We start from the raw sequence: 71,799 nt of genomic DNA on the forward strand, positions 1-71,799 counted from the left end.
ATATACAATGCATAATAACAGGCAGTGTCGAGGCGTTTAGTCCGCAGAAGCCTATTTGAACCTAAAAAATTATTTTTTTTAGATAGTTTGCATTTGGTGTATACTCCGCAGGGCCTGGTTTCCGCGACCAGTGCATAGTCCACCAAGCTGGTGCGTTGTGTCTTCGTGCTTTTTTTCCTGGGTGGCATTTTCTTCGCAAGTTCTTCGGCGAATGCTATTGAGCCTGAAGAACTGCTCTTGAGGCCCATATCCAGCCACTGAGCACAGACACAAGCACAGAAAATAACACTTGGTTCCAAGTACAAACGAAGCACCTGGGCGGAAAGCCGTGAATGTCAAACGAGCAGCGTCGGGTGACGGCGACTGACTGCGATGCACCCCTTCGACGCCTGCATCGCTGCGGTGTGTGGTCGTAGCTAGTCGTAGCGAGATGATCTTCACTTCAAGCAAGAAATCTTGCCATACCCTAGTCATGATATGGGTGCAAGTGTTCGACGACGTGGGCTCTCTCACGTTGGCGCAGTTGTCATCAAGAAAGGTACATATCGACAATGTTTGGCGTTTGAGGCTGAAACTATGACGCATACTTTATCTAAACCTAAATTTATCGGTCTGCGGCTACAAACATTTTCGTTGACGTTGCTTAGATGATGTAACCATTCAAGCCTCGCATTAAATGGTGTTGCGAACTCTTCGGTTGTGTATGAAAACCTATTTTTGCCCTAATAAAATACATTTTCAGAAGGACACGTGCCTTCTGCTGATACATATCTTTCAATTTACAATGCAGAGGCAAAAGAAAATTAACTGTGTACAGCTACCACTTAGCATACGCACCTTTTGCCATTCATTCTTGAGCACACTCAAATATCAGCTTAGGTTGCTCTTGTTTCAGAAGCTTTGCCCTCTTTTGTAAAAAGAAAAAAAAAAGTTAAAAAAGCTTTACCTTTGTTCTCTTTCTGGCATTTAATACAGACTTGTTTATTTTGCAGATCGCACACAGCAGATATCACCGTGGTACATACAACTCGAACGGCCGATGAGACTATTGCTATTACAATAAAGCTTTCCACAAGAGCCAAAAGGAGGCTTGTAGGGGTGCACAAGCACACCGAAATGAGATTGGCGCTTCCGGGGCTTGTTTACATTATGCATAAAAACAGGACGATCGGCGACCAGCTGATCGCAATATAACACCAAGGATACCGATGCTTCCATACATAGAACGCAGGATGAAGACCTCAGTCGTCCCTTGTATGCTGTAGCTGTCATACTTTCCATCCAACCGCTTTTTAGCACTATTAACTAGAACAAACGAAGAGTTCGCAACACCGTTTAATGCGAGGCCTGAATGGTTACTTCATCTAAGCAACGTCGACGAAAATGTTTGTAGCCGCAGACCGATAAGTTTAGTTTTAGATAAAGTACGCGTCATAGTTTCAACGCGCCAACATTGTTGATGTGCACCTTTCTTTGGACCCAAGTACATTCGGTTCAACTTGATGACAGCTGCACCAGCGTGAGAGCTCACGTCGAACACTTGCACACATATCTTGAGTATGGCAAGATTGCTTGCCTTCGACTGGCTTGAACAGTTCATTTGTAGCGTCACGGTACACTCTCAAGAAAAAAGGGTGTCGAAAGGTGTATTCTTACACCCTTTGTCCCATATAATACACCCCCAATCTTCAATTCGACGTACAGCGCCCTACAGTCGAACATTGGGCCCGAAACGTTACGAGGGGCTTGATAGCCGTGGGGTACAACATTTTAAGTAGCTAAAGTACGTATCAAAGACCATACAAAGAAAACACCGAGTTTTTACAGTAGGGCCAAGAAAACCCGAATTATTTTTTTCGTGTTCAGTAAAACGTACATTAGCTATTTTAATAAGTTGTACCACACGGCTATCAAGCCCCTCGTAAAATTTCGGGCCGCCTGTTCGACTGTAGGGCGCTGTATGTTGAAAGGAAGTTTTGGGGTGTATTATATGGGACAAAGGGTGTAAGAATACACCTTTTGACACCCTTTTTTCTTGAGAGTGTAGGTCTTGGTTGAAGCGATGATCGTCTCGCACACGTAAACAAACAGAACAGCACGCTTTGCTTAATTTATACGCTACCGATCTACGGGCGCCGCAAATCTATCCCCCTCTTTTCCGCCATGTTGGATCGATCGGAGTGCCCCCTATATTCGCTCAAGCTCATTATGCTCCGACTCTATAACAATGCCAATACCTCGTTCATTGGACTTTTAAAGACTACCGAAACCGACAGATTAACCTCTACGTCACTACCTATTTCGGAACACTTCCAAAACGTCAGTTTTGGTATTTCGCGTGCATTACTGGGCACAAAATAAGCCTCACATGACGCTACAAAAATGAGCGGTATACTAAGCCACCACTGCGTCGAGAAAAACTCCTTTTAGAAAAAGTTTGGAATGATTCAGCATCTCGCGAGCGTCAAGTGTGCACGCGGCCAAGAGCACGACAGAAAGCAACAATTACGTCCGACCGTCTGGCTGCCGAACTCCAAGCCTCAGTCCCCCCCCCCCCCCCCCCTCCCCTATAGGGCACGCTCCTTTCGTAAACCAATATCCGCTAGACAGGCCGAGCACGCGGCCAAACAGTCATACGTGTGCAAAAGGCCGCCGCGCCGCACGCACCACTCCAGCAACGTAAGCGACGTAAGCGCACAGCCTACACCACGCACAGCACACTGCACTGCATGCGTACAAAGAGTGAGGAGCATTTGCACTTGCGCCACCTGCGCCCTGTCCGAAGCGGACACCGTAGTGCGCTGCGAACACGCGAAGAACGCATGACGTCAAGGAGCCAACGCCGCGTCGATGAAAGAGAGAGAAAGAGAAATGTCGTTAGACGTACGAGTAAAACAAAACGAACAAAAAAAGTGTCGACGAAATGTAGTAATATGGTGGCTGAGTAATAAGCTCTGTCGAGCATCGAATGTCGAAGAAACGATCTTCGGATGACACATCGATGAAACAAATGTTGAAGAAACGATCTGCCGATGAAACATCGCAGTGTCGATGAAACAATCTGTCTATGAAACCTTGTTCGACGAACTGATTGCCCATTATAAAACTGCGTGTCAAGAATGACGCGGCTTGCCACATGAAAAGTGGCGCGCCCTACATGATCGAGAGCGCGACAAAGAACCACATGGGGACGGCCGCAAACCCCCAAACCACTCCAAACCAAACCAAGCAAAATCATGCCAAAATCAAACCAATCCAAACGAAATCAATTCAAGTACGGCTGCATGTATCAAGATAATGAATGCTGACAGTATTTTATAAAGGCCGAGATGAGTGAAAAACAATGCCAGCCGATGATTCTCCTTAAATCGCAGCCTACTCCGGCAAGCACGGTCGATCAACAAAATCAGAAGCAACTCAAGTGAGAAAACTCGGCCACCGCGGCCTCTGTTCATAGAATAGCATACGACTGACAGACACCACTGTCAACAGGGATTATGGTGAGATTTCAAACCGTCGTCACGGGCAACCACCCTACTAAATATAACCGTTCTCCCCCCCCCCCCCCCCCACACACACACAAAAAAAATATGGGTCGATGCCCATATGTTTACTATATATACATTCTGCATAAACTTCCGTAGAAGTACCTGTGGGTGGCACAAAAAAAGAAACGGAGGTGATATATGTAGTAATTGTTTATCTGTGTACAAATGAGCGAGGTATGCACAGCGAGGCGATGTTCTATCACTGCGACATTGTCTGTGTGACCTGTCGGAAGGCGCGTTTCTGTTTTCCCGCCGCCCTTGTCAGCAGGCTAAAGTTAAACGCACCCACTTTAGTCAGCTTGCATTTAGTTTCTTTCGTAATTCATCCAGGTTTACGAAATTTGGTCGAAATGTGCGGAGCATAAACATTAACATAGTACATTTCTTTCAAATTGGATTAGTGGCTCAGAAGTTTCCCCGCCGCACGACTCACGCGAAGACAAACCAAAGGCTTGAGAGAAACAAAAGAAAAGCACGAAGAAAGCAACCGGCAAGCGTGATGACCTGTGAGTGTGAGGACCTGTGAGTGTGATGAGCGTGAAGACCTGTGTGAGGACCGTGAGGACCTGTGTGAGTGTGAGGACCGCAAGGACCTGCGAGTGTGAGGACCGTGAGGAGCTGTGAGTGTGAGGACCTGTGAGTGTGATGAGCATGATGACCTGTAACAGTGAGGACCGTGAGGAGCTGAGAGTGTGAGTGCCGTGAGGACCGTGATGACCTGTGAGTATGAGGACCGTGAGAATCTGTGAGTGTGATGACCTGTGAGTGTGAGGACCATGAGGAACTGTGAGTGTGATGACCTGTGAGTCTGATGATTCGTGATGACCTGTGAGCGTGATGACCGTGATGATCTATGAGAGTGACGACCGTGATGATGACGGCGAGTGAGTTTTGGTTTTGCGTTGAGCCGTGAGGGTGAGTCCGGGTGATGATCCTATTTTGAATAAATCGTGATCGTGAGTGGGCGTGAGTTCTGATTGAGGAAAAAATAGTGATCGTGAGTTTGAGTGAGGACAGCTTAAAATGCCGACCTATGCCCAATTGGTATGCGCTCCGCCTGTCATCCAGGGAGTGACATACAGCAACGAGAAGACAGCGAATAAGTTGACTGTACCTCACGGTTGCCCGTCGATCAGAGCTCACAGTCGGAGTCAGTGTACAGGCCTGCGGATCGTCCTTGCCACGCCAGCGCTGCGTAGACTGGCTGTCCCGGGCTATCACTGCCCGAGTCTCGCTGTGGAATCACCCCGGGATCGTCATGGCCTAGGCTAGATGGCCAGGACTCGCCGTTTCTACCGGTCCGGACTTCAAACCTCGCTGGTGGACCGCTCCGGGGTTCGGCATGGGCCAGGCCAGGCAGCCCGGCTCCGATGTTCCTGCCCAGCTCCAGCCTCGCTCAGCACGCACTGTCTCGCGCCAGCTCGTGACTTCTCCGCCGACCGCCTGTCATGCCCTCTGCCTAGTCTTTCACCCTTGGCTCCCAGAAAGTTAAGGAAAGGAAATGTACCATTATGTTCAGTGAAGTTCGGTGAGAAGACCCAGGACTCGGACAAGAATGCCGTTATCCTTGGTGTGACCCTATGAGACTCTATTGCTGCCTTTGCTGGGGTTTATCTAACTGATGTACCTGTCTGAAAAGTAGAAGAAACATATGTGCATAACACTCATTATTCACAAGAAAATTTGTCAACATCCAAAATGACCCACGGAGAAAATTATGCGAGGAATTTGTCGGCCACGTTGGCCGAGTTACCCCTCGTGGCCAATGCTTCATTGCAACTTTAATTGTAGTAAACACTCATAAGGTATATTACAAAGTGCAATTTGATTTTGTACGAACCTACAACACACAAAACAGCACTCTAATACAGTATGTAGAGGTACCTCTAAACAAATTCCAGGGTTTCATGGAGCCTCCTTCAGATAACTGATGTTGAACATAAAATATGTGCACCAAGGAGTGAGCAAACAGTGACTTCCAATTAGTCTCAAGCACCAGCGACATGTCGACAAGGAGTGCAATGTGTAGAATGTCGTCTAGAAATGTGCAGCCAAGATGAAAAGGCGAGATATAACGATATCAGAATAAGATCACACCAAAAAGGTTCCGTTACAATCTAGGCACAGTAATGAGTCAACCGACGTTCAGCCGCGATTCACTTTGCGTCGACGTGAAACATGGCCAACAAAATATTAAAAACGCGTTTTTTTTTTGTGTTTTTTTTTTCTGTACATTATTTGCTTTGCGCCGTTGATAGAAGCACAGTTGGGCGGCGTCACAAAGTCACTCGCTAGCGTTTTTCAAATTCGTCCATCGGCACTCATGGTCTACCCGGGAGGAGAAAAGTACGAGCTCAGAGCCGAGCCGCCGAGCGTCGATTGCGACTTTCCTAAAGAGAAGCTCCGGTAACACATCGGCGACTCGTCAGCTTCAAACAGCGCCTCTTCGAACCAGCTTCGAACGAGCCTGACGCGCCCGCGAATCCAATGCGCCGAACGGTCGCGGCAGAAAGCACGCCGGAAGGAAGGGGGCTGGAGGCTGAGTATCCGAAAGAGACGCGGCGCTGGTTTCTACGTCTATTTCGCACATGAGACAACAAACTGGCAAAGCTAGCCGAGTGTGAACAGTGACTGGCGTTACATTGGAGCACACGCAGTCGAAATGACGCCTGCAACAGAGCACAGCTAGAGGTTTTCAACAGGGGACACATGCGTTCAAAAAGCCCGCGATTTAAAAATTTCACGTCTACTTTCTGTCCTTCGGTGTTTACTTTGATCCGCGTACACCAAAGCACTCAATGCTGCAAGTAATAAAGTCGTGTATACGTACCTTTCGAAGCAATTGAAAGTGTGTAGGTTTCGCTCGATGCCCACGAGCACAGAGTGCGACGAATGCCAATCCCGCCTGCAGCGCGACGGCGCCGGCTGGCCGGGTCGCCGGGTCAGCCGGGTCGCGCAACCGACGCCCGCCCGCTGCGCCCGCTGCGCACTGCGCATGCTCGGCTTCTCGGCTCTCTCAGCTCTCTCGGCCATCTCGGCCGCTCTGCTGGACCCTACGACCCTACTGCTGGCTCGGCAGCACGCCGACTCGCGGGCATCGCGGGCTCGCCGGGCTCGCTCCCTTCGAAGTCCGAACAGTTCGAAGTTCAAACTGCTTCCAAAGCGCGAGCTTGCGCGCGCGCGCGCGCGGGTTGGCGATGGAAACTATCTTCTCGAAAAACGAGGCTGTAACGTATCGTTTGATGGCGCAAATGCGCGTATTTTTCTCGTCGTTTTTTGTACAGTGTGTGAATCTCGCGAAACAGGCGACGAAAAGTGGTGGGTGAAATGTGCTCGCATGTCGTCGTGGATTTTGTGTACCACGTAGGATTACCCAGAAAAGTGGGTCAATATCAATAAATGTGCGCGTAAGAAGCAACTACATGCACGTGACCTGTCAAACCTATTCACCCTCATTATTTTATCGTGCGAACCGACACTGTCACGTATCGTGTTCGATTTCGGTCCCAACACCGGTAACTTCGAACATATCGTGTTTGATGTTGTGTTTCTCGCCGTCAGTAACTTCGTATTGATACCGTATTCGGTCGGGTGGTTGTGTCTCAACACCGATGGTTTCTTGTTGTATTGCGATGTTGTGTTGCAACATCGAATTGTATCCCGGTACGTTGGGTTAATCGTTTGGCGATCAACTTTTGTTGCATTACAACTGCAATAAACATTTTTTGGAAAACAATCACTCCAATGAGCACGTCGTTATTGGGATTTGTCATTAAAAGGTAGGTCGCGGCGGGTGTTCCGGCTATAGTTATTCTGAATGGTTTGGTGGTTGTCTAGTTTCAAACGCGCGAGGCTGTGTGTACTGTGTGCCGTACTAACAGCTGTATGTACATACTTGCACAGTCGATCAATGTTAATGAGTTCGCAACGCAGAACGTTTATACTATGTGTGTATCCACACCCAATATATTTCTCGCGTATTGCCTTGTGGATATGCCAATGTAATTCATGTTGGTAACTTCGTATCCGCGTTCTGAGATTTATGCGCGCGATATCATATTGTATTTTCCTTTGGTCCCATGATCGACGACCGATATTTGTATATCGTGTGGCCGTACAGTATGTCCATGTCGGTCACCAATATGCACGCGATGTCGTATTCTATTCCAATAACCGTGTATTATATCGGGGTATTGTGCTCCGATATCGTGTTGTATACCAATAACCGCAACTTATATCGGGATATTGTGCTCCAATATCCTGTTGTATACCAATAACCGCATACTATATCGGGATATTGTGCTCCGATATGAATTCCCATCGTGCTTATTGGGTTAATCGGATAACAATACGTGTTTATTGGTTTCCATCATCTTCATTGGAATACAATATTTCCAATAAGCCGACTTCATATTGGCCTTTTTCAATAGGGTTCACATAAGATTTGAACGCTTCCCATTTGCAAGCGTCAATCGGCTCACTTCCGGCTAGAACGGTTAGCCCCTTACGAATTTGTTCCCGAAATACTTCATCTTCCAAAATTGTATTGTTCATCTTCCAAGATTCAATTCCTGAACTACGTGTGGAGCGATCTGTCTGTCTTTTAAACGAGATGGACACTAGCGCATGGTCTGAGAGGTGAGTGGGATTCGCAGTATATTGAATCTTGTCACTGGGGATTTCACCTGAGATGTAAATTCTATCAAGCCTCGCATGAGAAGCACCTTGCCAATGGGTGAATTTGGGATCAAAACATTTTATGTCTTCTGTCGCGTCCTTGAGGTCGAAGTCATGAAGAATGTTTTTCAACTCCACTATGCTCCCATCACTTTTCCATCCAGAAGTTGTAATATCGTTCCGCGACAGTACGCAATTGAAGTCACCCGCTAAGATAACTTTACTTGGGGTGTCTAAAGTTAAACGTAAGCTTTTGAAAAACGTTAAACGATCAGAAGAGTTGTTTGGTGCGTAGATGGAAACTATTCTGACTAAATCTTCGCCAACCAAAACGTCTATGGCAGCTGTGCGACCATCTGCTGCTAGCTCACAGTCAACCAAACTGCAGTGACGTGAGGCTTTTCGCAGAAAGATAGCGGTCCCAGCACTTAGGCCAGAAGATGGAGCGTGATAACAATAATATGTATCCTGGAAGTAGGTGACAAGATCAATTTCTTGCTTTCTAGTTGAGATTTTGGTTTCCTGTAGACATATTATATCAATTTTGTGTTGATAAAAAATCTCTTTCAGCCATATCTTACGGCGTTGACTTATAAGGCTGGCTACGTTAAAAGTCCCGATTGTAAAAGCACCATAAGAATCGTCGTTCATTGAACGTATTAGGTGATGGAGCAAAGTGAAGCGTCTCTTACTGACCCCTCGGGTCCTCGTGGCCGGACAGGATGGAATCCTGCTCGGTGATGGGAGATTTGGGAGATAGAGATTTTGGTCTCCTCTTCCTTCGCCTCTTTGACTCTGCCCGCTCCCATTGAGATGTTGAGCCAGGATCTACGGTGCACAGAATCTCGTCTCCCTTTCTTTTCCCGAGCATTTCTTTGTCGCTGGTTTCGTCCATTTCGGATGCCTCTTCCTCTGGTTCCATTGACTCTTCAGCTTGGTCTTCAGGAACAAGAGCACTGAACGAGTTGGTGATGACAATATTGCTCGCTGTCTCCTTCGTTGCAGAGCATGACGACGCCGACCTGTCTACGCACTTCTCAGTCCGTGAATCTGTCTCGACGTAAGCTGTCCTGTGAGCGGTGCTGACTTCTGCCGAAACCTCTGTTTGTGCTGTTTCTTCTGCGTCCATCAAGTAGTCTGCAGGAATCTGGAGAGATGCAGTCGTTCGGTTGGCGTACGTTGGGACACAGTCTTCCAGATCATGGCCGAATTTTCGACATGCGCTACACCAGGGAGCGCGGCACTGGCCTCGGACGTGTCCGACTTGCCTGCATCGCAGACATTGCGGTGCTCTGCCAGGCACGGAGACAAGGACGGTTGTTCCCAAAATCCTGAGCTGATGCGGCAAGCTGTCCGCAGTCACACCTTCGTTCAATTCAATTGATAGTATTCTTGTGGTTGTCTCCACATCCTCGAAGCCGGAGTAGTGCCACTTGTCTCGAACGATGCTTTTTATTTTTCCAAACGTAGAGAAAGCGCTGGTTACGTTTGCATCTGGGACGGTAGTTGGAACCCAGTGCACCTTCATGGACAGCGCAGCCTTGGTCCCGTCTATTATCAAACATGTCTTGTTCTTTACATGGATCTCTCGGAGCTGCAGCAGTCTTTCTTTTTCCTTGGCAGAACGCACTGTGAGTAGCCACACATGATTGTATTGGAAGGCCCCAAGCGAAGCTAGCTCATTTGAGTTGATGATTTTCTTCAAAGCAGGACCAAAATCATCGATGCGGTATGGCCGGGCTGGTGGGTCCCCATGAAGAATCAGTGAATTTTCAAGCAGCTTACCGTTGGGAAGCAGTGGCAGTAAAATCTTGTATTCCATTGTACTTGGTGCAGAGGGGGCAGAAGCAGAAATAGTTTCAGAATATTCCCGGCTAGGCTCAGCCGTTGAGATTTCTTTTACGGAGCCCATTTCCAACGCGGCCATTCAGCTCGTCGTCTCCTTCGAACTCCTCGGCCACCGATCCCCCCTGCAAGTGCAAGATAAAAACGCAAGGCACTGTGAAAGCAAAAATAGAAGCCCATGACTGCAAGGTGATGGCGGACATTTAAGATGGAGGAAAAAAGGCGGCGAAAAGTTCTGGATATATTTAGGATCTTTGGCTGGCAAAGACAGTACTCCAGAACTGCTAGATTACGATAGTGGGTATCCAGATCTGAATTTCGGAGAACTGCTTGAGAAACAGCTCTGCATTCTGCTCGGAGTTGCAGATGTAGAAATTTCCTTAGAAAACTGGAAAACTCAGAGCCGGACCATAAAGGACGTTCCATCGTCACACCTAATGATGAATTTCTAATACTAGTGGGGCGAGTGCATGTAGATCGTTCACTCGCGCGGTTGAACGGCAGCACTTCTCAGGGCTTAGATAGAATCCCGGCTAAGGTGCTGAAGAATTTGAGACCCGATTCCCCTGCCCAAATGGCACGCCTGTTAAGCCGCAAAGTTTGCGGCAATGAACCCATCCCAGGGGACCGAAAGCGTGGCCGAGTCACATCATTCCTAAGAAAGGCGGCAACAAACAACATCTGCGTGACTAATGCCCACTCACTGTCACAGCTATAGCCTACAGGGTGCTTGCAACAGTCCTTAATTGGCGCATCTCATATTGGGCCGAGGGTGCTAGTGTTCTTACCGAACTACAAAATGGTTTCCGCCGAGATCGCCGACTGGATGACAACTTGTTCACCCTGACATTGAAATCGCTCGGTTGGAAAAGCGGAACATTATCTGTTGCTTTTGGGCCGTTGCTAAAGCTTACGACAGTGCTCCCTATTTTTTGCTGACCACGCGGCTCCAGCAGCTGAACAAGGCGAAACCTTGGGTGGAGCTAAGAAAGCGGCTATATGATGGAAATTACGTTATGGCAACGTTCAACGGAGCTTTTTCTGGTGACGTTCCTGTGTGCAGGGGACTACGTCAGGGCTGTCCGTTATCCCCAGTTCTGTACATGCTATATACATCCGGCATGGAGAAGGTGCTGGAACAAACAGGCATTGGTTTTACTCTGCGACACATGCAACACGGAGACATGGTCGAATAGCAGCTCCCCGGGCTCGCTTTCGCAGATGATCTAGTACTAAAGGCCCACAACGTCTCAGACATGAAGGAACTGCTCATCTCCTGCGAAGCGGAAGCGACTCGGCTTCAACTGGAGTTCAATGCTTTTCTGTGCGGTGGTGCTTTTTTCTGGGCAGAGGACGGAGCCTTGAAACCCTCACCATCCAGAACACTGCGCTCTCTGTTAGTAGCCGTTACAGGTACCTTGGAGTGACCCTCACCAGTGCAGAAGATTACCTGGCAGAGCACCATGAAAATCTTAAGGCGTAAGCGCCGAGGAAGCGAAATGTGCTACGTCGAAAGAGCCTTTGGTGCTGCGGTCGGTACGCAATAACCCGCGAACTTTGGAAAGCCGTTGCTGTACCAGGCTTGACTTTCGCCAAGCCGTTACATGCGTACCCCCAGCGAGATGCAAGAATACCTTGAGCGGCGCCAAAGGGAAATCGGTCGTCAGGCACTAGGATGCCATGGAAGAGTCGCAAACGAGCTGGTTCAAGGAGACCTTGGCTGGTCCTCTTTTGAGGAACGGGAGGCAAGCAGCGAGTTGCAATACTACGCCCGATTGCGACACATGAATGGAGATTGCTGGGCGCGGCGAGTTTTCATGTACATTCACCTTAGAGGCGCGCACAAAACATGGACACGCCATATCATCCGACTGGGGACGACACACGGGGCTTGCTCAATCTCCGACGAGCCTCCGACAAAGAAAGAGTGGGTTGCCAAAGTGAGAGAGAAATTTAAGACCGTCGATGCGGACCGGTGGAGAGCAGGCATGCAAGAACACGCAAGCATGCACCTTTACGCGTCTTTCAAGACCAACCATCGCTCCAATCCTCTGCTGTGGTAATGCGCTGGGCAGCAGGCGCCTCGCTGAGGCTCCTGGGGGCGCCCTGCGTACCCGCCTGTATCAACGAAAGTACGACAGCAAAGTGACCCCATGCAGTGCTTGTGGGGAAGTGGAAGAAACTATACACCACTTGGGTCTGGAGTGTCCGGCACTGGCACAGGCAGCAGACCTCAGCGCTCGCATCGAGCAAGCCCTCGGGTTCATTGAGGAGAACACGTATGTGCGGTGCTCGAAGCGGAGACTCGAGGCCTGGTGGGCAGCACATTGTTGAAGCTAACTATACCCGTTTTCACCTTAAGAAAAAAGTAGGCGTGTCTCTCTCGTCGCATGCTTATTGGTCGCATGCCGTCGCACTTATTATTCCGTTCTGCGAAGTAGTTCCGATAAAAGTTTGCTCTATTTAAGCTTAAATAAATTTGTTATTCTCTGTAGGGTAAATAATACACCTCCTTAGTACGCGTGTATTCGCGTAATTCAACGCCTCACAAGAGTTGAGGGTCGATGTTCGTAGCCAGCCGGCCAGCCGCTGTTGCTCGCCTTCCGAAATGGCGACTCCAACAACTCTGGCTGATCGGTCCGTGATGTCAGCACTCTTTCCTGAAGACGTTTTTCCTTGGGTGTACTACAAACGTTACGCAAGTGGAAATGTCCTGTCAAGCCAGACAAGGCAGTGTGTTTTGAACTTCTATTCTTGGATGCGGCGGCAGTACCAAGAAACAAATGTGATGGAAGTCGTCAACCTGACTGCCGCCGCAACGGGGATCAGTGTTAGCTCGGTCTACGAGATCAAGCGTGGCTTCAAACGTGCCAACGGAGCTGTGAAATCTCCTTCAAAGAAGCGCCCGAAATTAGCTGAGAAAAGGAAGAGGATTTCAAATGACGACGCGTGCACTTTGACGGCCGTGAGAAGCTGCCTGCACAATTTCTTCCGTCGGGGGGAGATCCCAACGTTGAAGAAAATCGCCGCTCGTCTCCAAGGAGACGACGTGCTGCCGTCCTGTTCCGGGTCTACCCTGTATCGCCTGCTGAAGGACATGGGTTTCGATAAACAGAAACGGAATCGCAACTCCTTCCTAATTGAGAGAAAGGACATCGTCTAGTGGAGGCGGCGGTATTTGAGGGCAATCGGAAAGCACAGAGCCCAGAACCGCAAGATCTACTTCCAGGACGAGACTTCGGTGAACGCCGGCCTCACAGTTAACAAGTTGTGGACTGACAGCACCATAAAGTCAGCAAGGCACGCCTTCATGTCTGGACTGACGACAGGGCTAAAGGTTGCTTCTGGAAAAGGTGAAAGAGTGATTGTCACCCACGTAGGTAGTGACACTAGCTTCGTGACCGGCTGCCTGGACGTGCTCTGTGGGAAGAAAAAGGGAGACTACCACGATGAAATTGACTCGAACAGGTTTGAAGCATGGTTTCTTCATCTGCTGGACCACATCGAGCCTAACAGCGTCATTGTTATAGACAACGCGCCATACCACAGCAGAAAGGCTGAAGCTGTCCGCACAACTGCAACAAAGAAGGGCGAGATCCAGCAGTGGCTCTCTTCCAAGAACCTAGACTGGACTGCCACAATGAAGGAAAAAGACCTTCTGAGCATCGTGGCAACGGTGAAGGATCGCTACACAAAGTACAAAGTTGACGTCATGGCTGCGGATGCCGGACACACAGTGTTGAGGCTCGCACCGGACCATTGCTAACTAAATCCCATAGAGTTGATATGGGCATGAGTCAAGCAGGAGGTCGCCTCCAAGAACATCACATACAAGCCCAATGACGCCGAGCGGCTCTTGAGGGGAAGCAGTGGACAACGTAACAGCTGTCCATTGGCATGACTGTGTAGAGCATGTGAAAAAAATGGAGGCGAAGTTTCGAGATTGTGATGTCCCAGAGTCGACCCTCGCGCCAGCCATCATACCCCTCGATACAAGGGACACGGAAGAGGAGAGTGGAGACGACGACGAAGCTGACGACGAGGATGAGGGTGAAGAGACCTTCGGTGTTCAGCCTTTAGAGTGGAATTGACCGTGAACTAATGTCCCTCTAGGACATGTTCTCTTCTGAAAGTGGCTAGAACTTTGGACTCTATTTGTCATACCCCAGAACACAGAGCGGTCCTTTTAAGGACCATTCACATACTGCAAAATCGGATTCCCGACTTCATACACGCCTAACCTCCAGTGTCATGTTGTTGTCGTGATTCTACCTTTCATTACGTAATAGCCTTGTTATGGCTTCTCGAGGTCTTTGAAATCAGCTGTATGTATCCCACTGCACCGTGGATAACCAGTACAAAGATTTACCCTACAAAAAAAAGTTTGCTGTTGTACTGCACTCGCTAATTTGTCCATCTACCGCAGAGGTGTCAGGCGCCATTTTGCCTTTCTGCTTTCTAAACATATATACATACAATTACACTTCAACGGTCGTTTTCATTAAAAAAAAAAAAAGTAGTGTTGGCGGCATGCCGAAAGTGGACCATTGTTCTGGAATGTGACCCTGAGCGTAACATTTCACTTGCTCACCTCATGCATATTCAGCGTCGCTTACACCTCATTTTAAGGTCTAAACATCATGTTCAGCCCAGTCTTTCATTGAGATAGCTGCGTTATTGCAGCGACCAGTGCCTCGGGCGGTTTGCGGGAAAGTAAACTCACAAACTGCCATCCACATGCCTTGGGGTCGCTCTGGCAATACACGTATCTCTCATCGACCATGCTGTTTCAGATTATAATCGGGATTCTGATCGCCATCCTCACAAAGGGCCACTCGGGCCACAAGCAGAAGCTTCGATGGGATCCTGGAAGAACGTATCTCACATCAACCACGCTGTTTCTGCTTATAATCAGGATTTGTACCACCATCCCCACACCACGGAACTTAAGAAAACAAAATTAAAGAATAACAATTTAAATTCACCGCGACACACAAGGAAACCGATTGCCCACTCAAATATACACGTAAACGTCAACGCAATAACGTAAACAAAGCTATATTAGGACAGGAAACTTTTCTTCGCCGATCAAGTCTTCATGGGTAACACCTCCCAGTGAAGACGTACGAAAAAGGACCGCATCTCCACGTGGTGAATGATGTTGATTGGGGCGAAGCTCTGGTGGTGCTTGTCTGCGTAGAGCGTCTACGTAGACAAGCACCACCAGAGCTTCGCCCCAATCACCGTGGTCCCAATCAACATCATTCACCATGTGGAGATGTGGTTGTTCTTGTTTTTTTCCCTACACGAGCACGGGAGCACGTGCACCCGACGGCGGACGGACATACGGACGGCTACCCCTAAAGGTGTATTCACACGGCGGACAAATTTCGGGAACGGTGTCCGCGGACCTGTTAAATATGCGTATCACGTGGCTTCGACGTCACAACAGACAAGTCCGAGAACATACGAATTAGTACTGCATGGTTGGCGTGAACCAAGGCGAGAACTGCTGATCCGAGCTCATACCTTTCTCGCTGCCTTCGCTGCACGAGATATCTGTTCAGGGTTGGTATTTCTCAACGCTCTCACCTCGCGCCGAGAGCCCCATTGGTGCTTCGCTGCGGTCCAAGCTACAAGAAAACGGCCACGCAACGCACGTGACGGTCGATTCCAATCCCGCCAGCGTCTGATGAACCTGGCATTGAAGACGACAACGATGAATGATCTCAGCGATGAAGCGACGCTGTGTTTAATGGCACTCGTAGAAGAGTTTCCTAAGCTTTGGTGCCTTCAAAACGACCAGTACCGCAACAACGGTATAAAATCAGAGCTGGAAACAAATTGCCAATGAAATGGAACGGCCCTACTCCCAGTATGGGCCTTACACGGGAAGTGAGTTCATTGAAGGCGGACTAATTAGTGTCGATTCCGTGTTGTATTTGACCGCTTATTGTTGTCTAATACCTTAGAGGAAGTAAGGGGCCTTTTTTAAAAAAATAAGCGACGCATCTTCAGACGGGAGAAGGAAAAGATTACGAAGACGAAGAGCGGCCAAGCTGCGGAGTACACGTACAACGGTAGATGGAGGTTCTACCGCAGTCTCCTGTTCTTGGATCGGAGCAAACCTGTCCTCTCCCGGGAGTGCAACGAATGTTACCAACACAAGGATCCCAGGGGAGTGAGTAACGTTTGGCGGGTTGACCCATTCGTTTAACTTGATTTTTTGTACCTATCGAACGAAACGTTGGCGAGCGTTCGTTGATGGAGGTCACTGAATCCTGTTAGCTTGGCTGACGATCGAGTTCTGGCTTTGCTCTACATGCTTCAGCAATTCGTTTTGTTCGGGCTTCAGCATTTTGTTTCGTTCACTCGTGTTAATCACGGTTTCTTGAAGTGCTGGTAGTCTCTGGATGAAGCTGCGAGACACTATCTTAGGATTTGACAACTGGCGGCCCGCGGGCCGGGTCCTGGCCGCAATGCAGTTTCATTCAAATTTATTAAGTAAACTTTTTTTTTTATTAAATTTTGCAAGTGAAATTGCCAACCGCCGGTGAGCCTTCGATGGGTCCGACCTGCTGCGTCTTTATAAAAACAAACTCTCGCTTCTCCCACAATACTACGGTTGTGACATCTGTTCTTGGTCACGTAACCCATCGCCGTCCTCCCTTCACTACTAAAACTATCTCTCTTTCTCTCTCTCGATCTCTCTCTATTTTTATCTCTCCCTCATTACTCTGAACAGTAAATGGCAGACACTTGCGATATTCTGCCGTGCAAGCGGGAGTTTTGAATACAGTTCCTCTACAGTAATGCATTCGTATTTCTTTGACCTTTCCAGATGGAGAGTGAGACAGAATTGGCGTCTGTTATGACAGAGATGAAGGAACCTGTCCTTGGCACGCCTTCCACACACACACCGCGCGGAACAACGATTCCCACTGTGGAAGTGTCTGGCACTCCTGTGAAACGCTCAAAGTGCGATGACGAAAAAAAAGAAGAAACAGATGACTGCTCCAGCTCTGGGTGGAAAGAGCGCACGGTTGCTGTCACTAAAATTGCGGAAAGGTTTGCAACTGAAAGAAGTTGCGACAGCGCTGATAATTTCGGAAGAGTAATGGCGGGCCACATGAGAAACCTAAATGGAACCAATTTTATTGAGTGTCAGATAGAGGTATTGGAACTAGTCAAGCGTTACCTAGACCGACAGCAAGAATAAATGTAATTCAACGAACCCAATTTAAACTAAAAAATGTTAATCCAAAATTAGCATTTCGCACTCATAAGTAAAGGGAATACTTGAAAACAAACAAATGCTTGTATCATTTGCCTTTTGTATTTATTCCATTCGGACCTGATGGCTGTTTTTGTTAAACTGGGGCGGGTGTGTTAGATTGCGAACCAATATTATAGCATGACAAAATAAAAAATAAAAAAAACATTAAAGATTCTTTCAAGTTTATTTACATAAAATTGAACAATTGGAGCATAACACAAAAAGTTTTTGGTGGTCAGAGTGCCAGCACATGCATGAACAATTGTTAAGTAAACGAAGTAGCAATATACAGCTCATGAAATGGTATATTTGCTTCTGCACTTGTCTGAACATGCAGATAAGGTTACATTTTGTTATTTATCCGCAGATTAAGGCCCGCCTGTTCCTTCTGCCACGCGACGGCGCCGTCGTCATTAAAGTATCTCAGTAGACGCTCACGCACATCTAGAGCTCTTGCCCCGGAGCGCCCTTTGCAACTTCGTAGCCCGAAGTAGATTGCCCTTTTTCGCTGGTGCTCCTCCCTTGACGCTTTAAAAAGCACAGGTGCAGCTCGCAAATAGTTGTGTAGCACACAGGCCGCCTTGATGAATGAGGTGACCCTTCCTGGTTCGGCATCGATAGTCGTGTGCAAAAACCTAAAACGGTTTGCCAGAATGCCAAACGCATTTTCTACTACCCGTCTGGCTCGGCTTAATCTGAAATGAAAAAAAAAAATAAAACGATAAGAAGTACGGTGTTTAGAAATGACATGATGTAGGCAACACACCTGTAGTTAAATATAACCTTTTCTTCATCCAAATTTGTACCAGTGTACGGCTTCATTAAGTTTACAGACAAGGGGAAGACGTCGTCTCCCACGATGACGGGTGGGACGCCGACCGGTCCAGGTCCTGAGATCGGCAGCCCGGCTGTTCCGTTCTCGATGGCATTCCGCAGTGGTGTCGTCCTCCAAATGCCTCCATCTCCATCAGACCCAGGTGCGCCAACATCAATGTACAAAAACCTGCTGTCTGCGTCAACAAGAGTAAAAAGCACGATACTGAAGGTCTTCTTGTAATTAAAATAAACAGATCCAGAGTTCGGAGGTTTGATAATTGTGACATGTTTTCCGTCCAGCGCTCCAATACATTGCAGAAACTGCCATCTTTCGTAAAAGTTCTTCATTACTGCAAGCCACTCATCTTTCGTCCGCGGGGACACCAGATATTTTGGTCCCAGCATTTTGTAAATGGCGTCACAAGTTTCAACGAGGAACCCGTTGACGGCGCTGTGGCTAATGCGGAACTGCCTGCTTAAGGAATGTTGACTTTCGCCTGAAAATTCGCAAGAAAACAAGAAACACGGCTAAGTCGAGCGTAGCTCTCAAATATGCTGAAACAAAGACAAAAGTAAAAAGAATAACCACACACCTGAAGCAAGAAACCGCAACGTCAGTTGAAGTTTGTCCTTGGCTGGAATGGCTGGACGCATTTCAGTGTCGAGTTTTCGGATGCACGATGCAATTGACGAGAGAATGTCAGCAAACTGGTTGGAGTCAACGCGCAGCAAGCGGCGGTACTCCACGGGGTCGCTCTCCAGAAGTTCTTGATAGAGTAGATTCCGTATACCGAGTTCCTTCTTGGACATCCATGTTTTGATTCATGGTTTTTTTGCGTCGGTATTAGGTGCTTCCGCGACTTCCTCATCCGCCATCATGAGGGCACAAGCCACAACAACTCGTGAAGCCTTGTTGGCCTCCATGTTCGAATCGAAAACAATTGTAATTCTCCGCTGCTGTGGGGTCAAACAAGCCTTGAACGCCTTTGGACCTCACTAGATCCGCGCTTACATGGATGGTGTCGGCCGGCTCCGGGGCAGAACCTGCCGATGGGAACGAGACGACAGGCAACCGATCTCGACGGTGACGAGGGCAGATTAGAGTGCCTTCATACACACGCGCGCTTTTGCTTGAGTGGTGACATCTCAGCCATTTTTCCGCCCAATCGTTTTTTTATGCATTTTGAAGTGCGCGCAATCCGGTGTCACTCAGCTCGAGCGCGTAGCTTTGGCTAATGCATAGACGCCATTTTACCGCCCAAGTCACGCACCGAGTGCGCGAGAGCGTCACGCGCTGGCACATTCAGGGCAACAATGGATGTCCTCACCCTGAGACAGACAGACATGTAGGCACCCTAGGGCAGATCTGAGGCGAGCGCCTCGAGCAGATTTATTTTTCATATTTTTGGTGGCCGAATCATGTCTTGCCGTCACGCGGCCCGTGGTTTTATACAACACGTGACACGTGCAATCGGCGCATTGTAGGTGGTGCCATCTCTGAATGAAGGACGGCCGTAAACATAATCACTACATTCTCCTCCCCTTATAAAAAAAGAAACGTAAAAGGAAGACAACATATCTACAGAATCGTAGTAACAAAAATACCTGCACATAGTATATAAAAAAATCATTTTTTTTTAGAGCGTATATGAATAATTCATCAATCTCCCCTCCATAAAAAAAACAGTGCAGCGGTAACACAGACAATTCCAACTGTTGAAAACCGACACACTTAGTAAATTGTCTATAATACACTAGACAAAAAAAAACAAAAAAAAACACAGGCATTGTTGCTACATTAAGCTGGGCACAACTTTGTTCAGTTCAGGCACAACCGCGTGGAAAGTCCCATTACAGTGCAAAATAGTTCAGTTCGTGAGAGGTGACATTTAAAAAAATTAGAAAAAGTCGCTTCAGTTCATTGCACATGATAATTGCCAGATGAAGAAAACAGATTACTGTTTCCATAAAATGAAAGCACGTAGTCCTTCAGTCGCTGTGGAAGTCTTCTTTCACGTACTGGCCGACTGTAGAGTTGAGTTGGCGTAGTCACGGTTGCTTCCGGGACGCAGGGGTGAGTACTGCTACCGTTCACGCTCTCTTCAAGGGGAGGTATGGAGGAAGGTGTTCCCGGATTAGATACAGCGGGGCTGCTGGTCGCCATCGGGATGAACGGTTGAAGAGGATCTTGAACCTCGAGACTTGGGAACACAGAGTTAGACGAAGGCACCTGCGGGGATGGACCTGGCACAGCAGGTTCAGAGCTGCAACTAGCTCTACTTGTAGCTGGACTGCAGACAGGATCGGGTGGAGCCGTGACAGTAGGGTTGCCCAACGGAGAATGGTGTCTTATCGGAGCAGGTTCGTTTTCATCTTCATCATCCCAGGAAAGATCTGCATCCTGCTGCTCTGGTGGAATGAACGTTCTTGTTAATTTGTCGGCGTTCCATATTCGCCCGTCAGCGAATTTATAAGTGGCCGGGCCCACTTGAGTTTGAATAATTTGTGGCGTTGAATACTTAGTTTGTAATTTATTCTTGTGTTGTGGTCGATAAATCCGGACCGCTTGGCCAGCGACGAACCTCGGCCACCGAACAGCCTTTCGAGAGTCCGAGTACGACTTCATGTTCTGTTGGTAACTACGCACTCTCGCATGAAGATCAGTCCGGCTTGACGAGACAGCCGGAGCCTCGGGGGTCGACATCCCTTGAATGTCTAACTTGGACCTATGGGTCCGTCCATGAAGCAGTAGGGAAGGTGCTTGGCCTGTTGCCGAGTGGGGAGTTCGTCGGTAAGCTTCCAGGTAGTCCCGGACAGCATCCGGCAGAGGGCGTCCTTGTACGGCGGCTAGCTGAAGACATGACTTTAATACGCGATTAAACCTTTCCACTTGGCCATTTGCTTGAGGGTGATATAAAGATGTTTTGGAATGCTTAATTCCATGCTGGTGTAGAAATTCTTGAAACTCGTGTGAAACAAACTGGACGCCCTTGTCCGAAACTATTTCGCAAGGAAGACCCTCGCGGGCAAAGACAGTTTTCAGGAAGTTAATAACAGTTGTTGAAGTTACTGATGCCACCGGTTGCACTTCCGGCCATTTTGAGTGATAATCTACTAGTACGAGAAAGAAACGTTGACTCGGAGGTGCGTGTTCAACCGGTCCCACAATATCCAACCCCAGCTTTTCCCACGGTTGTTTGGGAAACTCAACTGGTTGCAATGGTGCAGGTGCTCTCTTTGCAGTTTTGTCAGTTGAGTTACATACTGTACAATGTTGAATCCGTTCTTTGATTTCCTGAGACATTCGGGGCCACCAGTACTTGTCTCGGATGATGGTCGTTGTCCGGGAAATACCTTGGTGCGTCTCGTGGCCCAGTTGGACGATGCGGTCACGTAACTGTTCAGGTACTACAATCTTTTCCCCTTGGAAAAGGATCCCGTTATGTAAGGACAGTTGATCTCTTACATTGAAGTAAGGTCTCAGGTCGGTCAGGGCGAAGCTATCCTCCGGCCATGATGAAAGGGTATATCGAATCACACGAGGAAGGACAACATCTGTGGTGGTAGCTTCTTGAAAATCCGTTAGTGTCAAAGGAAGCATAATAAGGGAAACTACGTCCTCTTCGAACTGCGTACCGTTTTCTGTGTCTGACACAGGAAGTCTGGAGAGGGCATCGGTGACCACGTTGTCCGCCCCTTTCTGATACTCCATTAATTTAACAACCTTGCTGTCCACCGAGTGATCCGTAGAGGTCGAACTCCAGACCCTTTGTTAGAAAGTAAAGTTACCAAGGCTTGGTGATCGGTGCGAATTACGAAATGACGACCCCAAAGGTAAACATGCCATTTTTCGCAGGCCCAGAGACATGCCAGTGCCTCTTTTTCTCCGGTGGAATACATGCGCTCAGCGTTAGTAAGTGAGCGTGAGGCAAAAGCTATTGTCCGTAGTTGGTTTCCTAGCTGTTGTTGCAACACGGCACCCAACCCATACATGGAAGCGTCAGTGGATACCACGACTGGAAGCGTCGGGTCAAAAAGAGAGAGAATTGGTGCATCTTTAAGGCACCCCTTTACTTTCCGGAAGCTGGCCTCTACTTCTGGGGACCAGACAAAAGGAACGTCCTTGCGAAGTAATCGACGAAGCGGCACTACTAGAGTGGAACAATGCGGAATAAACTTGTTGTAGTACTCCACAAGTCCTAAGAAAGCTTTAAGCTTCGATGGATCAGAAGGAGCCTCAAAGTTTTGAACATCGTCTACCTTAGACGGGAGAGGAGCTAGCCCTTCCGTGGAAAGACGGTGTCCTAAGTACGATAGTTCTTGAACCCTGAAAACACCCTTACGGTTCAGCTTCATCCCTGCGCTTGAGATGCAGGACAATACCTCTCGTAGGTTTTCGTCATGTTCTCTCTGCGACGAGCCATACACTATGATGTCATCGAGATAAAATCGGACACCTTTGCAGTTCCTCAAAACCTTGGACATGATGTCTTGAAAGGCCGCAGGTGCTGAAGCCAGTCCAAAACAGACTCTTTTAAATCGAAAAAGGCCTTCATGAGTGATGAAAGCGGTCAAATCCCTGCTTTCCGGGGCAAGCCGGATTTGGTGGTAAGCTGAGGCCAGGTCCAACTTAGAAAAGTGGGAGGCTCCTTGCAAGGAGTTCAATAGTTCTTCGATATGTGGTAAAGGAAAAGAGTCGATGATGATGGCCTGGTTCGGCGCACGTAGGTCCACGCACAGACGAATACTGCCATCTTGTTTCCTAACCACAACAATGGGCGAGACCCACTCAGACGCATTGACGCGCTCAATAATGCCTTGATGTTCCAGCCTGAAAATTTCTTCAGATACCGCATCACGCAACGTGATGGGCAACCGACGTAACTTAGATTGAACAGGTGGCACGTTGTACCGCACCTTGACAGTATGGGTGTGATTGTGCACCAAACCCAGCTCCGGGCTAAAAAGATGCTCGAAGTCTTCGAACCCGGGAGGAAGCTGCGATACGCCCCGCGAAGTCGAAGATGCGGAGTGCGCAACAGCTGTCGACTGTGGGGTTCTTGATGAAACTTCTAGGTCCACTTGCTTGTCGGGTGACAGATGTGCCTGTGATAGGTTAACACCCGGTTGTGAAGAAAACAGGGTGCCGGGGACATCTGACGAACTTGGCTGGTGCGGTGGTTGGCGGGACGAAACAGTGAACGGCCGGCGCTGTGGAACTTTAACCGACGTCACATCCTGCTGGGGGTCCGGTCTTCCGTCAGCTGCGTTAACATAAGAGCAGCTGTGATCAGCTCCCGACAGAGTAATTTGCAACTTGCGCACAGCATCGATGCCGAGTAAGGAACGTCCATTTTGACAGACATAGAACTCCAGTGATGCAAAACGGTTCTTAAAAACGACTTGGCCAGTGAAGCTTCCAAGGACAGGAATGGTTTCATGCATGTAGTGAACAAGTCTTCGTGCAGGTGGATGTAACTGAATCTGTCCGGAGCGATTAATGTCATTAAAAATTCTTGCGTTTAAAATCGAGACGTGGGATCCGGTATCAATCAGGAGCTTTAAAGGTAGTCCATTTACCTGTACATCAGCGATGAAGGCATTTAGTCGGCTTCGGTCGACTACAGGGGCGTCGTCGACGGACGTGACGTTATACTGGTAGTCGCAGTCGTCGTGCACTCCAACCGTGGCTGGGCCGGATCTCCACGGAGGTGAAGGGCCGTGTTGACGTTCATGGACGTGGCCCCGGGAAGGAAGGGACGCTTGTCGTTGATCATATACGAAGGAATCTGACGGTGGTTGGCGACTCCTACAAACAGCGGCGAAGTGGCCCATCTTCAAGCAACGGAAGCACTGAGCGTGGAGTGCCGGACAGACGTCACGCGCATGGTTGCGACGTCCACAAAACCAGCAGAGGTCGGGGCCGCCTGCTCGCTCGCCCATTCGTGAAGGAGGAACGTCACGACGCTGTTGAGGACCCACTCGCGCTTGCGGCCGCGGTACATGGCTGACTGCTGGAGGGCAGGGAGTCATCCGGGACGTCCTTGGTGTTGGCGTGTACTGACGATAGGGCCAGGTAGAAAAACCTGGGTGGCCATCTTGGTTGAGCCCCTGGGATGCCAGTCGCCCTTGACCATCTTGATATCCTCGTCTTGGTGCGTGCGCCTGTTCGAAACGGGGTTGCTCGATGTACTGGACTTCACCGGAGCTTGAAGATGTCCCCGATACCGACGTCTGGCGTTGGTGAAATTGTTCGGAGGTCCGAGCCAGTTGCTCGAATTGTAGAGCGAGCTGTACTGCCCGGTTAAGTGTAGGTACTGCAGTGCCAACGCACTCACGTAGGATACGGTCCTGAACTCGTCTGGAATCGAGGCCCTCAAGGAACACGTCGCACAGATGTTCGTCTAGTGCAGTACCATATGCACAAAAAGAACCCTGATGTCTTAGAGCAGCCAGAAATTCTGAAACTGTCTCTCCAGGCAGCTGAGTCCGAGAGCGCAGTTTCTTGCGCTCCAAAGCAATACATCCCGAAAATTCAAAGTGTTTTTCGAGCGCGGCTAAAAACGCTTCAAACTCGTTCAGATGCTCCGTGGCCGGCACGGTGTTCAGCTGAAAAGCAGAGACAATGCGCTGCCCTTCTACTCCCAACATCGAAAAAAGGACATGCTTCTTCTGAGCCGGCGGAACGTCGTGGATACCGGTAGCATGGAGGTACGAAAGAAAGGCCTCCTTCCACGCCGGCCAGGCCTGTACAGGTGTGCCGGGAACGGCCAAGAAGACTGGAGGTGGAGGAATCGCCGCCGCGATATTAGTCAATGCTGATTGAGCCATTGTCAAGTAGGCTTAGATGGGCATGTGCATTCTAATATCCCATCCTCGTCGCCATTTTGTAATTCTCCGCTGCTGTGGGGTCCAACAAGCCTTGAACGCCTTTGGACCTCACTAGATCCGCGCTTACATGGATGGTGTCGGCCGGCTCCGGGGCAGAACCTGCCGATGGGAACGAGACGACAGGCAACCGATCTCGACGGTGACGAGGGCAGATCTGAGGCGAGCGCCTCGAGCAGATTTATTTTTCATATTTTTGGTGGCCGAATCATGTCTTGCCGTCACGCGGCCCGTGGTTTTATACAACACGTGACACGTGCAATCGGCGCATTGTAGGTGGTGCCATCTCTGAATGAAGGACGGCCGTAAATATAATCACTACACCGTCATTTTCTTTCTTTTTCTTTTCGGCTCCTCTTTTCACTAAGCGCAGGAATCCTCGAGCATTTTCCACAGCTGTAGCTCGTGCGTGCTAATCGTACTGGAAAATGAGCAAAGGCCTATTCGTGCACGAGAAGCGTGAGAGGCATATAAAAGAAAAAGAAAAAGAAAACCACTCGTGCACCGAAGTGTACCACGAGCACTTTCACGCAATCGGTTCCCTGGCTTGTCCGAGGACCGCAGCGGACTCGAAAAAAGGCAGAATTGGATCGCTTTCAATACTCCTATAATCATGGTCCGGCAGGTCCGCGGACATATTCTGTGACGTTCGCCCACGTGATACGCAAGATATATCAGGTCCGAGGACACGTTTTTCAGGTCCGTGGACATGTCCCCTGGTTTTGCCTGCTCTTTTCGCAAGAAGAATGACCGATTTTATACCCCGGAAAAGGTGACGTCACGCCTTTCGTAGGAACTTATCCGCGGACGAAGTCCTTCGTGTGAATACACCATTATATCCACACGACGGACCAAATTGCCGTTTCGGTCCGCGGGCCGCGCATCACGTGATCTTACGTCACCGGTTTTCGAAGTCCGCCGGCGGTCCGCGGCCCGCGCTTCTGAGAAATGCCAAGCGAATTTTCTCGCCCCGACCTTGGCGGCGGACCCCAGTATTTTTAGTATAATTGAAGCTCTAAGTCTGACAACAAGCAGACTTTTGTTGTTTGGATAGCTAGCTAGGAATCCAAATCTAACGTCGTTTTCTTTTGGCGCCAACTGTTGAAGACGAAGAAGACGAACCTTTTGTTGTGCGACGATGCAACTTTTTACTTCATCGCGCTCGTTGAGCAATTCACGCTCTGTGGGACGATAGTTGCATGCCCATTTTGGGTTCACTTAAGTCCTCCTCGTCCTCAATTGTCAACGCCAGGGCGACCGCGGCCGAACGTCTCTTTCGTTCAACCTCCATCTTGGCTCCTTACAAATAGCCTCAAAGCAGCTCGCTGCGTGCGTTTGGCGAAGCTGTGAGGTCGAGGGTTCTACCGGCCCGTTCACTCTGTCGTCTGCTCTTTTGGTCCGCCGTGTGAATGCTCATTGCAGCCGGGCGGGTCGCGGGCCGCGCATCACGTGATCAATCGGTCCGCGGCCCGGTCCGTCGTGTGGATACACCTTTAAGGAGCTTCGCCCCAAATAAACTATGTAAAAATAGGTTCGTGGCTGGTAGCAGGTCTAATCGATCCCAGTTCATCAAGTTTGCAGCGATGTCGATGATGTCAGCTGATCTTTTTGCTTTAGCGCTCCATGGTTGCCGTTAAAAACTGTAAATACGCTAAAACTGGCACACATTGATTTTTTTTCTCGTGGTGCTTTTAGAAAGCTGACGATATAAACAGTGTTAGATATACAAAGATATGTTTATTGAAGATAGTTTAAAGAAGCGATGCATAATTCTGCAGATCATAAGCATGTTTATTAGAAACAAACGCTATTTAACGAGGTATGTTTGAGCTTTTTGCCACTAGAGGATACTGCAGTGCTACATTCGTTTTGGTTTCGGTCTCTAATTGTGGATCCCATCACCTCCCGACGGAGAGTGGTGAAGTCTACGCGATATCGCGGCATTTCATTGGTGGAAACCCAGGACACTCCGCCACCAGCCGGACTTTTTTTACTTCGGTTCTTAAGGTGAAAACGAGTATAGTGGATATTCTCCGTTTACTGTTTTTGTTTTTTTTTTGCGTCTTTTTAGTAGACGTCCGATTCAAAGGGAATCACCGCATAAATACATACATACATACATGCTTCCTGCTACCAGATCCTCGCGCTCCAAATCTGCGACCGGGCACTCTATGGCTCTGTCGTCGAGCTGCCAGGCTTTGTGAGTACAGAGGAGGCTACGGCTCTGCACAAGCAAGATGGCGGCACCTACGCCAATATCGGGGAACAGGGTGCCGATACACTAAAGCATAGTTCACATGCAGCGGTTTTGGCCCTAGAGCGGCGCGATTTCTGCCGTCGCGGCGCTCGTGCCACTCAATTGCTGGGGCTGGCCAGAGCGCCGCGACGGCAGAAATCGCGCCGCTCTTGGGCCAAAACCGCTGCATGTGAACTAGGCTTTAGGGCCAAAATCGCTGCATGTGAAACCCGCTTAAAGCGTGTTTCACATGCAGCGATTTTGGCGGCGCGATTTCTGCCGTCGCGGCGCTCGTGCCGCTCAACTGCTGGTGCTGGCCAGAGCGCTGCGACGGCAGAAATCGCGCCGCTCTAGAGCCAAAACCGCTGCATGTGAACTAGGCTTAAGCGTAGTTCATTTAGTGGCTCTAGTATGGGCTCTCATCGCCCGATAAAAAGGGTTCAGCCACCATAATCCAATCCAATCTTCTCCTACCCTAACAGCCACGCGCCACAATCGATCAAAGAAGAAGTTTTGCTCCATCGGCTCCGGCACCGAACAGGCTTTTTTGTTGCGGCCTTTTCTTGGAAGCAGAACCACGTTAGCGAGTCGGTGAGGTGCCGCTGCCAGGGGGACGACAACCAGGAACAAAGTGAGTGCGCTACGAAGTACCCAGTCCGATCGAGAAATCCAAACCCTCTTCCGCCAGCGTAAATAAACGGCGCGCTGCAGAATTTTACAACTTCGTGAGAATAGAGTGTTAGTAAATTGTTTAGGTAACTCCGATAACGGTACCTGATAACGATACGACGCGTGCGCAAAGGTTGGGTATCTTTATCGGAGTAATCGGAACGATCTACTGAAACTCTTCACAAACTCCCCAACGAGACGCTGCCGCCTGTGGTAGAATGCGTAGGTTTGAGAACACGAAGTTACCTGTATGAAAAGATATAAAAGACAAAAATAAAATTTCGCTAAGAGCCGGCGTCCACCTAAGGTAGATGTTTACTTTACCAAAAAATTACATTGTGGACGTCTTTAATATATTATATTTCAGAGGAAAAAAAACACCTTGTCTGCAAGAAAGGAAGAAATATCGGTTATCTTGGTGATGCTACCCTGTTTAATAATAAATAATAAAAGATGCGCATCAGACATGTTATAAAAATCTTCCACAAGAGGGGAATTTCTCTAGGGTAGTTTCCATGCCCAAGCCAGGCAAGACGCAAAACAATGATCTAAGCAAGGTTCTATAGACCGACACGCTGTCTACAAACGAGCCCGCTTTTTCCCACACAAGGTGTGGGCAGTGCGCGTGCGCAGAAACCGAATTCGCATGAAGTGAAGCGTCTGCGCATGCGCAGTGCCGTGAACAGCGCCACCGCAGCTGCGTGACGTCAGGGCCGCGTGTTGGTCTATATGCTCTCAACCTTTGGCACTATATTACCGCCGCAGCACCAATTTTCGGAGTTTCCGATTTCTGCGAGTGGTAGCTCATTTATGCGGGACGAAGAGTCGGGTTTCGTTAGAGAGTTTTGTTAGATCGTTCCTATGACTCCGGTAATGATACCCTATGCTCCGCCTCAGCCTTTGCGCGCGCATCGTATCGTTATCGGAGGTATCGGAACGATCTACTAAACCTCCTCATTAGAGAGTTCTAGGGAACCGTTTTTGCACATCCCATGCGCTACGATGGCCCCTCCAGTACGAGCTGCGCATATGTCAGAATTCTGCGGTAGCGCATGCGCAGTTCGTACCGGAGGGCCCATCGTAACGCCTGGGATGTGCAAAAACGGTTCCCTAAAACTCTTTGTTAGGGAGTTTTAGGGAACCGTTTTCTCAGATCCGATAAGGTACGATGGGCCCACCGGTACGAACTGCGCATCTGAGAGTTTTCATATGGTTGAAAAAACCCGAGACTGCGGGTAAACGACACAACACTGAAAGGTCTCTGCGGTAGCGCATGCTCAGTGCGTACCCGAGGGCCCATCGAACGGTATGGGATCTGCAAAAATGGTTCTCTAAAACTGCCTATTATTTATATCGAACCGGCCCGTACGTACATCAGGAAAAGCTTGTGGAGTAGGTCTGCAGGCCGATTTCGGCACTTTGATTGGCGTGCTTTTCAACGGACGTCCACATTGCCTCGTCTACTGGTAGAAATATGAGAGTGTTGGGGGTAAAGTTCCTTAATATTTTGTCTTGCAGCTTCATATCAGTTGCCGAGCTCGCGCCTGTAGCCAAGCCAAAACATTTCTGGGTCGAATCCTACAGTGGACTTAAACCTAAGCCCCCCCCCTGCCCCCCCCTTTCCTCTCATTACCCCGTAGACCAGGAGAGGTGACGTCCGTGAAAACGCGCCAATCAGAGTGCCACCATTAGCCTGGTGACTCACTCCAACCAGCTTTCTCGAATACGTGCCCGGTACGATCATTTGCATACGTCGGAGCATTAGTGCTGTGTTTATACTGCGGTCGTCACTTCCAGGTCATGGTGGCCTTCGTGCTGACTCTGTGCTGGACACTTCTCGACGTGGTCACGTGCCAGATCGCAGTGCACGAGTGAGTTCCGTCGAGTCAACGACCGTGATTAGTAACGGGCAGCTTGGGACACTGATTTGAATGTAGCGCCCACAGCTTCGAGAAGGATTCGTTCCACGCCGCGATGCTTGCTACCGCCAAACGTCTGTCGGTTACAAAAATAGTATAAGTAGGGCTGGGCACTTGATCGATTAACCTATCGAGTAATCAATTAATTCTTTAATTGCGACTAACTGAACCGGTTAACCGGGCAAAATGTGAAAAGCAGACGGAAAAGTAAAAATGCAACGCATTCACCACGCAGACGTAGACGAGTACCCACGTATGAAGGCAAAAGTTGGGGTAAATTTTGACCTAAAGTTTAACTCTACGGGACAGATTTGTAACTCTACTAAAGATGGTTATGTTTCCCAGCCACTTCAACGCCGCGTGAATGTCCGTTCAGCGCAGCAGAGACTATCGTGTACAATGAAGGGCGTTCGCTATTACTGGAGAATACGAATTATTCACATGACGCCATATTTGTGGGTGCTGTTCAAAGCGCATGCTCAGAACGAACTCACGTTGATAGGCTGCTGAGACCGACACTCTTCATGGTGCGGAATGCACGTTGCAAAAAAACTGTGGATGCTCGCCATCAGCACGCGCTCAGAATTCACGCACACAACTATGGCCGCCAGTGAATACTCCCTATATGAACAAACCTCTTAAACCCCATCGACCCAACACCGAACCTCTGCGGCTGAAGTAATAACCTAGGATTGTGGGTGTCTTTTGACCGTTCTCAACAACACATCATGGGTGATTTAAACTCCAAAATTGTGTATTGCGCCGTTTAACATATATACCATACGAAAAAAAAGCTTTTTAATTGCATTATGCATGGGAAGAAACAAACCCGATGAACCGATTAATAACCGATTAGAGGGTGGCGATTAATTGGGTTAAAACCTTGAATCGATCCTCAGCCCTAATTATAAATTAACGCGCACGTCTGTAAAAAAAAAATAGAACAGCGTTCTTGCGGCACAAAGGGCGGCGGAGAGATGCTCACCGGAGAAAACCTCATCTCGGAGATAAGCCCACTGGAAATAAGTTCACTGGAGACTTACCGCAAAATCTTCGAATGTGGAGAAAATCTTACCTACGAATATGTGATCCTGCAGCGTTCACTCAACTAAAATACGCTCATTCAGCATGTTCGATGGTGTATCTACCACAAGCAGGTACGTAGCCCCGCTCAACCTCGGGCATCTGCGTACCATACATCAAAGATACAAGCAAGGCGCTGGCACCCGTGCTAGCCAAAGAAGGAATCAACGTGGCCTACAAGCCAATGTCCACCCTCGAACGGCTCATTCTCCGTCCAAAAAAATCCCTCGCCGAAAGAAAAGAAAATTGCGAGGACTCCTTAGCACTTCGTATGAGTTGTGAATACGAAAGCATGAATGTCGTTCTTCCGCTCCCTTAGTTCGTCTGCGGCGTACGGGCGTCGACGGCCACGTTTAGCTACTGCCGAGGTTGCGACCGACGGACGAGCGCGCACTCTCGTGAAGTGGCCGCGCCGCGCTGAGCTCGGCCGTGCAACCTCTCCGGAGTTTGCCCGAGCGGGCTCTGCGGCCAAACACGCCCTCTTGCCGGCGGCCGGGCTACAGCGACGTTCGCTGAAATGTGGATCGCCTGATTGACGTGCCTGTAGCGTTTGTTCCGCTACTGCTCTAAAATATTTAACCCAGTTTTAAAATATGGGAACAAATTGTTCACTTTAACATATATAGACATCCAGTTTATAACGACCTTAAATAAAAATTGAACTCAAGGACAGCTTTCTCCGAGTCTGTAAAAAAGAACTGGTCTGTTTTTCTCCGGACCCGCGAAAAAGTGAGTGAGCTTTTCTCCGGCGAGCCCTTCTCCGGTGAGCTTTTCTCCGGGATTCCGCTGCAAAAATAAACTACAAATCTCCGAATTATCAGATATGTAGCGTTAACCGTCGGGATGTGCTAGATGCCAATGTTTGAGGACCTCTCGTTATGTAATCAAAAGAAGATGTTTCTTGGGATATAAATTACACCCAACAGATCCCGAAAACGAGGGTGAATACAGACTAAGTAATTTTACACTCTAAGTGTGTAAACAAAATGTATTTCAGAGTCTTACACCTAAGACTACACCTTTTCAGCATCTTTATTTCAAGTAACACATTCATTTAATTATAAGGTTGGGAGCTGTTGCATAAAACACTCTTAATTTTAACGGTGTAAACAGGATGTAGAAAAGATGGCTACGCCAAAGGAAGATTGCGTAGTGAAAGTTCGTCTCCTTCTTGCAGAGGGGTTGCGGAGGTTCAGTTACGGACTCCTGGGGTTCGGTTTCGGAGTGTTTCGGAAGATTCCGAAATTTTTTGGACGAAATTTTTTGTCGTTTCGAAGGATCGGCAGTTTCGCAGCTATCTAGACAACGTGGCGTTGTCCTTTTTGTTTTGTGGACGTTGGGAGTTTTTCAAGGCTCTAAATCAGGGGTGGTCAAGCTCGCGAGCCGCATGGGGCTCTTCGCGTGTTAAAGTGCGGCTGGCGTCTCCCTCCACCCCCGCCCCTCGCCTCATTCCCCCGCCTACCTCCTAGTCACACGAGCACTTCCCCCAAAAAAGGAATGAAACGCGTTTTAAATCGATGGACAGGTTGAGGTTCGGTGGTCTTGTGCTACTGCTACATTACGTACAGTGCTTTTGACTCCGATAGATTGAAAGTACCTCGATTTTCGTTTATTGTTTTGATCGTTTATTGACATTTATGATCAACGGAGTTACAAGAACTCCGTTAAGTCCTCAAGTGCCTACTCTCGTCCACAGCCATCACGAAGGACTACGAAAATAATAATAGATACTCTTATTGGGAAATTCATCAGTTAGAATGAATTTTAAAACAATTTATGGAGCTCTCAGCTTACTTTAGAGCGACTTTAGCATTCCTTTATATATAGATATATATATACTTGCGGGCACAGCAATCACGTCCCCTTTGCTCCTTCCTGTTCGTACTCGTCACAGCTCATCACTGTGCTCTCCATTCCTATCTTTTCGCTCTTGATCTTGTTTTTGTGTTCTATGTTCTCTTTCGCTTGTGCTTTTGTTTTATAACTTAACTTTATTATTTCAGTGTTCTTTGTGTTTCGCTTGGAGGACCAACATCTGGCCCTCCAAGCGATGGGCTTCACCATTTGCCCATGACACGGCAACTCGGATGGCAGCCAAGGAGGTTCGCTGCTGCGCGTGCATACAAAAAAGAACAGCAACTTGAGTCTCTGGCAGTTTCGAAGGCTCCACTGTCGGCGCTACCAGAATCGGTGTGGTAAGCAGAGCGGACCGAGCAGACGAGCAACCGGAGAGAGAACAAACTCACAAGCCGAGGAACAATGGAGAGCATTCGCGCAGGAACATCATCGTTGCCTTTAGAGCGGCTCGTACCAGCCCGTACCAAGCAGAGTTGTTTCGCTAGCAAAATCAACACGTGTAATCGCTAAACAGATCCAGATAAACAGAACCCATAATGTTGTCTACAAAAATAAATGGCAATACATCAGCAATTTTGTTTCATCGAGCCATTTGTTTTGCTAAATGGGTGACCGTTGTTCCAACAAATCGAAAGCTACAATTGCGATAAATATCTCCTAAATGGCATGCGAGATGTTCTCCGACACGTCTGACACCCGAAAGCTTCAATGACCTTTGAGAATCTCGAAGGCCTTTGGCCTAGACGGCATTTGAGTTCACCGTCTGACAGGCGTATAAGCTGTACTTACTCGCCTCTGTGCTTCGAGACTTTTCTTTTGTTCATCATGTTATTTAATTTCCTCCAGGCTTAGAGTTACACCGCCAAACTTAACAGGCTTACCTGCGGTATTGCTTTTATGAAATGCCTGTGTGTTTGGGGACAATAGATCCTATTCAAAACCCCATCAAGCAACATTGGCGGTCGCCATCCCTTGAGCACAAAGCGTCTGATTGGATTCGAGTTCGCTCCGAACGCGGACGCTGCCTTCGTGTCCAATACACGCGCAGGGCACCTGACCAGAAAACGGCGGTCTCGAATAATTGGCGCACCAGCTGCTAGGTGGCAGGCACTTCTCAAGAGGGTCCATATGCGGAGCGCAAGTTCGTGTGCTTCTTGCAGAGGGGTTACGACGATGACCGAACGCCGAGCTCTTATTGGCTGACTGAGAAATAAAAGTAGTGGGTAGACATCAACGAATCTAGTATAGGGGGTCTACCAACTGTCCTTCCTATCGAAACCAATCAGAGCTCGGCGTCGTTCTGACGTCACCGCAACTCCTCCGCAAGAAGCAGACGAATTGCTCTCCATCTCCAAGTATCGGACCTCGGTCGTCTTAGAATGGCAACGGTTGAAGCGTGGTCGGCGTACACACACACAATGTTACAAATGCGGCGTACATACTGAAACGCTGCAAAAGTGAGAGCTACCATGAGAAGACGTATGTTCTTTGTTGCAGATCATTCCCCATGGGTGACTACATGAAGGGTAAAAGGGCTCGGCTCGATGACGTCACTATATCGGAATATGACATTCCGAATGTCCCCGATATCTCGGACAGAAGAAACTATCCCAAAGGTTCGATCTTCTCTAGAAGTTTTTCCTCTAGTCGCTGTAGGTTCACTCGAAAAAAAAAGCAAATAAAAATAGCGCACGATTTTAATCAACTGCTGACTGACTTAATCACTGACTTCCACGGGTTTATTCTTTTGATGCAACAAAGAAGCTAATGGCGCCATAAAACGTTCCTTTTCGATGCTTTGTGTATATATACAATGTATACATGGCTTGTACTTGACGTCATCACATCGTGCTGAACGCTTCTACTTGTTCGTGCTACAGAAAATTCAATGGCGTAAAACGCATGCTTTACTGGACATGCGCTTAGCAGCAAGGTTACCAGAATGGCCGCCGATGTGACGTCAGTGCAAGACATGTATAGGCGGTATTCACTGGACGCCATATTTTAGTGCGCTTTTCAGAGCGCATGCTCAGAATGAGCTCACATTATTAGGCTGCTAAGACCGGCGATATCGATGACGTGGAATGCACGTTGCGAATGAACTATGGAAGCTCGTCGTCTGCACGCGCTCAGCAGTCGCGCACACAGCTATGGCCGCCAGTGAATACTTCCTATAGACCAACACAAGGCAGATGTGAGCATGCGCCGCGCCGACAGCAACGCCGCGCCCTGGTGATAGGGGATCTATATACGTTTCCAAGTCCGACTTCAGGGCGCAGCCATCTTGCTCAGTTGGGATGCGCTTGAGCGCAGCCATAATCCGATAACGACGCCTTAGCAAGGCTTCGTAGTCGGACTATGAGGCGTCCAAACGCACTTCAACCGAGCAAGATGGCGGCGCCCAGAAACCGGACTTGCAAACGTGTATAGAGAAAAAAACTCGTGACGACACTCAGAGCGTACCAGACGAGTAATCCTTCTGGAGAACATGGGGATAGAGGAGGGAAGTAACTCATTAGAGCAGGAATAACGTTAAAGTAAAAGACGTAAACTCTGAAACATCTGTCTCCAAGCAGCCGTTTCCCGGCCGTTGCCGTCAACCCCGACGTCCGCTTCCACGACGACGTTAAGCTGGGCAGACGGCAGGGAGGTCAGCGAAGTTCCCGGAGGAACTCCGGGTGTCGGTCCCGGACCCCGGCTCGCCTTCGGTTCGGCCTGCGGCGCGGACAGAGAGTGCGACATGGCCCTGGGTCTCAGATGCCTCGGGTAACTCACTCGCAAAACCGTCGGTATGAAAAGAGTTTGTTGCCGAGACACGTGCGAGGAGTAGCATTGCACGAGGCATTTTCGCTCTTGCTCTATGCCGACTTGGAAATGATGAGCAAAATTTCAGACGTAATTTTCTCCAAAACATTTGTTCGTACTAGAGTAAAGGCTTTGGTCTGTTGGGTTTCGCGGAACGCTAATTCACGTAGTGCCAAAATTTATCAGGATTGCGGCTGTTTCCTGATGTGCCTGACGATCGCGATTTAAAATTGGCTCGCATTTTTTTCCGGCAGCGTTTGAATTCAATTTCCCGCTTTGGGGAGGCCACGTTTCTTCATCTTTCGATGCAGAAAACGTTTTATTCTTAAAACTGTTTTTAACTCAGAAGAAAACCAATAAGGAAATTTAGACCTACAATTTTTCTTCAGCGGAAACCTGAATTATGTTAGTGAATTCGAATAATAATAATATCAATAACAATAATAAATAATTTTGATTAGGTGTCAAGGAAGAGCCATTCGGTCTTGGTGCTGGCACACCGGACATCCAATCATTTAAAAACAAGGAGCACACTTACATTACAAGATAAAACTTGAAAATTATAACTGGACAAAAACACAAAAAACATCCGAATCAGCGACACATAAAATTAGAAGGTAAATATTTACCTGAAGTTGATACGTTGGTGTGCCGTGAAGGTTAATGTCCATAGTCTGGAGAGTAAACCACACAGACAGAAGAAAAACGATAGTGTTAACCGACAAAGTTTCTTGGAAATATTAGTAACCATGTAGCTTCATGTCATTTGTCATCATATTAGGCTAGTTCAAAAGTAATAGTAAGATGTCGGCTACCTGAACTTCAAAAGTAAATTAACGTGTAATAATAATAATAAGAAAAATATTAATAAATAAATCTTTATTGGTTCCCCAGGAACAAACATGTGGTCTTGATTCTGGCACACCGAATCCTCCAAACAATCGAAAAACAGGAGCATACAAGTATTGTACACGGGTTAAAACCAGAAAAACATAAAAACATCCCAACTAGATTGGAATAAGCAACGCATTTCATTACACAAAAACTAAGCAGAAAAAAAATTATGCGCGTTGGCATTTTACAGCACTTGAACTGTGACAATCGCACGTTGGCTGTGGAAGCCACAGAGATAAAGGCGACATCAAGAAAAAGCTATGAGCAGTGCAAGGCATTTTACGCTTGAGGATAAAATAACTTCTCAGGTCGGGCTTAACTCGAACAAATTTTCTGGGGAGTTACGAAAAGTCTGAGAGTTCGATTAAAAATGTCAAGCTTCTCTGCGTACTCGTTGTAGCTTTCCAAGAACCTAGCTAGTGGGCTTATTATCTAGATACAGAAAAGCGTGATTTGAGTCTTTTATCCACTCTAGTAACATGTAGTTTGAATAAAAGACATGGAGAAGGAATGTCTCCATGCAGGGTCTAAACAAAAATAACAAATCCGGCTTTCCTCGGCAGTGCCTCGTAATTGAAAGACTACTCATCACTTGTCAAGAAGCGGTGCTTAAAGATTGAAATCAATTTTTTTTTTGTAGATTTTCAATTTTTAGCGAATTACTTTTACAGACACCATCTCGCACCACCGATGCGCATTCTAGCTGTGAACGGCTCAGTGAACAGTAAAGCGTAATAAATTAAAGTACAAGGATTGGCAAATTCCCTTATCAAGCGACTCACAACTGCCCAAGCTTGTAACGATTCACTAACTATTCTTCGCACATCAGCATCAAAACGCACAAACTTGAATCAAAGGCAACACCGAGATCTCTTATCTCCGTCACACGAGACAATAAATCGCCGCCAATACGATAACAGATAGCGGTAATAATCCCTGGAGAAGGGCAATGAGGGGACAAATGACTGACACGTCCTTCGTCCCCCTTCTACGGGTATTATTGTCGTTATTCTTGTCCAGCTTGCTTGCACCGCTGCATTAATTGCATTATCAGCATAACCTTCAAATGCAGGCCGTTCACCCATGTTGGTGTCTGAAGTTGGTGGCGCCCGCTAAAACCTGTTTGCTCTACTGGCGTGTAGCTCCTTGTTAGCGCAGTTGGTAGAGCGCTCTACTGAAAATGGAGAGGTCCTTGGTTCGATACCAGGGAAGGCGGATTGTTTCAGTCGCGCACCAGTCACCTATTTGTGTTTAGGGTTTTGTGTTTGCCCTTGCCCCCCATGTTCCCCTTCTCCGTGGATTATTATCGTTATTATTGTCCAGCTCCCTTGCACCTTTGCATTAATTGCATTATCACGATAAGGAAAACTTATTTTTTGCGTTTTTTGTTAAAACGTCATTACTTTTGTTTTCGAACGAATAAGACGGAGCTTATATTTTTTTACAACAAATGTTGAATGTGTTTGCGTCGGTCTGCAGCGCGCAGTCGCCAGTAGTTAGAATTTCTCGGGAGATTCTAATATCCCCGATATCCCCGATATAAAGAGATGTGAGATAGCAAGAGGGATAGCATCGTTCAGAAATATAGGACATAGGAGTGGCCTAAACAAAATATCCATGAGGCACACCAGAATTTGTTTTGTAGCTGTTGTGGAAGTCATATGATTAACTCGGACAAAACTCTTCCTATGCAGTACATAACGTTCGAGCCATTCAAGCATTTCTACTGCAACAACATAGTATTAAGAAAAAGTTTGGAGAGGAGGATTTCGTAATCAACTAGGTCATACTTCTTGCTCAAATCTAAATTAACTACAACGACTTGGCCCTGTTTACACACTACACCTGAAGCAGTTGAAGTAAAAGTAACCAAATTAGTTGTCGACGTGCCTTGAACAAATCCATGCTGGTTGGGAATTAACAAATTTTTTTCTCGAGAATGATAAAACTTTATGAACAACCATTTCAAAAAGCTTAAAAGCTAAGAAGAGAGATCGGTATATATTTGGATGCATTTCCTCCTTTTCCCTGACTTTTGGACAGGAACAACCACAGCGAGCTTCCGCGCGTCTGAAAGTATATGATAATTTAATGAGTTGTTAATATATCACACAGCGCGGGGCTGCATAAATCATGGTCAGTTTTAATGAAAGCGGAAGGTGTTTTGTCGTAACCAGCCTGCGAATTCGGGTTTGTCTTTTTAATACACTTTTTGACCACCTACTCCTTGATTGAAATTGAGTGGAGAATGTTGTCAAGCATAGCCGAATGAGAGTCATCAGAGTATGTGCCTATCTGCTCTGTCTGTGTAAATTGACATGAAGTGATCGGCGAAATTTTCCGCAGTGTTTTCTGCAGTGACATCATCTATGACGACTGTATTTTGTCTGTCTGCCTTTGCTGTACGCCAGCCAACGTGCTGCCAGACATTTTGGAATTATCATATAATTCTGAATCTGCCGCTTCTCAGTGTCCCAGGCGATCCCAATTTATTAATTTTTACATTCTTTTTTGCACTGTTTAAATTTAATTTTGCACTTAAAGACCGACGACCAGTTCGCCCTTTCTATTTTTTCCCCGCTTCCTCCTCTCCCCCTTCTACCCTGTCCACTGTTGCCTGTTTCCTCCTCCCCCAGGGTGAGGAGGATCTTCTGCCTTGCAGAGTCTCGTGTCTGGTCGTCGGCCTTTAAGGAAAGACACTACCCAGAAAAAGGTCGATTTAGAAAAATGGCATGTTTACATCCGCCAATACCTAGAGAGCATTCCAAGAAAGTTTTGTTCGTTTACACTGCATTTTTATTTTTTATAAATTATTTTCGGTCCACAAATGCTAAAAAAAAGGTAGAGGTTGGAGTACTTGAACGCATTTTCTGCGTTTAAATTTTTTGCATACATTTCACTTTAGAAAAACTATTGTCTGGTAAAGGGACAAAGGGAAAAAATCACTTATTTTTTTTCCTAACTGGAATTTAATAAGCGATGCAGAGGTGGCATTCTTTTTTTTTTTACTTTGTGGAGGTCTTTTATAAAATATGTTAATATTTTGCCGAAGAAGTAAGAGACAAAAAATTTATTTGATTTTTTCACCATAATGTTAGCATAAAATAAATTACTTTATAGAAAATTTCTTTTCATAGCTACACTATGCACGCATTCTGCTGCGTATCTAGTGAAAAAAAAACGTTGGATGTTAAATTAGTTTTTTAACGATAGTTTTGCTAAACAAAGTCAGTGTTCCTGATAAAGACGACTATACTATTTTTTCAATATTTATATACATAGATTAAATTTTGCACTGCATGCTGCCTCACAACTGCCAGTATATGCTGTAAATGTCATTCGTATTGAGCGAAAGGTTCAAAAGTTTACACGGTGTTCCCTTCTTAAAGAGGCGAGTTGTCTTTAGATTTCTGTGCAAAAAAAATGTTCTCCCAAAGTACGTAAATTTAACTCTGCTGCTTGCGTTCAATCTCCTTTTATATAATTATAACTCTTGCGCGAACATGAATCGTTAGAGAGAATTCGCTTCCGCCTACAATCGGGAACTTTATATCCAGTGCGGGATTATATTTCTCTTGCGGTACTATTGGTATTGTACTTGGAGTTAGACTTAAATCATCCAAGTTAGAAAGGCACAAATCATGAGCGTTTCTCTGGCGATTGTAATTTCCGCTGTGCCGTGTTACACGTAGGAAACCAGTGGAGTTAGTTAGCAAACTGCACTTCCGCGAGACATCGAATTTGTTCGCTGAAATGTTGGAAGATGTCCAGTTGATCCCCGGAGTGTTCAAATCTCTCAATATTAGACATTTATGAGCGTCAAGCTCGTTGACAGTGTCTTCTACATATCTGAGGCAGTCGCTAAATTTGTCCGGAGTCACTTGCGGAAACAAATAGAAAACGTCATAAAGAATGCCTCCGTGGCGATCGCAACAAGTCTCCACCCATAAAGACTCGGGGCACTTTCCCAAATCTCAACGTCCAGTCGCGACGACGCGTTTGTCGAGGGCAACTAGGATGCCACCGCCTATTTTCCCCTCTCCAGACCTTTCACGATCGCGACGATGTTCATCAAAATTTGGAGGAATGCCATTAGAAGACGCGATGCCTGAACAGAGCCAGACAATAGAAAAGTGTGATAGGCTAGAATTTGAAAATAAATTATCGGCCTTTGTTCCAAGCCTGGAACATTCTGATAATAAACACAGTCATGTCTCATTAATCCGCTAATACAGATACCCCGCTATGTAGACAACATGTTTGGGGACCAACCTGACAAATACAGGCATTCTTGCCTAGCTATTATGGACAACTCACATTATGGATGCGTTAAGGGGCGAACAAAGGTGTCCATATTAACGAGACATCACTGCACCTAGACTACTGAATGCTTCCTAAGGTTATGACCACTTCGAAGAACAACCGCAACAACAACAACAACGACGACCACAACCCCAACAAGGACAATATTAATAATAATAATATTAATAATAACCGTCATTATCATCGTCACCATCATCATCATCACCTTATCTCGAATGGACGCAGGTCCGGGCTGTCCTCGGCGCGGTGTGCCTGTGGCCATGCCACACCCGTCTTCGTCCAGGAGAAAGACGGCGGCAGGTGTGTCCGAGGTGCGCAGAAAGCCCGCGGAAATGCAGTCTCTGCTGTGATTCTGAGTAACGCTGTTAAACGGAGTATAAAACAAATTTCATAATTTCGCTAAAAACAGCTGACTGAAAACGGAACAAAAAAAAAACTCGACTCGCCTTGTTTATTGATTTTTTTTTTCGTCACTGGCAGCGATAAAGGATGGTTCACACGGAAACACAGTGAGGGCGCAGGCGAGCGGGTGTAAGTTTCCCGTTTTGTTAAAACACCTGAGACTGAGTGAGACATCTCGAGAACAACCAAGATATAAGAGACAGGGAAAGAAGTCAATCAGACGACCTCTGACTGACTTTGGTTGTTTCGAGACTTCTCACTCAGTCTGAGGTGTTTTAGCAATACGGTTCGCACACTTGCGTTTGCTTACGATCGAGTACTTGTGATCTCTTACGACGAGAGAACGTAGTGGCATGCTGGCGCCATCGTAAGGTGGCCCTGGAACTACATCTTACAAGAGCGCAGGTTTTACAGTCTTTGCGAGGTCAAGTGTACGTACTGTCGTGACCGGTTATAACCGAAGTCGGTTATAACGACATAGCGGCTACAGCGAAGCGATCACGATTTCACATTCCCCTTTGCACTTTGTTATAACCGAAGTCGGTTATAACGAAATAGCGGCTACAGCGAAGCGATCACCATTTCCCATTCCCTTTTGCACTTCGTTATAACCGAAGTCGGGTATAACGACATAGCGGCTACAGCGAAGCGATCACGATTTCACATTCCCCTTTGCACTTTGTTATAACCGAAGTCGGTTATAACGAAATAGCGGCTACAGCGAAGCGATCACCATTTCCCATTCCCTTTTGCACTTCGTTATAACCAAAGTCGGTTATAACGACATAGCGGCTACAGCGAAGCGATCACGATTTCACATTCCTCTTTGCACTTCGTTATAACCGTATTCGGTTATAACGAAATAGCGGCTACAGCGAAGCGATCACCATTTCCCATTCCCTTTTGCACTTCGTTATAACCGAAGTCGGTTATAACGACATAGCGGCTACAGCGAAGCGATCACGATTTCACATTCCTCTTTGCACTTCGTTATAACCGAATTCGGTTATAACGAAATAGCGGATATAGCGAAGTGACTTCAGATTCCCGTTGACTTTGTTATAACCGGTCTCGACACCACTACCTTTGAGCAACGGTCCTTTACTTGGAGGTAGGAAGCTTCTGGAGGCGACACGACGCCACCAGAGGTGAAGCCGAGGGAGACTTCTGATTTGGAGGGACGCGTTCCCAACGATGATCAAACCCAAAAGACGCTATTGGACGGAAAGCAGAGTTATTTTGGCGCCAACGGCTCTTTTAGTCACCCCGTTTCCACCGATCGTGACCTTTAGTTCCGGCTTCACTTGGGACTTTTTTGTATGTCTGGCTTGAGTCGGTATGTCGCCTCATTTTCGTGCTACCTCCATGCCGCTTTAAAACATTGTCAATATATTTTTAAGATAAAAAAGACCGGAATAATGCGCAACGAAATGTTTTAGAAATACGGAACTGCCAAGCGTTAAACAACTACCCCATAGATGTCTCCAGTGCGTCCTCTCGTCTTGAGCGCCTTCATACAAACACGCGTTTTTGCTTATACATCTGAGCCATTTTCCGCGCCATCGTTTTTTTTATATTTTTTTATGTCTTTTGAAGTGTGCGCAAACCGGTGCCACTCAGCTCGAGCGCGTAGCCTTGGCCAATGCTTAGACGCCATTTTACCGCACAAGTCGCGCACTGCGTGCGCCAGCGCGCTGGCCCACTCGATGCAACAAAGTATGCCCGGGTGTAGGCACAGCCGATATTAACACCAATTTGATATAAATGACTTGGACCCTTGGATTAAGTGGGAATTTTCCCTAAAAGCCGATTGGGAACTCTACTTAGAAAAAACTGGGCCACACCAAGAAACAGCCCAGGAAAGACCGACAGGGAGAAAGGACCCTCAAGAGCCCGACATCAGCCCGACATCAGCCAAACTCCGCGAATGGGCACAAAAGGGCGACACCAGTGGGTCGACGATGGGCGAAGGGCAACAAGTACTCCCAACAACCACCACCGTAGTGATTTTTGCTTTTCCCCTTCTCCCAAGGAGAAGCCCCAATGAAGGGGTCTCCCCCTCAGTATAGGGGGATCACTCTGAGACAAACAGACTTGTAGGCACCCTACTCTCGTCGTAAGAGATCACAAGAGATTGTTGCGGGACTCAGGATTATCATCATCATCATACCGCCGCTAGGCAACCCTGGCCTCAAGAACTGCCGGAACCCCTGAGGAACCCCTCGAGGACAAAAGACATTCTAATAGACAATGTAGTAAAATACAAATATCTGGGAGTCTGGCTCAATGAGGGAAGGAAATATCTAGAGAAACACGAGGAGAATATAATTAGAAAAGGGAAAAGAATTTCACCTAATATCAAGCTCAACGCACTATGAAACTATAATAAATATAAAGTGATCAGAGGTATATGGAAAGGGGTGAGGGTACCAGGACTGTCTTTTGGCAATGAGGTACTGTGCATAAAATCAGAGGTTCAATCCAGATTAGAAATTCGGCAAAGAAACGTATGCAGATTTGCACTGGGAGCACATGAAAAGACACTAAATGAGGGTTCGTACAGGGGGACATGGGCTGTCAATGGGCTGGACATGGGCAATTAGTAAGTTGAAATTTGAACAAAGGTTAACCGAAATGGATTATATGCGGTGTGCGCAGAAGGTATTCAAGTATTTTCAGATGAAAAGTTTAAACACAAAATGGACAAACCGAACCCGAAAGCTTACATTTAAATACCTACACACTAGTGATGGGGCTGAGCAGACTGCTTCAGTGGTAAAGAGAATAAAAGAGGCAGAAAGAAAAATGTGGGAGGTAAGAATGCAGAAGAAATCAGTTCTAACAATGTACAGGTCACAAAAACAGGACATAAGAAAGGAAAATGTGTTTGACAATTCACTGGGAAGTTCTTTGCTGTTCGAGGCGAGAACGGGAGTTTTGAGGACGAGGACGTATAGGCTAAATTTCAGGAGACAGACACATTATGTGTTGCCTGCCATAATAAGAGCGAGACACTACAGCACTTTGTTTCAAAGCGCACAGAGCTTCGCCCTGCCCTCCCTGAAGGGGTAATAGATTCGGCCGGGGCCCTGGCTTTTGCTGGCGACGATGGGAAGGACGGAAGAGAAAAGGATTATAGTCAAAAAGAGGTGATTAGAAGATTGGTGAAAATTATCTAGAGAAAATTGAATGGTGCACAACTAACTAGCACAGTTGGGAAAAAGCGGGAGAGAGGAAAATTGTGAATCTCTCCCACGTGGCTCTGACCCAAAGTTTCAACCCTGTCCCCAGTGGGTCCGGTGCTGGGCTAACGCCAACAAGGTTTGACCAGGAAAAATTGGCGACTCGTAATGTTTTTCGTTTTTTTGTCTGAAACCTCAATGGTCGTCCTAGTGATATCCCACATGACCTGGTGATAGTTAGAAGGGAGAAAATTGACTTAGAAGGGCAGAAGGAGCTATATGCATGTATTTTTAGACTTAAGCTAGGTGACGCAAGCTGCCGCCCGATACTAAGGGTATCGCCATTAACATCCATCCATCCACAGCCAAGGCCATATACGAGTCGTGTGCGGGCGACACCGAGTGCAACATCGGGAATCCTAACATGCGGTGCGTCGACTTCCTCTGCTACTGCCCGCTGCCCTTCGTGCTGACGGACGCGCAGCACTGTCTCCCGCGTGAGTACGACGCACTGGATATCTAAGTTCTTTTTCACTGCTTATTCGATACAAAGGTGCTTAGTATGTGTGCGCGTATGTCTTAGAATATAGTTCGTCCCACCATAGTGACAAAGATTGTGAGAACTTGAGATTGGGCGAGTTGGTTGTTCATGTTTGTCGACCTTTAGCGCACTCAAAAAAGTGTCATTCAAGCATTCACACACCCAAAGAACACTCCTTTCACACAGCGCTCTGTGTGAAAGAGCGCTGTGTGAAAGGAGTGTTCTTTGGGTGTGTGAATGCTTGAATGACAGTTTTTTGAGTGCGCTAAACGTCGACAGACAAAGATTGCTTTCTGTAAGGTCTATATGGTCGTTTCCTGTTCACGCCACGCCCACTGAAAAGCACGGCAAACAAGTCGAGGTACTCAGCTGATCTAGCCACACCGTGGTCTCTTTCACAATAAAGACCCTCTGCTATGCTCACCGTCACCATGGTAGCGAAGCATGTCCTTCATAGACGCACACGTGAACGCGGACGCTGAAGCCACCAAGCGGATGCCAAATTACGAACATTGTCTGCAAAAGTGAACGCAGCAACGCTAGTCAAAGCAGGACACGCCGGTGCGGGGGTGACGCTGAGAGCTGAAGTGGTCGCCTGCTGAACCCTTGGTGGTTTGACGAGGCTCGTTGCAAGCTTTGTCCCGAAATTATAATACATTTTCCCCTACTGAAGCTGAGTACAAAGGGTGACCGCACGTAGCGCGGTCTGTTTGGAAGCCTAGCTTCAAACACCCAGAAGAATCACCCAGTCCGGTACTCATTCGTCGGTTAGCAGACGGCAGATCCAATGTCGTCGACTCTTCCTGTCTTCAGACGCTGAGTTCGAGTGTGGGCCTATCCAGAACACGTTTTGTTGTGATGGTGATGGGGACCATAGCAGACAGACTTCATCGTGCCGTAAGAGATAGCAGTGTGGAGAGATCAGGTGAGTGTTTGAGCTCATTTGCCGTGCTTTTCAATGGGCGGCACGTGAAAGTAGGGTTCGAAATAAGGACTAAGTGCAGATAGACTTTTTCCAGAGCCTAATATTTCAACACGTCTTGCACAAGAAACATGTTTTCGTGCAAGACCTGTGAAAATAGGTCTTAAGACAGAAAAACAGGACATAAGTAAAACGCTAGCGGGCGAAGAAAGAGAGGATAAAGGTCCGTTTACACACTTCCGTTTGACTCCGACCGACTGAGACAATAGTAGTTTTTAAGCCTTTTGTGACAGATTACGTCTTTCTGCAATGCTGCGCATTAAGTCGTAAGCAATCCTCAGAGGATTAATAGCCGGTCTTGTCCCAGTCGGTCAGAATTAAGCGTAAGCGTGTTAGCACGCCTTAAAGCGTGCAGATCAATTCTGAACAGATTCTATGACATCGATAAGAGTATCTTTCAGCCGGGTCCCATATGGCGGATACCGCACTAGCAATATTGCCCCGGATGGAGACGGGTCGACCAGCGTAAAACCTGAAAACAAAGGTTTAATCGGCGAACTTGTGCCAGAAACAAATGAGAATGAGCGTCGGAAAAGCAGAAGTGGGCGTCGCGGCGTAGACGTGACAGGTTGCTTGAACGAGACACCGAGAGAGAATGAGCCGTAAAGCCACTCCCGGCTCCCTACCCACTAAGCTCGGTATCTCGAATATTCGACCCAGAATGTTCGGGTGTGAGCTAGGGCGAGACTGACTCAACAAGGTCATGTTGGCCTCCTCATCTTTCACACTCGGAGTAAAAGCCGGTTCACACATGCAGCGGAGAGCTAAGTTAGCGCTCATGTGGCGCTTCCTAGCGCGTGATGTAGCGCTTGGTTAGCGCTTCAGTAGCGCTCTGTTAAGGCCGGTTCAGACACTTGCGTTTGAGTGCGTTTGACTGCATTGCGTCGAGAATTGAAAGCGAGTCACCAGCACATCTGTGCTTCGTATAAAGTGTGGAATCCAATTCAAGGAATCCTCTTGGCACGCGATATAAGCAGCAGGGATGTCCTGGTTTCTCGTTGCCGCAACGCAGTCAAACGCAGTCAAACGCAACTGTCTGAACCAGGCTTTAGCGCTTCAGAAGCGCTTTGTTAGCGCTCTGTTAGCGCTACTGAAGCGCTCTGTTAGCGCTGTCATGCACGCTCCTTGTGCCGTGCTTGCTGCTGCGGAACGACGCGTGCACGGCGATTCCTTTGTTGTTGTTTTTCCTTTGGCATTGAAAGAAGAGGAAGTAAAACAGCCGCTCTCCATGCAAAGGGTCAGGCAGGCGACCCAGAGTCATGGCCCTTGAGCGACTAATTGATTGGGTACGACCTCATCGCATTCTATTCGATATGCGTGACCTTGATTTCAGAGACACGCAGTTAAAAATAACCGCCTTCGAAAGAGCTCTGTGTCTCGGTCCCTCAGCCTATGGAACACGATTCACCAGGTACCCGTCGGTATCTCGGTGGCGAAAGATTTCGCGCACCCAGAGCCCTCTTCTGGGCGTTAAGCCGCCCACACATATATGCACTAATCACGTATGTAAGAGCATTGGTCGCATTTCTATTTCAGCATCCCAAATGTCCGCCATGGTGCTGCTGATTCACACCCAAGCACAGGAACCGGAACCGCAGTGCACGCGCTAATCCGCAGCACCGCGGTACAAACAGTGCTACTAAAGTGCTAACACAGCGCTGCTGAAGCGCTAACAAGGCGCTACTGGAGCGCTAACAAGGCGCTACTGGAGCGCTAACAAGGCGCTACTGGAGCGCTAACAAAGCGCTACAGAAGCACTAATCGCGCTGTGTTAGAACTAAGTCACGCGCCAGGAAGCGCCACATGAGCGCTCCTTGGAGCGCTCACGTAGCGCTAACTTAGCGCTAGGCTGTATGTGTGAACAGGCCCTTAGAGTAAACTTCAATCTTCTAGAAGTAAGGAGAAGCGCTCCTTCTGAGTCATGAACGCGAAAATATTACCTACGAAGCGAGAGTTCCAAAGATGGCACCTTTGCAGTGCGTGTAGTATCGAACTACTAGTTGAAGCTGGGATGAATCTTATTACGCAGTCGTAATGAAATCAGTTTCGGCTCTTTGGATTGGTAAGATATTGGCGAGCGCTTCTGCTGAGTGAAGTTTTCGCAGCCCAAAACTTAAAGGCCGACGAGCAGAAAAAGAGGAGGAAACTCTCCCTCAATTTCTCATTTCCACTCGAAAAAAAGAGACTCTCCTTCTTTCTGCGGGAGGTAGCTCAAAGACCCGCTCCTATGGGCAGAGGGGGAGAGAAGAGAGAATGGGGAGAAGGAGACTGGATGGGAACCGACTTTCTTCCTGGCAAAAGACGATTCTGTAGGTCGGCCATTGAATTACGCAATCTTAAGGTCTCTGAACATGCCAAATGAGCACTAGCGCTTGGGATAATGTGTCAAAGCTTCAGAACTCAATGTGTCCAACTTCAGAAATAACGCGATCATTAAGAAAAAAAAATAGACTGAGAAAGTGCGGACCCCCGGGCCATCTTAAGACGCTACGAGTCTTTGCGTATTCTAGGGCTTTGCTGGCTGGCATCTTCTCGTAAAAAAATCTCCGAAGTCTACTTTTTTTTTTCGTCAAATAACGCCATTATTTCTAAAACGCGCACAGCTTATTCCGACCGTCTACGCTATTGGAGAGGAGATCCAACCATCGCTGCCCTAGCGGCTAAGTTCAGAACTAAACACATGCGAACAACGACGACATGAAGTTGTTTGTGTTTCTGACGGATCGCTCGGCTGACGTACTCAAACGCTTCGTCATCTTTCGGCTTCTGCTCGTGCTCAATACGTAAGGCATCAAAGGAAGTCCCAGCTAATCCTGGACTCAACGTTCTTGTGCAGTGTGTGTCCCGCGCTCGATTCAGGAAGATGACGTAAAACATTCCACTTCACAGGCCTTCAATTTGGTCAAGGTGTAAGATGTATATGTAGGTGAGGACACCGCGCACGTCGCAGCTTCCCGATAAAGTCCCCTCCTCACCTTGGTCGCGAGCGGCGGCGTCAGGTGACTCTTCGGCACGCGACTAGTGGTGGCCTGTCGCGGGCCCGGTTTCCCATGCATCCCCACGGGAGACATGCTTGAGAGTCGCAGACTATAGCTTAGTTTGGGGAGCACTGACGTAAGTACGCGTTCGTAACTTCCTCACTGCTTGGTATTGCAAACGCGGTCATAATTCACGTGACCCTGATCGAGCAGTTAGAAACTCTATACCACTCTGGAGCATACACTGGCACGCTGGTGCCATCTATGGGGTGGCCCTGGAGCTGAATTTCAATACAGCGAATGTTTTGCGGTATTTGCGAGATAAAATGTACGTACCATTTAGGACAACTGGTCGTTTATAACATTGAGATATGGTTCGAGACATATGGCAATGTTATAAACATTGCCTTATGGTTCGAGACACGCGGACATGACGAGTGTTCCACGGCGACCCGATAGATGGCGCCAGTTTGTTCTCTCATTGTAAGAAATTTTAAGAGGTTTTGAGATACGCAGTCGTAAGCAGCCGTTGTAAGCGTGCGAACGAGCCTTTAGAGTAAACGTTTTGCTTCTGTTTATCAGCACAAGTGCAGCCTGAGGTGCTGGGACCCTCGGGTGTGGTGCCCGCTCTACTCATCCTGTTTCTGCTCCTGGCGTTCGGCGGAGTCTACGTCTATCACTGGTGAGAGAATACTAATAATATTAATAATAATAATCATAAAATCTAATAATAATATTAATAATGACATTAATCATAACTATTGCTTTTCAATCAATATTCCAAATGCAGCCAGTTGAGTGTCGGGTCTGGTCAAAAGCAGCAGAGGTTTGTGGGACCAAACCCAGCATTTGATGTATAGCGGACCGGATATTCGCACAGAATCACACTACGTACACAGAGTGAAACACAAAAACACAAACAGAATTTGGTGTTTCATCAGAGTACAGGTGGATAGTCAGAGTTGGTGTTTTAGTCAAGTTTGTATGTTGCTTGAAGATGAGTCATGATTAAAAAAACACTGACTAGCACACTCACACACACACGATCACACAAAAAAGGTAAAAAAACGATATATCGGACGGAGACACCTATATGTTTCTTGCTGATTCAGGCAAATTCACTCTGAGGGTGTTCACATAAAAAACAAAATGCAGAGGATCAGAGAAAGTGAGATTTTACACAATTAATTCACTTGTCACTTTGTAAGAGTTGAAAAGCAGCAACATTCACTATCTATACACGTCGGAGAACGAGCTCCTCGAAGATTCCTGTAGCGCGTTGTGCGGAGTAAGGACAAGCAAATTATCTGGGACTTCATTAAAGATTTTTGGGACATGAAATGAACAAATACTTTCGCCGTAATGAGTTCTCACCCGCGGAGTCTGAAAACGCGGAGCGGATCTCAGATCACAAAGTGGACTTGACGATACCTTGAACTCAGTTCCTCAGAAGTGTCGCCAGATAACAGTTTGGAGAAATAATGAGTAAAAACAGGGTAACACGAGCGAGGCAAACAAAATGTCAACGGATAGAAAGTTTTTTATATGCGACACTTTTCAAAATTCCTTTTAAAAAACTGTCGATTCTTGAATGTCAGAACTGAGGACAGTTACAAAATACAGTGATTCCATATCTGAGTATACTGTAGACTAACCCGTGCGTAATGCTCTTTCTAAGTGACAAGGGTATAAATCCTTTTATATGGTAAAGCAAACAAACGACAGTTTTCAGTCGTTGGCATACATAAGGCATACAAAGTGCACGCCTAGGTACTTTACTGAGACAACATCTTGTCACGCGCGTCGCCGAGCGAGCGCGTGCGTGGCCGAGTGGTTACCATGCTTGGCTGTTGCGCGGAGGCTCCAGGTTCGATTTTAGACAGCGGACTCTTCCTTTGGGTATTCTTTCAACTTGGCGTTCTCGTAAGTTCGAGAACCTTGTCGTCTGATCGAGTTACGACTGTTTTACGCGCCGAACGTTGTACGCCGAATGTTCCAGAAACCCACGCGGGTACAAAAAGTGCTCCACGTGTCGAGCCCAAGTCACTCATTCGCCTGCGCTCGATCCTCCCGGTACGCCGCCACCGACGCCTGCGACGCTAGCCTTCTACTTTGTTTCGGGCACAAGTTCGCCCCATTAAGCCTGAACTCTATGGGACGAATATGCTGCGAAAAATCCACGAATTTTGCCCGGCGGCTTTTGCTCTGCGCGTGGAATAACCACAGTGGCTGCTACGTCGCGCGCAAAGCGAGCGTGCCGTCGGGCGGCGTTCGCCAGTTATTCGTCGCATAATTCGCTCCATGAAGTTCAGCCTTTAAACGTTTCGTATCCTTCAGCTATCCGTCACCTCAAGAATTGTCCCACGTGACAATTGATGAGACGACGGATCAACAGGCTTACAATTATCACGTGAGCAACTGGGGTAATATCGAAACGGTGGAGAAGTCAAACCTACATTTTTCAATGGATTGTGAAAGCATATCAGTTTGGTTTTGGAAGCATTCACACGAAGCTTATTTGCTAAGAACCAGTTCATCATTTTAGTTACATCTGCCTGGAGAATTTATATTGCACGCAGGTATAATAGATGCCGTGAAAATATAAGATAGTCCTCCGCGTATTGCAATATATTCGAAGTAGTCATTACTGTTGCAATATTTTTTACAAATATGTTAAAAATAGTGGGGACAAAACGGAGCCCTGTGGATTATAATGCAATTAAATGCAAAGGTGCAAGCGAGCTGGACAGTAATGATGAAAATAATCCCTGGAAAACGGGAACAAGAAGGACAAAAGACAAACACAAATCTCCAAAACCAGCTGTGGAACTCCGGAAATTAATGATGCATGAGAACTGCGGATGTCATCTATTGATACAACTTGGGCGCGATTCGTGAGAATTTTTTTTAGTAATATTCAGCACACAAGACCATGCTTGGTCTGGGACCAGTTTATTATGACAACTGCAACTCAGCTGCTGACATGAAATACCAAAACGCGCTCCCGGTTGGGGTTGACCTTTATATATACGATGCACAGTATTGTCGTTCCACATCCGGCCAGCTGTAGCCCCCTGCTGGGCTACATATGCAATAAGTAACGCCTGAAACGGAAGAAGAATGGGGTTAGCCACCTATCGGTGGCTAACCCCATTCTCCTCCACAAAACCTTCAAACTCATGTGACCTGAACTGCGGGCCATTATCTGTTACTACCACCCTGGGAAGGCCGCACGCCGCGAATACACTTCTTATCGCTTCCCCTGTGGCAGTCGCCGTTGTGGTGTTCATGAGCTTTACCTCCAGCCACTTAGAGTAGGTGTCTACCATCAGCAGCACTGCCTTCCCCTCGACTTCTGCAAACTCTAGGTAAACCTTCTCCCAGGGGTTTCCCGCTATTGGCCACGGTTGAAGTGGAATGGGCTGCGCTGACCTTCGCACACTTCGGCACACCTCACAACGCTTCACTATTTCCTCTAAGTCTACGTCAAGCTGGGGCCATCAAATCCAACTTCGAGCCAACATCTTGATTTTCCTAATACCGGGATGCCCTTCGTGCATGAGTGAAGAATTCCACAACAAACATCCGTGCTCGATAGCAAGCTCACGACGACGGCTGAAATACGGCCGTTACTCGGATTCGTTGGGCCAGCCTCGCCATGTCATGTCCCTTACTGCGTTTAGAAATTCATCCTTTTCTGTTGCTTCAGCCACCCCCCGTGCGGTGAACGAATCTTCAGTTATGGGCGATAAAAAAAATTATTTGACCGGCCGTCATTTCCAATGGAAGTCGAGATAAGGCATCTGCATGTCCCAAACTCCGTCCCTTCTGTACCTGATAGTATACTGATATGAATCCAACATATTTTTCCACCGATGCACCCTGGCTATTGCCACTTGACTGGAATGTCCTTTGGATATGAGAGCTGCGTCAAGGGCTGATGGTCAGTTACTATTTCAAACTCGCGGCCGAACAAGTACTTGTGGAACTTTTTTTATGCCGAAGACAATGGCCAGTGCTTCGCGCTCCACCTGCGCATAGTTCTTCTCGGCTACCGTGAGCGTGCGTGACGCGGAATTTATATAGGCCACTCTTCTTGGTTGTCGGCGTGTGCGAGTACCGCCCCCAGTCCGTACATGCTGACGCATCACACGTAAGGCGCAGGCGCTTACCGCTATCATAGAGCGCTAGGACTGACTCGTCACTTAAAAGCACCCCGCAGGGGGCACCTGTGAAAGCAGGTGTTTGGAGAGTGGCGTCTCCACGGACCCCGAGCCCCGCAGGGGGCGCCTGCACTTTAGGTGCTAGGTGCTTGGTGAGTAGCGTCACCACGGAACCCAGCCACGTGGGCCACCGTACCCGCACGCAGGGGGCGCCTACTTTAGTAGGTGCTTGGTGAGTGGCGTCACTACGAACCCCGAGCCATGTGGGTTCGCCCACCCACGTCTGGCTGCGCGTGGCGTACCCGTGTCCGGGGAAAAGGGGACCCTGGGGGTTGAGCTGAGCCCGGGGTATGTTTGGACCCTTCGGGGCCCCCCGGGCGAAGCAATACACCGCTTCGACCCCTGCTTCTCGTAGACGGGTGTCCTGGCTTGGCCCGACCAGGTTGATTCAGTCAGTCGCCTCTTCTACGCGCTTCTTCCTTCTTTCACTTTTCCTCCCACCCCTTTCTCTTTTCTTCTACACTCTCTTCCTTCCTTTTTCACCTTCTTAGGCGGCAAGGGCTAACCTTGAGTGGAAACAGGTCCTGTCCCTGCATCCACACTCGGTTATAGTGCCCGGGCAGCACTGGTAGAGTAATTGTGTCAGCCAAGCCTTTCTTGCTATGGCACATTACCTACCCCCTTGTTGGGCTCCGTGGTGGGCGGTGCACCCGGGCACTGAATCTCCTCCCATGTCTCATGGGTTCCAAAGCAAAACCTCCCTCTGATCGGGCCCTGAAGAGGGTCCGCACCGAAGTCCCTCTGAAAAACACGACCTCATCTCCCCCTACACTCCCCAAATTTTTGGTTATTCACTCTGAAGATGATACACCACTCTCCAAGATGTCCCCCTTTCTTGTTGCGAAAGCGCTAGAAAGCGTGGTCGGAAAGAACTTCAAAGCCAAAAAGATGCGCTCAGGTGACCTTCTCGTAGAAATTGAATCCAGACAGCAGAGTACTGCACTCCTTTCTTTGAATTCTGTGTCTGATCACAAAGTGACTGTTTCACGCCATCGTACACTCAATACTATTCAGGGCGTTATCTACGAAGATGACCTGATTGAGGCCTCTGACACTGAGATACTTAAAGGGCTCTCTGACCAAGGAGTTGTAGCTGCGAGGCGCATCTCCATGCGTCGGGACGGTCAAGAGCGGAAAACGAAACACATAGTTCTAGCTTTTGATTCCGCCACACTCCCCGATGCTGTTAGGGCTGGCTATCTTCACTGCAGGGTTAGGCCCTATGTGCCTAATCCTCGAAGATGTTTCAAATGCCAGAGGTTTGGCCATGGCTCCCAGCATTGCCGTGGAAAAGCCACGTGTGCGAAATGTGCCAAATCTGACCACCCCGCAGAGTCCTGTACCAACGACCCACACTGTGTAAACTGCGGCGATCCCCACCCTGCATGCTCTCGATCCTGCAGAACGTGGAAGGAAGAAAACGAAACTGCTTACTCTTAAAGTCAAAGAAAATCTCTCCTACCTAGAGGCACGCCGTCGTTTCGCATTCTTGCGCAAGGGCAGCTATTCGCAGGTGGTACAGCGGGGACCTGCACCACTGATGGTAGCAGTGGCGACCCAAACGTCCTTTCTGGACTATGGGAAGCCACGGCAGTCCCCCACGCCCCAGCTGAAGATTCAGCTTCCGGGGCATGCAATCTCGGCTGGGCGGTCTACGGACCCTCCCAGCTACAGTGCGAACCCTCGTACTCCAACAGGGCAACAGCCTGTATCTTCTCAGGCTGTTTCCCAAACCCAGGATGGGCCGGTGGCTGCCGCAACCGTCCCTCCTCTGCGATTTCCTTCCAGGGAGAAGGGTCTACACTCTCGCCCACACTCCCTGGAGAGAGCATCATCGAGGGAGCGGCATGGCCCTCGTGCCGCACCTGCAGCGCTTAAGGGACAGGAACGGGTGGACTTGGGCGCCCCGTTCCCCGAACCCGAAGAAACCTGCAGGAAAAGCCTTGCCTCAGGAAACTGAGGCCATGGATGAGTGTGAAGTCTCCACTCCTGCGTCTGACCAAAACGACATGGAGTGGCAGACTACTAAGAGTAAGCACAAGAGCAAAAAACCGGTGATCCCACCAACGTGATGTACATTCTTTATTGTTCTGCGCGGCAGAGTTGTCGTTTTTACTTTTACTTTTGAATTACTACTTTTACTGTTTACTAAACCTTACTCCTTTTACTGATTTACAAATTTTTAACTTAGTTTCAGAATTATGGCTAAATTTACTTTTATGCAATGGAAATGCCGCGGCCTTTTACGGAATATTGGCGATGTTAACTTTTTTATGGACAACCTCCATCCTATAGCTCTCTCTTTACAAGAGACGCACCTTAATGATCATCAGGTGTCTATTTTACGTCGTCACCAAGTTTTTAGAAAAGATCGTTCCACATCAAACTCATCTGGTGGAGTAGCGGTAATCGTCCAAAGTGGAGTTGCTTGTTCTCAGATTCCTCTTTCTACACCCCTTGAGGCTGTAGCTGTACGTCTCCTCTTGGACCGCTTCATCACCATTGTTTCCATCTATATTCCACCAAATGTTCCACTGCATATTCATGATCTCCATGATTTAGTTACTCAGCTCCCTCACCCCTTTTTACTTTCAGGAGGTTTTAATGCCCACAATCCCTTGTGGGGTGGCACACGCCAGGACTCGCGTGGTGGGGTCATTGAACGGTTTTTACCGTCATCTAATCTGTCTTTTGAACAGCAGAGAACCTACCTTTTTTAGCGCAGCTCACAACTCATTTACATCCATCGATCTTTCCATTTCATTTCCATCCTTGGTGTCTTGTTTCACATGGAGCGTTTTAAATAATCCTTTTGGAAGCGACCACTTTCCGGTTGCTCTGGAGAGCGTGAAATCTATTCCCTGTCTTATGAAACGGACTCCGCGTTGAAAGCTAGGAAAAGCAGACTGGGCTCTTTTTAGCCAAAAATCCAAGCTTGTTCCCTCTATGTTCTCTTCATTAACTCATAACGATGCCACAGCCTACATCACAGAGCATATAATTGGTGCTGCTCTTTGTTCCATCCCTCAAACTTCTTCGAACATCCCCAATAAATGTAAGCCATGGTGGAATGAGGAATGTCCCACCACAAAGAATAACCAAGATAAGGCTTGGGGTGTCTTTCGTAGATACCCGACATCTGTGAACTTGATGGAATTCAAGAGACGCAGAGCTTGTGCCCGCTGGACTCGGAAGCAGGCTAAAGGAAAATTTTGGCGAGGTTACTTGTCCTCCATCAGCAGCTATGTTCCAGCAAAGGAAGTGTGGGACCGATTTCACAAGGTCGAGGGGAAGTACCGCTGTTGTACAATCCCCCTTTTTCCTTCTTCTGGAGCCTCATTGCTAGACCAGGCTAACGTGTTGGGCACTCACTTCGCTTCTGTTTCAAGCTCCGCACATTACTCTCTAGCATTCCTGAAGCGTAAGGCAAGCATGGAAAAGACGAGGCTCTGCTTCACAGGGGGAGTGTATGCACCTTACAATCAGCCATTTACAATGGTTGAGCTCAAAGTGGCTCTCAACTCCCGCAAGAATTCTGCCCCCGGTCCCGATAGAATTCACTACGACATCATCCGACACTTATCTAGAGAGTCACTCAGTGCTCTTCTGACGTACTTCAATCGCCTGTGGTGTGATGCCTACTTCCCTGTTGAATGGAAGCGGGCTGAAGTTATACCGCTGTTGAAACCTGGCAAGGACCCCTCCCTTCCTGCAAGTTACAGACCAATAGCATTGTCAAGTTGTCTGGGGAAAACCTTTGAAAGATTAATTAACAGGCGTCTTATTTATTTTCTCGAGCAACATAATATCTTGGATATCAATCAGTGTGGCTGTCGTCCTCAGCGCTCTACAACAGACCACTTGGTGCGGCTGGAGACCTTTGTGCGCGAGGCATTCGTCAACAGGCAGCATTGTGTATCTGTTTTCTTTGATTTGGACAAGGCCTATGACACCACTTGGAAGTATGGCATCTTGCACGACCTTTTCATGTACGGAATACGCGGTAAAATACTTTAGTCTATAAAGAGCTTTTTGTGTAAACGCACTTTTCGAGTTCGGTTGGGAACAACTTTATCAGACTGGTTTGTTCAAGAGAATGGTGTTCCTCATGGTGGAGTCCTTAGTGCCACACTCTTTGCAATAAAAATTAACTCTCTCAGCAAAGTCATTCCTCCTTCAGTATCTTACTCGCTATATGTCGATGACATTCAGATATCTGTAGCGTCATGTAATATGTCTAGCTGTGAGCGGCAGCTACAACTGACCATAAATAAAAGGACTGCATGGGCTGATGAGAATGGTTTTAAGTTCTCTCCGGAGAAAACTGTTTGCGTTCCTTTTTCTTTAAGGCGTGGCCTCTGTTTAGATCCTACACTTCTGTTACATGGAGACAACATTGCTGTCAAAACGGAGTACAAGTTTCTTTGAGCTACTTTCGACCGTAAACTTATCTTTGTTTCGCATCTCAAACAGCTCAAGCAAAAAATTCTGCAGGCATCTAACATACTCAAAGTTCTTTCGCACAAGTCGTGGGGCTCGGATAGGAAATGTCTCCTTCGTCTATATTCTTCTCTCATTCGATCCCGCCTTGACTATGGCTCAATTGTCTACGCCTCTGCGAGACCGTCTGCTTTAAAAATGCTCGATCCAGTACATCACCTTGGGCTGCGTTTGGCATCTGGTGCTTTTCGCACCTCCCCTGTGCTTAGCTTGTATGTTGACTGTCATGAAATGTCGCTTGAAAAAAGGAGACAGCTACATAGCCTCAACTATGTTTACAAAATTTCGTCGGGCCGCAGCTCCCCCATTTATAGTTTTATTCAAAACTCTAGGTTTTCTCGCCTCTTTAACCATAAGCCAACTGTTGTGCGGCCCTTGAGCCTTCGTGTCGAGAGTCTTCGCTCCTCCCTCAATCTGACTCGTGATTTTAACCTCTTGAATAGTTCATACCATATTGCCCCATGGAATGTCAAACCCATTTTTTGTGACTGGTGCTTCACAAAATTCAGGAAGCAAAGAGTCTCACCTTTAATTTTACAACAGGAATTTTTTGCATTGGAGTAAAAATACAAATATTATAATCATTTTTACACTGATGGTGCAAAGGCGTCAATGTGTGTTGGTGCGGCTGTAAACTCTTCTCGTTTTTCCAAAGTCGCTCATCTAAACTCTCTTGCCAGTATTTTTACTGCCGAGCTATATGGGGTCATGATGGCGCTTGATCATAAAGTTCAGAATAAAATAAAGAAAGCCATCTTCTTTGTAGATTCTCAGAGCGATGTTCGGGCTGTATGTTCTGTTTTATCAACAAAGAATCGGCTGACCTGGACTGTGCGTGTTAAGGTGCAGCAGGGCCTACAGGATGGTCACGACATTAGGTTTTGCTGGATTCCTAGCCATGTGGGTATTGCAGGCAACTAGGCTGCAGATAAACTGGCCGCCTCTTCGCAAAATCTTCCCGTGTCACATGTCCGCATCCCCCACCAAGACTTAAAAATGCCTACAAGACTTGCAGTCTTGCAATCGTGGCAGTCCGAGTGGGATGTAGAGGTTAAGAATAAGCTTCACACCATCAAGCCAGACCTTGGTACCTGGGAAACATCTTACAATAAAAATAGATTCCACGAGGTCCTCATATGCCGCCTGAGAATCGGCCACACCTACCTCACTCATAGCTACCTGCTTACTGGTGAAGAACCTCCATCCTGTGAGCGCTGCGGTGAACCTCTGACTGTTCTTAATATTTTATTTCTTTGTCCTGGTCTTCGGCAGCAGCACATATTCTTTTTTGCTGATCTTTTCAAGTATCGCATTCCATTCCACCCTGCCTTGCTGCTTGGTGAGCGGCCACTGATCTCATTCAAACGTATTTTTGAATTCCTTGAAAATACCGGATTTTTAAACAAATTTTAGAACTATTCTACTCCCCATAGTTTAATTCTACTCACCCTTTTTTATTGACTTACCTTGTTTGGCGCAGTATGGCCATTGATGCTCTTGCGCCTTTAAAACCGCAAACAACAACAACAACTTAAAAGCAATTTGCATTTCCGAAAACTGTTGGCGCATTCTTCTGTCTATTCCCACTTTGCCTCCTGGCGTAGAAGCCGGTACAGCGGCTCGAGAACGGTTGCCGTTCCGGACAAAAACTTGGCATAAAAATTTACTAATCCCAGAAAAGATTTTAACTCTGTCATCGAGGTAGAATCCGGAGCTTCCGAGATAGCTTCAACTTTTTCTTTAGTTGGATGAATGCCGACTTCGTCAATCTCATGGCCCACATAGTGAACCCGGCTTTGAAGGAATTGGCGTTTGTCAGCATTTACTTAGATACCATGGTGACGGAGCGTTTGTAACACCTGCTTCGTGCGTTGTTTTCTTTAATCCCGGCAGGTTCATCCCATCCTCGTCACCATTATTCAGAGCACAAGACCGTGCTTAATCTGGGACCAGTTTATTGTGACAACTGCGGCTCAGCTGCTGACATGAAGTACCAAAATACGCCCCCTGTCGGGGTTTGCCTTTATATACACAATGCACAGTGTTGTCCTTTCACATCCGGCCAGCTGTAGCCCCTGCTCAACTACATATGCAACAAGTAACGCCTGGAACGGACCACGAAAGCCCACCCTGTAAAGCTTGTCTAAAAGCATTTCATTTCATTGCATTTATTAATACCTCAAAGGCGCTTAAAAAAATAAAAACCATCGTTTAGAAACAAATAATAGAAAATTCTCAGAATAAATATAGATAGCGAGATTTGTCGAATAATGGCTAGTGTTAATTCAGATATGGATACATATCATGGAAACAAATATAAGAAACTCAAACAAGTTGTAAGAAATAACTATTGGAATAAACAGTTCGACTAACCGAGAACGCTTTTTAGATGTGTCTTGCAAAGATCGCGAAATTTAGCTCTGGGTTTTTCGAGTAAATAGCCTCAGGAAGAAAATTCCAGTTGACAATGGCTAGAGAGAGTGGGGAATTGTGAAATTTGTTAGTTCTCGCAAACAGTGGGTTTATCTTCAGATTGTGGTCACGACGTAAGGAGATGTGTGATGGAAGTTGGCAGTAATGGTTGCGAAATGACGAAGAGGAGTAGTGAATTTTGTGGTACACAAGACGAGAAAGTTCAGTTCATTCAGGAGTGGGCAAAGGTCGTGATTAGTTTTGAGTGCAGTCACCCTTGATGACCGCGAGTAGTCATGGGATATAAAACGAGGTGCTTTTTCTGAACAGATTCGTTTGTTGATCAGTTAACTGTGGTTGACGGTGACGAATGCCTTAGCAACATCAATAAAGATGGCGCACATATACATGTCGTTGTGGAAGGACGAGTGTCTAATGACAGAAAAAGTATCAAGATTTGTGGTACTACGACCAGCGACGAACCCGTATTGATGCGGCAAGATTAGGTTGTGCTTCTCAAATAACCCCGACATAACGACAAAAACATGTTTCTCTAATATCTGGAAAATGCAAGACAATCGTCGCGGATTCTATATACCGCCTACAGTTATCACGAGGCTGTGGAAAGAGCACTGAACCTTGAATTGCGCTCCGACTCCTCTGGCCAAGTGGTAAGGGAAGAGTACGTTAATGAGAACCACAAACACAACGACCGAGGTGCACGGAGATCTCGTTGGTTTATGTATCGTGAGTTCAGTTGGTGTGCGAGAGAGAGAGAGAAAGAGAGTGCGAGTAACCGAAATACAAGGGTAGAGCGTCTCCTCCAATGTGTGTATTTCTGTAATCTTCAGTATATAAACATTCAACAGTTGCTCTTAGGAGATGGAGAACATTGGTTCGTCTACATCACAAATTTGGTGACGAAACACGGGAACGTGATAAGGAATGTGATGTCGACGAAGCCAGCGAATTATCAACGAGGACATAGAGCGTCTGAAAGTTCGACGCGCATCCAGGAGGTGTTAAAACACTTGCTTGATTAGCGAGGTAAGAGGAACTTTGGAGTCACCTGGACCAGACCTTGAAGCTCTCAAAATGCTATACGAACGGCTCAAATTGAGCAACACCAAACTATAGCGACGCTAAACGAGCAGCTACAACCTTTAGTGCCTGCTGAGGAACTTGGTGTCGAATGCGACGCAGTCTTGGAGTACGAGAATACAGCAATAGCTCCGCTAGCGCAGTTGGAGCTCAAATCAACAGAATCAAGGACTCCAAGTCATCATCAAATGAGTCACAGCAACGAGACCGAGCGTCAGGAAGCGTTACCAAATTGCCAAAGCTGCAAAAGATTACCTCCAACGAAGAACTCAGAAAATGGCAGGGATTGTGGGATCAACTCAGGGCGACTATTCACGAGAATCGCAGCCTGACTAATGCAGAAAAATTTCACTATTTGCGATCTCAACTGCCGGGAACAGCTGCCTCGGCTTTGTCAGGGCTTATGACTACAGACGAAGGTTACATAGAGGCAATCGAGCTACTGAGGAAGAGATTTGGAAACAAGAGTCAGGTCGAGCAGGAGCACCCGAACACGCTCAGGACGGCGCACCACGTGGGGTCATCAGACAGTGTCGTGGGACTACGGAAGCTTTACGACCATGTCCAGACTAACGTCCTTGGGTTGACGTCACTGGGTGTTCTTTCGACGTCCTACTCGTCTATGATGTGTGATATCCTCTTAACGCGATGCCCAGTGACCTATTAGTTGCTTACCACGGACACAGAGGCTACAATAACCCAGTGGACGCTGAGCCTTCAGATGAGACGCTAATTATGATCTTAGAGTACTGTTCGATCAAAGTTAAAGTAGAGAGTGTAGCGGACACGACGTATTTGCGCCCAGAAACAAGAAATCGCCAATTCATAAGCGAAACAACCCAAAGCTGGTCCCAAACTCCATGGCTCTGGTCATTGGTTTTTCTATAACTTTGGAGGGCGAAATACTGAAGAGTGCAAACGTCAAATCGGACTCGATCAAAAGAAAGCAAGCCTGTCTAAAGACGGCAGGTGTTTCAACTGCACAACACGGGATCATCGCGCGAGAGATTGCCGACGAAAGGTGACATACGAAACCTGCAAGGCAAAGCATGTCACATCAGTATGTGATCCTCGATTTCCAAAGAAGGCATCTGGGATCCAAGAAACCGAAGTGAAGGGCACAAGTATTCACACAATTTTCAAAACAAACGGCAGTTGTGATGGTAGTGATGAAGTGCTTCTGCAGACGTTCCGCAGCTGGTCGATGATGATAAATTAATGCGGTTATATCAGAGGCGTCATCGACAATTGAAGCTGCAGAGAACCTTCATCAGGAAAGATGTCGCAAAGAAGTTGAATTTGAGGGTAACTGGAACTGTGAATCTGAGCGTCAATGCTTTCAGGAGCACCGAGGACAGCGAAAGGCACGAGCGCAGATTGGTTGAACTATCGAACTCCAAAATCATTACGACAGTGTGAGGCATCGTATCGAGGCTATTGAAGCGCCGGTCATATGCAAGGACATCGGTCCCGTACCGATGGACAACGCTTCGTGGACATGTCGATGGACAACACTTAGAGCTTAAACGCTCTAGGTAACAACGTATCGCTTGCCGGCACCACAGGGGCTTTTAAAAAAAAACAGCTTCGCTCCTTCTTGGTCAAACATGAGATACGTATTATGTAAATGTTATATTGGTTTTTACTTTTGCCTGCATATGTTATTCTTATTGTTTTAAAGGGGAATTATGGGCAAGGAGTTTTTTTCCTGACCGTTTTTTGTTTGGCACTGTTTTAGATTGTCTTTGTTACTGATGACCGTAGAATATATGGTATTTTTTAATCGTGTAATGCTTTCCATACACAAGCATTACACTCATTTTTACACTATGTACTTAATACTATCTAATTCATGCTTATACTCATTTTTACATAGTATACTTTATAGGCCATTTGTTATGTCTTATTTCCGGATCGTGTTTCTTCTCTCTCACTCCCTCACAATGTCTAATGGCGGGCGGTGTGATTTATTGTGCTTCCTGGTGTTGTTTGTACGCATATGTATTTTTTTCCGCCTTGTATGATGTTTAAGGGTTATTACGATATTGTGTTGCCGTAAGTTTCTGCATGCGCGGATTCTTTTTTTTTGTATTTGCCGCTGGATTGTGCCGTCCTTACCGGCCGCTCGCACCGCGTCAGGCAACCTGTTTGCCTTTTGTGCCAGCGGACCGTTCAAGTCGAATTTGTATTTGACTTGAAAAATAAATTGATTGATTGATTGATTGATTGATTGATTGATTGATTGATTGATTGATTGATTGATTGATTGATTGATTGATTGATTGATTGATTGATTGATTGATTGATTGATTGATTGATTGATTGATTGATTGATTGATTGAAAATGTCACCAAAGAAAAGAGGCATCTAGCGGATATGCTCGCCTTCCCGGGCGTTCACAAAGAGCCGGGAATCAGCCTTCTGGTCGGAGCAGACCAGATTGGAAAGCTATTAATCAAGAAGTCTGGTGGGACGAAAGCAACTGATGCCCATCCGCGATCAAAAAAAAAATGGGATGAACCTTTCAAGGTCCTGAAACCTCAAAAACCCCTAAATGTGACCGAACGACTAGCAACGTATGTGTGCTCAGAACCTGTGCAATGGGAGACGATGACGTCAGTTCGACCATAAGACAATTCTGGGAACTGGAGAGCTTTGGTATTAAAGAGTCCATGAACAACACGGCCCACGATTAATCCGTCTTGCAAACAATTCAGGAGACCGTCACCATTAAAAATTGAAGGTACGGAGTTGCGCTCCCATGGAAATCCCAGAACCTCAAACAACTTGACAACAGAAATGTGGCATTAACAAGACTGTAGGGACTCTGCCGGTGCCTGTCGCGAGGAGTTTTTGCATGACTACTACTTTACTGTGCGACAGTATCTGAAGGATAGACACGCAGAAAGGGCGACAGATGAAAACCACGGAAGTGAAACCAAGTACTACATGCCGCACAGAGCGGTCCTTCGAGAGACCTCGACCACTACGAAGCTTCGAGTGCTCTTCGATGCACCTTCACACAGCCGAGAAAACTAAGAGGGCCCAACATAAACAACGACTTGCTGAAGAACCTTGTGAACTTCCGTTTTCATAGGATCGCACTTACTGCTGACATCAAGAAGGCTTTTCTTAAAATTCGTGTGAAACCTGAGGACTGGTATGCTATGTGGTTTCTCTGGCTTGAGTGCATGCCCATCCCAGGGGAAGGGCTTCCTCCTATCCAAGAGTTTAGACTGACAAGCGTCCCTTTCGGGTTCACGGCTAGTCCATTTCTTCTGGCAGCAACCCTGCAACATCACCTGCAGGCGGTCGAGGGCGAAACCAAGGCTACAGCCAAAAACTTGAAAAGTGCTTAGACATGGACGACTTGATTGTGGGCGTATCATTCTACGGGGAAGCGCACAAATTATTTGATAACTCCAGGATGATCCTTGGGCAAGCGGGAACGAAGCTGCAAAAGTGGTCCACCAACTCGAAAGAATTCACGGGTCACATGAATAAGACTGCGGACGAGATGTGCACATCTACTGAATCACAGCTGGCCAAGGTACTGGGAATCCTTTTGAAAACTGAACAAGACAGTCTGCATACAAATCTACGGCCGCTGTTTGATTTCGTCGAACAAATGAAGGATACAAAGAGGTTCGTATTCCAGACTACGTCAAGGCTCTTTGACCCATGGGGGCTTCTTTCGCCTTACAGCATCAGGGCCAAGATTCTGTTTTAAAGCATCTGGGAAAGAGGGATCGACTGGGACACCGCACTGCCGGAAGATTTGCGCCAGGAATGGTTAGAGTAGTGTGGTGAACTAGCAAACCTGCGATCTCTCTCAGTCGACAGATGTAGAAGAGTAGTAAGTTGGGCGAGTTGGTAAACGTTGAACATGGTTAAAATCGCGCACAAAGAGACGAGGACAAACGAGGAAGGAACACAGAACACAGACAGGCGCGCACTCACAACTCTAGTATATTAAGTGAAGAAGAGAAAGATGAAGCACTATTTTTTACAGGGGACAACATCACCAGGGGGAAACAGATCATCCGCAGTCAAATGATCGCAAGAAGGCAACTTCTTTTTCGCTCAAAGTTACCGACGGCTGGCTAACGCAGCGATCGGACAGGCTCAAGATGGTGAACGCCTCGAGAACCTCACGTGTTTATTTTTCTTTAAAGCGGCCAATGATTGATGTTTTTTCTAAAGATGGTGTGCAAATACAGGTTTTACAGTGCACCGAAAGGTGACCTCCTACATTGGATGTTAAAGAAAGCTTATGCTCTCGTAGGCGGTCATTCAGACACCGTCCCGTCTGTCCAACATAGCATCTTCCACATGAAAGAGGAATGCTATATACAACGCCCGATGAACAGGGGACGAATGGCCGCACATGTTTTTTGTGGCACGTGTTTGTCCTCGTCTCTTTGTGCGCGATTTGAGCCATGGTCGACAGATGCTTCGTGAAGGCGGATCAAACAATCAAATCTAGACAACTTCATGTATTCACGGACGCAAGTGTTTATGCATATGAAGCAGTGGCGTACATACGAGTCGAAGACGCCGACGGAAGAGTCATCGTTCGACTGATTATGACCAAGGCTCGTGTTGCACTCAATAAACTCCCACTGCCACGCTTAGAATTCGTCGGAGTCCTTGTCGGTTCAGGTTTGATGGCTTTCATCAAAGCGACGCTGAACACACCCGACATGGAGTGCTACTTTTGGAAGGATTCCACCATCACTCTCAGTTGGATTTAGGGCTCGACTAGCAAATCGAATCCAGAGCAACACTGATCCCCTTCAGTGGCGACATTGTTCAGGAAAACACAACCCAGCTAACCTTCTCACTCGTGAAGTTCCTGCATCGCACCTTAACCTTTTTACATTGCGGTGGCAGGGACCGGAGTAGTTCGTACGTGGTCCACACCTCTGGCCCCGACGAGCAGGGACGAACGAACAAAATCAAGACACGGCGTCTGAGCTAAAGGGCAATTGCACTGTTCTGCAAACCAGCGCCGCCGTAAAGGAGCCGCTTCTCGAGCTTTATTGGTACAGCAAATGGCTCAGGGCTGTGAGAATAACTGCATGGATGATGCGAGTCGCCAGAAACGCACGACGGAGAGATTCGAGAGACAGCCTCCCGTCCACTTAAGAATTGGAGGAGGCAGAGATGTGCTGGCCTAAGTACACACAAGAGCAAGTGGTGCAGAAAAGGCAAGCCTAGTCGCCGGTAAAAGACTGCAGTCGAGTTTCCGCATCCGAGACCTTCACCGGTTCTTGTATCAAGACGGTGACATAGTCATACGTAAAGAACTCGGCTATAGAATACGGCAACGGCCGATGAAGCCAAGTTCCCGGTGCTGCTTCCGGGAGATCATCGCTTCACTGAGCTTCTCATCGAGCATGATCACGGCCGCATATTGGATGGTGGGGTGAGTGACACGCTATGTGAGCTCCGCGTAGACTACTGGGTTGTGAGAGCGCATCAGTGGGTCAATTGTGATCACACGGTGTAAATTGGTCCCGCGGTTCAAGCTGACGCTCATGACTGCTCCAATGACGCTGCCTGCAAACCGTGTGATAAAAGCGGGGCCATTCGAGGTGTCTGGTTTGATTTGAGGTGTCTGGTTCTTGGGATTGGTGTTCGCGAAGTCCGGACACAAGTGCGTCAAGGCGTACATTCTTGTGTTTACGTGTGCAGTATCGTGAGCGATTCATTTGTAGCTTGTCCTTTTCTGGTGGCTTTCAGGCGCTTTGTAGCTATAGGCGTGGATTGCCACGGATCATCTCTTCCGACAATGCTTTGACTTTCAACAGAGCTGATAAGGATATGAAGCGCATGTACGGTATGTTTCGAGGACCAGAGCTAAAAGATTACTATGCAAAGCACCGTATCGCACAGAAATTTATTGTTAAGAAAGCCCCTTGGAGGGGTGGGTTTTGGGAGCGTATGGTGGGGATCAGTGAAGAAGTGTTCGAGAACAAACATAGGCAGAGCGGCGCTTGATGTCGAGCAGATCGTAACCATGCTGACTGAGGCTGAGGCTTTGATCAACTCTCGACTGATGGCGTACGTGTATTCTGAACCAAATGAGCCCAGCGTTCTGACTCCGGCCCACTTTCTTTGTGGTAGTAGGCTGAAAACACTACCTCACCAGAGAGGAGGAGAAATTACATCTACGTGAACAAAGTTGGTTAGGAGATGGTTGCACCGCCAAGGTTTGAGGAATGTGTTCTGGAACCGATGGGTGAAAGAGTACCTGCACAACCATCGAAGTGCACGTGCTCGAAAACCTCAGAACAGCAGCAGTCTAAATGTTTGGGAGGTTGTTATTGTGCATGACGACCACGTTCCGCGATTGTTTTGGAAGACGGGCAGAATTTCGGAGTGCTTTACAGGTCGAAACGGGAATGTGCGTGCTTGTAAATTAAACTTGTGCGGCAGAGCAGAAGTCCTGCTCTGTCGCACAAGGCCTGTTTAATGTTTATATTTGCTTGAGGTGAGCTACACATTTTCCGCCGCGCTTCCAGTTTAAGGGTGAACGTAGCATCAAATTGTATTCCCAGTGGCGTTCAATCAAAACCGTGAAACTAATCCTCCTCTTTTCATTATAAAATGCGCGTGAAATTTTGTTGAATCTTTATGCAACCTGATTTAGGCAACTCCAATATTTTAGTCGACCGGGCATTCAGAAAATGTCGTTTGGATAGTTCAAAACATCGCCGGAGTATCCCCTTTCCAGCCCCGTTTACCATTTTCTTAAGTTATGTGACAACTACTTACGACTGCTTATAGGTCGGTTCACACTAAATTCACTGGATCATGGGACGACCAAAACCTCGCAAGGCGATTGGATAATCGGTCTTTGTTGCAATGGCAAATGACAATCGCTATTTCAGCCCCTTCACAGACATATATAATTTGTCGATTCTTTAGACCGTGCCACTGGCGCTGGGACGGAAGTACACAGCCCAATAGGGGTGCAGATTTTGTGACAACGCCCTTTTTGACCAGCCTTATTACGGCAATTGGGCCGTATCCCAGGAACTTCACCGGTTATCATACAGTAAACTTAGTTGGATATATATTACATTCAGTAATAGGCTACTGTGTGGCTAGCTGTGGCTTCCCAGAGAAAGCACATTTGCCCAAAAAAATGCGCAGAAAACTCCGTACGCAAGAGATTTTGTCAATGTCCTACTTAAGTATCCGTATCTCGGCAATCAGATCGCATCTAAAAGAAGTTCCCCGGGAATCCTATGGTAAGATAATTGGGTATATGCTCCATTAAATCTGTCTTCTAAGTCGATTCCTGCGACTTCCCCATCAAAACACAATTCCTTTAAAAAAAAAACGCGCGGAAATGATTTTTTGTAGGTTTCACTATATCCGTTTTCGCGCTTTTCTGTTTTTATAATAAAAAAAATCACGCATAATGCAAGTATTAGGACACTTAAAGATTTTTTTGTGGACACACTGAAACATGTATTCACGATTTTTCCGGTAACATGCACCAAGCCTTAAAAACACTGCGCCCTAAACACACAAACCTAAGTTGCTTGTTATTAGCGACCGTCATTATAAAAGAGCCCCATCCGTTTTATTGTCGTTATTAATTAGACTGAATAAATCTTACCCTTCAGGACACTCTTCATAATAACATATTATTCAACATACTCATAGCGCCTGCCTACCCTTCAAGTATTAGAAAGTCAACATTTTTATATGCTACGCGTATAACTTCTAGACAAGCCTAGTAACTTTAATGCAAGATAAACGCTGCAAACGATGTAATATTTATATGAATCTAACACTTGCGTAATCGAGTTGTTTTTGGGTGTATGTGTGTCTGTGCGCGCTCTACTATATGCTGCGCAACATTTCCGTAAGTGTACCAAGAAGCTCACCTCCGTTCAGCCCCAGCATAAATAAGTAAACAAAGAATAGCGAATATCTCTGGATTGTTTGCGTATTTTGGTATTATATTTGTCATGTCCGTTGTCAGTTGTGGCATTTTTGACAACAGACATGTTGTACATGTCTGTTTTCAACTGTGACCCATAAACCCACTGTCTTCCTTCTTCGCGTCCAGGGCGTTTTAAGACCGCGAAGGGTTCAGTCGCGGCGGACGACGTTCCAGCGAAGGCGACCGCCAAGACTCGGCGTCCTCGTCCACGACGCGTCGGACGTCGTCGGACATCCGAATCAGCAAGAAGGCCGAGGCGAGGAGCCGCTGTCGCCGACTCGAGGACGACCCCCGCGTGGGTCGCGGTCTGAGTCCCAGACGTCCGCCGCGCTACATCAGGCCGAAGCTGCTTGACTCGACCGTCCAGGTAAGACAGTGTGCTTCGAGGTTACAGGCATAGTGAAGAAAATTGAAAGCATTTTGTAATTTCTGTTTGTATAAAGGGACCACTTAGCGATCTTGAATTTCAATGTTACGCAGTTTCCGCAAGAGATATATTGACATAAGTGTGGTTCAAGATAAGCCCCCCCCTCGCCCCCCCCCCCCCAACCCCCCACCCCCACGTAACGCACCATGGATTCGACCAACAGCTTCTTTGTCGGGGTGTTATTTCGAAGATAGAAACGGACTATTTCTTCCAATCTCCCCTTTACAAACGTTTATTTGACGTAGTCGAGAGGATTACCCCAGGGCCAAGGGTAACAATGACTTGAGCATTGTCTCTGTTACAACTTGGAATAAATACACTGACGGCCATTCGTGTTTCTTGCGTCTAAACGCTGTAGTATCGACAAGAGCCCAACGCTTACGTTGTTCTGAGCACTGCGTGCGCCATGTGCATTGCCCAACCGCTGCCCGTTTTTCTTCACTGTTTTCTACTACTGTCGGTAATGGGAAGAGAGAAACCCCAATGCACTGAAAGGTTTTAAACGTCAATAAGTTACATTGAGCAGTATTGAAGGAAGGTAAAAACATAATTTTGTGGGGCCACTTAATGACTTATGAATTATTCCGATGTTGCGAATATACTTCTCAAAAACATATTTAGACTGGTTTGTTTGGTCAAAAAGCCAAAGTAAAAGGTAATATTTTAGCATCTTCGTCTTCTTAATATTTTGAAGATTAATTCTACCAAAAAACAATAAAGCGACTGTGACAACAGAGTAATCAAGTGAATGTTGTAAACAATTCGTTTTTTCTGTAACAATGACCTGTAGTCAGCACGCGATTTCAGTGCGGATATTCAGGGGCGAAAACAAATCAAGAAGTCATTGTTGCGGAGTTGCCTCTCCGGACTTGGAATGACTCCAGAATCATTCCGCCCTTCCACGACTCCTCAGCAGAATGGGAATGGAATGGTATCAGCACTGGGAGGAATGGTATAGGGTATGGAATTGGGTGCATTTTGCCTAGAATAGAGTGACAGTGGAATGAGCCCTGATTTATGTAAGCTGTGTCGATGTGGTCAAATGTGTTTTTAAAACAGCGACATTGTACTTTAGGTACTGACGGCTTAGTTATGTGACCGGCTCATGTTACTTCGGGGATGCAAGTGGCGCCCCCAGTGAAACAACTAAAAAGGAAGAGTTGTAGGTGGACAAGGTCTTGCTCCTGGCACCGCGAGACGCGACAATGTGGCTGTTTTGACCATGTGCGATTACAGGCCACCCGGCAAGGACAATGTCCCACCGCTTACGTTTCTTGGATCCGTGCACTTACCATGTATTCCCCAGAAGGGAAAAATATACACGATCATTTTGTGTTAAAAATGGTTGGCTTGAAGTTTGCCACATGTTACGAGCCTTTTTACGCTTGTTCGCGCGATCGACATGCGCAGTGCCACCATACCAATCACCAATAGTGCTATCTGTGACCACCACTAGGCTTAATGGAATCAATCCTGTCGGGACGTGTTTTGCATAGTTTTGCAGTTGTCTTTGCGTTTGATAACTTATGCTTTATACTGACGTTAGTTGCCGTCCCCTGAAAGGGGCACTAAAGAGGATTCTGCGATCGTCTGTTCTTGGTGACAACTGATTCTACGGGCCCTAAGCATCCTAAAAATCCAGAAATTACAATCACGCGACGTCAGTTTCTTTATTAGAAACGTAATGAAGGGTCGGAACACATCCCTTTTGAGCGGAATTTTTCCGCTCAAGAAAGGCGGGGCTTGCGATTCCTGAGCGGAAAAATCGACTGAGAAAGTGGTGTGTCCCGACTTTCCTCACATTTTTAATAGGAAAATCGGCGTCGCGTGACTGTAATTGTTTGTAAATTTAGGATGCTTAGAGTCCGTAGAATAAATTGTGACCAAGAACAGACGATCGCAGAATAATCTTAAGTACCCCTTTAACGTAGTGGTTAATAGACCGTTATTCGCGGTGGGGAATTAGAGGAATGGAATGGAAAGGTACAGCCATTCAGGGGTGGGAATGAGCCCAGTGTTTCCATTCCTAGAAGATGGAATTATCGGAAAACGAACTTTCTGGAATGGAGTTGGAATAGAATGGGGGTGTTCTTTCCGCAACACCGCTAGAAGCAGCAAGAACTGACGCAAGCGTGTCGTTACGCCTTGCCTCTAGGCAAGGAAAGATACATTTCATATTAATCTCAGCTCAGCGTTTATCTCTTGTGAAGTGCGTGTGGTTTTGAATTTGTATAAATTACTTATGGGACTCT

At 47.2% G+C, this 71,799-nt stretch overlaps 3 protein-coding genes across 3 annotated transcripts; 2 read left to right on the forward strand and 1 right to left on the reverse strand.

Annotated features, from left to right (window-relative positions):
* The first annotated feature begins 13,380 nt into the window (after positions 1-13,380).
* LOC120837729 lies at positions 13,381-13,836 on the forward strand. Its single transcript, XM_040207293.1, has one exon. It carries the CDS (start codon positions 13,381-13,383, stop codon positions 13,834-13,836), a length of 456 nt encoding a protein of 151 aa, XP_040063227.1.
* Positions 13,837-17,689: 3,853 nt separating this feature from the next.
* Positions 17,690-18,972, reverse strand: LOC120837728 (protein ALP1-like). The gene is made up of 3 exons (XM_040207292.1): positions 18,756-18,972; positions 18,113-18,356; positions 17,690-18,041 (listed from the first exon to the last, which is right to left on the reverse strand). Exons 1-3 carry the CDS (start codon positions 18,970-18,972, stop codon positions 17,690-17,692), a joined length of 813 nt encoding a protein of 270 aa, XP_040063226.1.
* An 8,788-nt stretch (positions 18,973-27,760) lies between these two features.
* On the forward strand, positions 27,761-49,607 carry LOC115326873. The gene is made up of 7 exons (XM_042289602.1): positions 27,761-27,917; positions 29,753-29,826; positions 34,312-34,430; positions 35,391-35,580; positions 41,062-41,147; positions 44,786-44,917; positions 49,504-49,607. The coding sequence occupies exons 2-7, from the start codon at positions 29,756-29,758 to the stop codon at positions 49,605-49,607; spliced, it is 702 nt and encodes a 233-aa protein (XP_042145536.1). The 5' UTR covers positions 27,761-27,917; positions 29,753-29,755.
* The last annotated feature ends 22,192 nt before the right edge of the window (positions 49,608-71,799 follow it).

Source organism: Ixodes scapularis, unplaced genomic scaffold, assembly GCF_016920785.2.
Source record: "Ixodes scapularis isolate PalLabHiFi unplaced genomic scaffold, ASM1692078v2 PGA_scaffold13__105_contigs__length_92229423, whole genome shotgun sequence".
Lineage (NCBI taxonomy): Eukaryota > Metazoa > Arthropoda > Arachnida > Ixodida > Ixodidae > Ixodes > Ixodes scapularis.

Excerpts from the sequence above, each read along its gene's own strand:
- LOC120837729 (XM_040207293.1), top strand. The coding sequence starts at position 13,381 with ATGTCTGGACTGACGACAGGGCTAAAGGTTGCTTCTGGAAAAGGTGAA.
- LOC120837728 (XM_040207292.1), bottom strand. The coding sequence starts at position 18,972 with ATGTCCAAGAAGGAACTCGGTATACGGAATCTACTCTATCAAGAACTT. Across the intron at positions 18,357-18,755 it reads GTTGCGGTTTCTTGCTTCAG|ACAGCAGGTTTTTGTACATT; the intron begins GTGTGTGGTTAT and ends TTGTTGACGCAG. Across the intron at positions 18,042-18,112 it reads AAGGTTATATTTAACTACAG|ATTAAGCCGAGCCAGACGGG; the intron begins GTGTGTTGCCTA and ends TTTTCATTTCAG.
- LOC115326873 (XM_042289602.1), top strand. The coding sequence starts at position 29,756 with ATGGTGGCCTTCGTGCTGACTCTGTGCTGGACACTTCTCGACGTGGTC. Across the intron at positions 41,148-44,785 it reads CGGCGGCAGGTGTGTCCGAG|CCAAGGCCATATACGAGTCG; the intron begins GTGCGCAGAAAG and ends ATCCATCCACAG. Across the intron at positions 44,918-49,503 it reads CGCGCAGCACTGTCTCCCGC|CACAAGTGCAGCCTGAGGTG; the intron begins GTGAGTACGACG and ends TCTGTTTATCAG.